This window comes from Ictalurus furcatus, chromosome 7, assembly GCF_023375685.1.
Source record: "Ictalurus furcatus strain D&B chromosome 7, Billie_1.0, whole genome shotgun sequence".
Taxonomy (NCBI): Eukaryota; Metazoa; Chordata; class Actinopteri; order Siluriformes; family Ictaluridae; genus Ictalurus; species Ictalurus furcatus.
In genome coordinates, this window is record NC_071261.1 from 8,246,686 (window position 1) to 8,318,774 (window position 72,089).

The following is a 72,089-nucleotide window of genomic DNA, read 5'->3' on the forward strand; positions in this document are numbered from 1 at the left end:
GTTATCTACTCAAATTTAAGCAGTGTATATTATATATAGCGATCCAATATATTCACATCCCATGCTTTGAGCACTGGAGAGGCGCAGCGAACGTGAAAGAGGAAAAAATAAAGTAAATGAAAACGGCAGTCCGTATGAGAGAGGAGAGCGTGAAAGAGAGGCAGATGGAGAGAGAAAGAGATATAGGTAGGAGTGTTCTCATGCTTTCATAATGACCTTGAAGTGTGAATGCAGGACCCTGAATACAGCAAGTTTGTTTAGAGGCTGTGACGTTTCTATGGCAACCAGAGTTTCCTTGTCGAGCATCAGGAATCTGGCAGTTGAAGATTTTATTCCAAACTTCATGTCCTTGATCTGTGAAATGAACGAGGTGAAGCGTTACAAAATGAGCGCAATTGGGACTGGAGTGGATTCGATTAATTAAAGCCTGGACGGTTTGTTTGTTTTTTTGGACTCTGTGGGCTAGCATGCGTCCTGAATGACGATACGTGTGGAAAGAAGATTTTTTACTTTGCATGCACTACAGTACAGAGGGAAAGGCCCCGAGACGTCAGGACACTCTCTGGAAGCTGTCAGCTTGAAACATTGTCAAGCGTCTCACGAAGATTTCTGAAACGAACATCTCATCACAGATTTGATCAGAATCTGGATCAGCCATCAAAAGACAAGGAGAACAACATACAGAGCTCTCCGGTAATATTGGCACCCTTGGTAGGTTAGAAGGCTGCGCTATTTGAAAACCGCACTGAGAGTTTTATTTCTCGACTGTGAAATGACATGTCATTATGATAGATCTGGTGATGTGATTACTTCAGAAGGCACAAGAAGAAAAACAGAACTTATGTCACTATGACAACAATCTGATATATCCATCTCTCACAGTTCTCCTTCAGCTACTGCTGGCCCAAATTTAGCCTATTACCCAAAAACACTTAAAATTCAACATAGAAGCAAATACTCACATCTGTGAACCCACTTGGAGATAGAAAAAAAAGACACCAGCCGTGAGTGAGAAGAAGCAAGGGTCCAGATTTATTGGTTCCGTTCCACCACACGAGATCCACACCGATGAGAACTCTCAGAAGTGATCTGACACCTGGAGCTCAAGCTCCAGTATTTATACTGTATTTACACAGTAGATAACCAATATATTTCAAAAAGACTATGATATCAATACCAATAGGGTTAAAAAAAAGAGCTCATCTACATTACCATTATGTTTTGAAAGCGGCTTATCAAATTTACCATCATGTTTTGAAAGAGGACTTTCCGGATACCATTAGGATCGAAAGTGGGAGAGAGACAAAACAATTTAGAGAGACCTTGGTCTCACTCTTATCTCGCAGGGGGGGCAGCTTGACTCAGCTACCCTTATAAATGGCTCCTCATGGTTTTCTCTTAAAATTAAGGCCTTCCTTGCGAGACAAGAATCTTCACCGTCTGAATTTTGAGTAAGTTTCTTTTACATTTTTCTGTATTTCTGGTTTATAATTTACTTTCATATTTGCTCTATATCTCTATTTTCTATATAGTTATACGGCTTGCAAATAGTTTACTGTACTTCCTACTTCATAATATCATCATATTACCCTTCTACTATCCTACATATCCTACTACTCGTTATATTACCCTTATTATATCTTAATACTCCTTTTTATTATTCTTATAAAGTTATAATGTTATGTGTGTGTGTGTGTGTGTGTGAGAGAGAGAGAGACAGAGTGTGTGTGTGTGTGTGTGTGTGTGTGTGTTATGTCTGCATGCCTGCCCTTGACTGTACGAGAGTGTGTGTGTGTGTGTTTGCACTCCTCAGCTCTTATACTTCTCTACGACTAATAAACCATAGTGTGTTACTCTTAAAAGATCTTAAAGTGTGAATCCAATTCGTCAATATACCGCTCCTGTGTGTCTAGGTGCCCGTCGACATTTTTTCTTCTCTCCTTTACCGGAGGGGCTGGATTTGGATCTGAACACTCACTATCAGCTCGCGCATCTCACTGCTGACATCATGGTGCTACTTGACGTTCTTCGCAGCACCCCCTCTGGAAATGGAAATGCAGGGTTCCACCCCCCTCTCCGATACAGAATCCACCCCGTGAATGTGTGTATTGACGCCTCTACACAGACAGACCCTCCGCCTGACCCTCCCTCCAGCTTTCAGTCTGAGGATGACGTCACCTTCTCTGATCTGGGCTCTGACCATTCTTCCCTCTTCTCACCTGTCAGGCCGCCGTACTCTCAGTGGTCTCCTTATTTCACCCTTGCTGACTATCCCATGTCCCCAGGACACACCCCATTTTCTTCCCCCTACCGCTCTCCTCACGATTACACACCCACCAGTCCTGTGAATTTTCAATAAAATTACGCATACTAGGTCTCCCTTGTGTTTATTTCATGTCATTTTTATCCACAACACTATCTTAATGAAGTTACACACAAAGGTTGAGAAAATGATTGATTCGCACCATGAACGGTGTGCTATTGAGCAGTAACAGTACAGGAAATCACAAATGATTGAATTTTGTAAAAAAAAATAAATAAATAAATAAATAAAAAAAGTTCCAGTTATAAATACGTGTGTAATGTATGGATGATAAATGATTTGGTACTTTGCCGATGGTGGTGATTAATCTCGGACAAAGTCTTGGCGTCCCACTGTTTGTCCGGAGATTCACAGTGTCACGTGCCACACGTTCTCAAGACGACTAGACAAAACGTCTTTACTATAATAGGCTACGGCTTTTATTTTCCACAGTCGGATAACTCGATTGGGCTTTCATGTCCAGTACCGTGCAGAACTTTTAGTCACATGCCCAAAGAAATGCTGTGGAGCGAAGACGCTTTTAAAATAATGAAATTAAAATAAATATAGTAGTCTCAGGTAGAATTCATGCAGTTTTATAAGTCAGGAAATAAAAGCTGTACGTTTTACTGAGCGTCGAGCAGAACCGAAAACAATTCTTCTGGAGACCGACTGTCGCACCAGCTTCTTATTTTTGCAGCCTTCATTGTGTTTTCTGTCTGGAAAGCGTCTTACATAACACGCTGCTGTCTTTACTGACAAACAAGCATCTCTGTGTAACATTTAATTTTGTGCTAGAAAACTAATGTTTGGGAATCTAACGCTTTTTTTTGTACCGACTCGAAAAATGTAGAAGTCATCAAATAAAATAAAAAACCCTCACAAAGTTTGGACTAGAATAAACAACAGCAAACAAAAATACAGGGCGCTAAAACTTTTGCACAGTACTGTATATTCAGTCAGACAGCCCGTGCTATCGAGTCCCCGTCTTCCTGATTGTATACTGTATACAAACACACCGCTCTGAAAATCACCACATATACAAGGCTGAACATTACACACGCCATCTCTCGGATTTCTCTCCATGCCTACTTCTACAAGGAAGCTGAAAATTATGGCAAAGTAGAGATACTTTGTTCAGTGGCTACTAAACATGATCAAAGTCCTCCCCGTGCGTCATTCTAACACAAAGATGGAGCTCTCACTAAAGCCATTAGCGCTGATGGTGCAATAATGTAGGGTGAATTTATAGACTCATCCAGAGTGTAGATGACCCCATGGCCATTTCACTGAGAAATGGAGGCTCATCTGAACATTTTAGGTCAGATATTATTAACGCTGGGGCGTTTATGAAATAGTCATTGATGATTTCATTGGTCTCAGATGACCCCAGAATGTGTCTGTGAAGTTTCAGCTCAAAATACCCCACGGATCATTTATTATACCATGCTGTAAATGCCCCCTTTTTGGGTGGAAGCAAAAACACGCTGGATTCGTATGTCTCTTGAAATGCAGATGAGCTGCTGTGCCCCGCCCCCTTTCCGGAAGAGAATAGCTAGTGCTTCGGATACTAGATTAGCCGTGGAATTTGCAAACAAAGTGTGGTATAAAATGATTTAAGGTATTTTCCGGGCACATTTCCTTCAAAAATAAAACTATTCCATTGCGTCTTCAGTGGCTCTGATGCCGGGAGTACATGAAGACTCTTATGTTCATTCTTACAGACAGCAACAGAACACTTACAACGCTTACGAAGCTGAGACAGTCTTCTCATCGCTGTGGCTGCTCCGGCGCGGAGAACATGGCGGACTGTGTGCAGCTCACTCAGGGGGACGGGCTATTCTAATAGTGCAGAGTCCTTGGGCGGGGCTCGTTCCAACGTGACATCACGACAGGGCGAAAATGAAAACGACTCATTTTGAGACACCGTTTATGATTTATGGGGAATATAAAAAAAAGGACTGGGTGGATTTTTACCATTGTAGGGTGGTTGTGTACACACACTGCCGACACACATTTATATTCAAACACCATATAAAAGTGAATTTTGCATAACAGGTCTCCTTTAAATGTAAGGTTAGATTATGAGCACTAGACATATACATATATCATTACTGTTCCTAGGAATTTTATGGAAAGACAAGACAAGATGATTCATTTGATAGAAGAGAGCAGAAAAACTGACATTTGGGTTGTGCCCTACAGCACCTTTCAGTGTCTGATGATGCTTTGTTAACGCTGTTTCAGTGCTCAAGTCCTACAAAATGCTACTGATGTCAGCAATCAGGACCTAAATAGGAACTCCCGGTGGCACTGAAAGGTTCATCGGCACAAGAATGGCTCCGCTGCAAGAAATACCAGAAGAACCCAATCACTGGCTGATTGTAACACAGCGCAGTAAACGTTTTCGTGATGTCGAAAGACGTGCTGCGAATTATACTTCAAAAGGTCTTCGACATTCCTCCTTTCGTAACGTGTTAAGTCAAGGGATTATGGTTAAGAGCTCTGAGAGATTGTCACATCATATTAGCGGTGATGTCGGGCGTATACACCAATCAGCCATAACATTAAAACCACTGAAAGGTCTTACTGGAATTTTTTTTTTTGTTTAGGTAATTTAGTTGGTTAGTTCGGCTTACTCTTTGAGTTGTTTTCACACCGTGGACAACTCTTGGTGGGAAACACTGCTGTCTCCCTTTGTTTTATGGAGACTTCGGGTGTGTTGGGGGGAGGGGGGAGGGGGGGGGGTCCCACTCCGGCTGGGACGGGCACGCCTTTAAGATATATTTGTTGGAACGTCAGAGGTAATCCTGTCAAGAGATCTAAGGTTTTTGCATATTTGAAACGTCTTCCACTCGAACTTTAATTTGAAAGTAGGAGGGGTCGCTATTTTAATTGAGAAGAGGTTACAGTTTTCGTCCACTAACGCTATCGCTGATGCGAACGGTAGATATATTATAGTTGCTGGTACTCTAATGCTAGTACTCTAGTACTCTATTTATTTATTTATTTTATAAATGGCATCCCTTTATTGTATACTTTATGGAGTTACAGACACTTCCCACTTAAATCTTTGTGCCTGTTCTTGGGTTTTATAATATTTATATAACCAGCGACAGTTATTGAGTAGCCATGATGAGCCGGGGGGGGGGGGGGGGGGGGGGGTTGGTACTTTTAATTTTGTTTTCCTTTGTTTTTTTTTGTTTGTTTGTTTTTGTTTTGTTTCTTCTTCTCAATGAAATATTTGGGAAAGGGAAGGGAGGAGAGAAGAGAAAAGGTAAATGAATCACATGTAAATGAATCACATGAAAATGAATCACATGAAAATGATTCATATGAAAATGAATAAATAAATTAAAACAAACAAAAAAAAACCACTGAAAGGTGACGTGAATAACATTGATTGTAATGAGACAATGGCACCTGTCAAGCGGTGGGATATATTAGGCAGCAAGTGAACAGTGAGTTGTCAAAGCTGATGTGTTGGAAGCAGGAAAAATGTGTGTGTGTATGTGATTGTGCCCTGCGATGGATTGGCACCCCATCCAGGTTGTCTCCGCCTTGTGCCCCATGCTCCCTGGGATAGGCTCCAGGTTCCTCGTGACCTAAACAGTACAGAAAATGGATGGATGGATAACTACAGTAAGGTCAGTGTGTATTACAATACAAAAACAAGTCCACGGTGTCTATACTGCTAACTTCTCTCCTGTTCCACTCAGCTTACCCTTCTTTTCTGGTGTCCCAAAAAAACAACAACATTAATATCATTGCTCACCCTCAAGCTGTTCCAAACCTGTGTGCTGTTTTCAGTGCAACACAAAAGGAGAATTCTGAAGAATGCTTACACGGCTATACGGAAAAGCTCTCATATGGCCACTTGGAGTATAGTATTTATGGAGGCTTCACGATCTTCTGCCATTTTATAGAACAGAGCTGTAATAGAGTGGAAAACAGTATGTGTGTGCGTTTTGGTGGGGTGGGGGTCTTCTTTTATGTGAGCTTGACATGTGAGTCAATTGGGCTCTCCTTCTCGATACTTTTCCCAAGGTAGATAAGAAGCAAATAACATGGTCTAATCATGCACACACACACACTGAGATGTTTTAATGTACTGCTGAGAGTACATTCATGCCGTGTGATGCGTTGGGTTGCACTCATTCACCCATTGTGACATTCCCCCAAGCGTAGGCAGTGTGACACAGAGACTCACCACAACACTGTAGAGTCACTGTTGTTTTAACTGTAACCAAGGGAACAGGCAATCTGGGGACCTGTGTCAACAAGCCCAAAAGGAGTCAGTCAATAAGATGAATTGAGAATATTCCACCTGACCTGCTCAGGACATGCAGGATGGCCAGAACATGAACTTGTTCACCGTTCATTTCGATACAGAGCACCATTCATTCAACTAGGTTCATTCTACAACCGGTGAGGACCGAGCACATATTTCCCTAGAGCATGGTCTTTAAAGACAATAACAGGAAACATTCGGGTCCGTAATAAAACCTTCCAGTAACAAAACTTCCAATAACATAATCACCCCTTTGTCTTACTTCTACTAAATCTGTTGACACGGAGGCCAGATAATGCATTTAAACTTCCCGCAACATTTCAAGGTCTACAACCTGACATCTGAATGAGTTAATGCATCAGTCAATGCTAATAGGGTGGAAGGTTATTTAGCAGGACATTGAGAAAGCACATAGGGTTCCCACCTGTTAGCTACCAGCGCCACGGTTTGTTTTCCATTTCAGCCAAGAGTGTCTGTACACAAATTACCCAGGTGCTGCATCTGCCAGACCCCTACACGCTGCACACACCCGGTGTCTCCATTATGCCGCCGGCGGTAGTGTTTGGAAGTCATTTGGGGAAATAACATAAATAGGACTGCAGTTGGAAAGCAAAAAAAAAAAAAAAAAATGATGCTTTCAAGCAACATGCAACAAAGAAAGAGAGATTATAGTGGATTAATTCAACAAAAACAGACTTCGTATAAAAACCATAACGAACTTTCTTTCACTTTCACACTCTACGGTGTTACGCAGATGAGGACGGGTTCCCTTCTGAGTCTGGTTCCTCTCAAGGTTTCTTCCTCGTATCATCTCAGGGAGTTTTTCCGCTCAATAGGGATAAATTCACACGCTTAAAATCTCTATCCTGTGTTTATATGTTTCTGTAAAGCTGCTTTGAGACAACGTCCACTGTTAAAAGCGCTGTACAGATAAAACTGAATTATGATCCATGCATCAAGTGCCATGATATAGAGGATATTAATATACTACAGTTAAATGCTAAAGCACTATAAAGGTCACGTTACAGACAAGTGGAGATGTTTTATAATCAAACAGTATTCTTCTGCTGCACCTTTTGTATGTTTATGTCTTTAAGCCGCCTCCACCGCCGCCACCGCCAATGGTAATTCAAAGTGCTTTACATTAAAATTATTAAGAAAATAAAAAGGTATTAAAAATATATATAAGAACAAGAAAAAGTAAGAAACACAAATTAGAAAAATGCAGTAGAAAGAATTTTAAAAATTTGACATACACGACGTATCGGCCGATAAAGGCAATTTTTCACGCTATGGGCCATCGGGCGATGGTTTAGAAACATCCGACGATCAGGGCGGATTATATCCTGTCAATCAAAAGAGGGCGGGAAAACACATGGATTCCGTGCTGTGTGTAAAGATAATTTTTGTTTTCTGTTTACGAGACCAGTTACTGTGAAACAACGTGTTGAAATGGAGAGGATAAAGTTTTTATTTGCATTTCTTTCCGAATTGTGGAATGAATTATTATTAATTTAAAAGAAGGTATAAAAGGGCAGAACTATCGGTCATCGGCCGATTTCACTCTGAATAATCGGTTATCGTGTCGGCTGAGAAATTTAGTATGGGTGCATCTCTTTAAAAATAAATAAATAAATTAAATGATTGTAATGGGTAAACAGGGGTAAAGTTACAGAGCTAAAAAGATCTAGATCGATCACTAGAGTGCAGCGTAGTGTTCAGTCAAGTAAACGCGCGGCTAAATTGATGTGTTGTAAATGTGGCTAGCGTTTGAGCACATCTTACTTCTTCTGGAAGCGGGTTCCAGCCACAGGTGGCATAATCACTAAACGCTGTCCCACCTTGTTTTGAGTGAACCCTGGGTATTTCTAACTGACCCGATCCTAATGATCTGAGAGGCCTGTTCTGTTTCTATCCAGTAAACATATCTGGAATGTATTGAGGTCCTGGGCCATGTAGTGATTTATAAACTAGTATTAGTACTTTAAAATCAATTCTGAATGTAACTGGAAGCCAGTGTAAAGACCCGAGGACTGGAGTAATAAGCTCAGATTTTTTTGGTTGGGGTGAGAATCCCGGCAGCAGCACTCTGAATGAGCTGTAACTGTCTAATGGTCTTTTTGGGAAGACTGGTGAGAAGTCCATTACAGTAATCCACCCTGCTGGTATTGAACGCATGAACAAGTTCCTCTAAGTCTTGACTGGAAAAGAAACACCTACTTCTCGTTATATTTTTGAGCTGATAGTAGGCTTAGTTGGTTATTGCTTTCACTTGACTACTGAAACTTAGATCAGACTCCAAAATGACACCAAGTTTTTTTTAGACCCCTGGAGTCAAGGTGCGTGTTCAGCTTGAGACTCTCATCTTTGTTTCCAAATACAACCACTTCTGTTTTGTCTTTGTTTAACTGAAGGAAGTTTCGGCACATCCACCTGTTAATTTGATCAAGGCAGTGGCACAGGGAGTCTATGGGGTGGGAATGGTTAGGCGACAGGGCTAGGTAGATCTGGGTGTCGTCCGCATACTGTAACTATGGTATGCAATTTGGTTCCTCTTTATAATTTGGCCTAGTGGGAGCATATACAGGTTGAACAGCAACGGTCCAACGATTGAGCCTTGTGGGACTCCATACTGTACGTCATGGACGTCCACTCAGATTCATAGCTGCCTACGTTCACTTAGAAACCCCTCCCTTCTAGATATGACCTGTACCAGCCCGGGACCGTCCCAGACAGCCCTACTCAGTTTTCCAGTCTGCCTAGGAGTACGGTGTCAAAAGCAGCACTGAGATCCAATAACACCAGCACGGTTATTTTTGCCTGAATCAGTATTTAACCGAATATCATTAATCATCTTTATGAGTGCCGTCTCTGTGCCGTGATGCTCCCGGAAACCAGACTGAAAATTGTCCAAATAGCTAGTTGAGCATAGAAATCGCTTCAGCTGATTGAAAACAACCTTTTCAATGATCTTGCCTATGAAAGGAAGATTGGTCTATAGCTGTTTAAAACCAAGGTTATCCAGATTGCTCTTGTTCACAAGGGGCTTAACAATTGCTGTTTTCATGGATTTCAGAAAAAGTGCCTGAGAGGACTGAGGCATTTACTAAGAGATGTCGAAGAGATCTTTTTTTTTTTTTAAAAAACACTTAAAAACGTTTTTGAAAAAGGATGAAGGGAGTGTGTCGAGACAGCTGCCGTACTGTTTCGTCTAGCGTTTTGGCATTGACTTCCTCGAAAGTCGACATATTAACATGGTTGTTGAGTTGTCGAGGTGGGTGCTGTCAAACTTCGGTGCAGCATGAGGACGAGCCGATCGCTATTCTAATGTCATGAATGTTTTTTTTAAGCAATGACGGGCTGATTTCTTTCTAGCTCAAATGGTAGATTTATGCAGCTCATCATTGACGGGGGTTTCCCCGCCCACCACCCCGAGTGACGACCAGAACGCCCACCTGGACTTTATCAATTCATTCGAGACTATATTTTTCAGTTCAGTTCACTGACGCGTCCATAGCACGTCATCAGCAGCGAAAATGAAGTGAAATACAGACAGAGGTGTAATGATTATTGGCTGTATCATAAACCAAAGTCATTTATTTGCACCAAACGACTTTGGAGTAAATAATAGATCATGTAAAAGGTAGAACAGTGCGATATCACTGTTTCGGAAGAATGTCAAAAGGTATTATGAGGAGAAAAACAAACAAACTTATCATGGACTGTATCACGGCGTTAACCTTCCATTTTCCCCACAGTGTGTGGTCTGAAGTAGAGACGCACAACACATTCATTAAAACATTTAATAGTGTGTGCAGGAAGTCTATTTACAAGTCACACATGAAACTAAGGTTATGTATTGCTCCCCTGAGAAGAATGATTCATGCACTGGCAATACTGAACGATTACGTTAAACAATACGCAAGAATATTAATATCAGGAAGGGACTGTAGCAGACCTTCTGTCCATCAGCGAGTCCCTGAGACCAAGCGTCAATAAGTTCTAATGATCAAAATATATACTACACAGAGGCGGGAAAAAGTAGGAAATGCACAGAGGAGCTTTCAAATTCATGCTTAGATGCTGTTCAGTGGCAGAACGCGTTATTGGGATTGAACAGGTAACGTGTTCGAAGTGAAAACAAATGCAGAAATGAATAGGAAGTGCACTTTTTTTGTTTGTTTGAAAGCTTCGCATTGAGAGACGGTGTGCGCGTTGGGACTGGGCTCCCGCAGGACAAGTCAAACCTTCCGAGTGCAAGATGTTTACCTTCGCTCTGCGCTTCAAAAGACACAGAATATGACGCTCGTGGGGAGGATTGCCGGGGTGTCTGCTTCAGGACTTCAATAAAGTTGTTCTGCAAATGACTATTTGTTATCGTTTGTGAATGAAAAGTGACTGTTTTTACACAGTGTTTTCCCGTGTTTATGGGGCATAATTGTAGTGTCTACGTTTATTAAAATTTTTTTTTTAAAAATAGCCTTCCTACACAGTGTGGGAAATAAGTATTGAACGCGTCAACATTCCTTTCAGTAAATATATTTCCAATGAGGTTATTCACATGAAATTTTCACCAGACATCTCAGAATTAACTTAAGAAATCCGGAAATATAAAGAATTCACAACATTAAAGTCCATAAATAAAGTGATGTGTAATCAAGTGGAATGACACGGGAGAAAAGTATTGAACACACTAAGAAAAAGCAGTTCAATGCAAGGAACCAGCTGATATCTGTAAGTAATTATACCTCCTATCTGTCGGAAGAATAGTCAGAAGAGTAGAACAAGAGTCAAGGACGACTCGGAAAGAGCTCCAGAAACACTTGGAGGCAGCAGGTGCCATCGTCACAGAGAAAACGATAGGCAATGCACTCCACCGCTCACGCTCACCCCGCAAGACTCCATTACTAAAGAAAAGGCATGTCGAAGCTCGTTTAAAGTTTGCTACAACTCATTTGGACAAGCCTGTGAAATACTGGGAGAGTCTAGTCTGGTCAGACGAGAGCAAAATTGAACTTTTTGGCTGTCGTACTGCACACCATATTTGGAGAAGAAATGGCACTGCACATCACCCTGAAAACACTACACCAGCAGTGAAGCATCATGGTGTGGGGCTGTTTTTCATCACATGGAACTGGCGGACTTCATATAATTGAAGGAACGATGACTGGAGTCCTTTACCGGGAGATTCCTGAGAAGAATCTGCTCCTATCCACCAGGATGATGAAGATGAGATGTGGGTGGAGCTTCCAGGAGGACAACGATCCAAAGCATACGGCAAAGGAAACTCACAACTGGTTTCAGAAAGAAAAAAAAATCCAGGTGTTAGAACGGCCCAGTCAATCACCTGACTCGGATCCAATTGAACAAGATCTAAAGACAATATGTTTAGAAGAACGGGACAAAATCACACCTGAATACTACGACCCATTCATTTCTTCATACGGGAAGCGTCGTGAAGCCGTCATTACACACAAAGACTTCTCCACGAAGTATTAAATACATTTCAGTTAGTGTGTTCAGTACTTTCTTCCCCATGTCGTTCCTCTTTATTACACAGAACTTCATTTACAGACTTTAATGTTGTGAATTCTTTATATTTCCAGATTTCTTGAGTTAATACCAAAGTCTGGTGAAAATTTCATGCGAATAACCTCATTGGAAATTGGAAATATATTTACTGAAAAAAAAATTTCCAATACTTATTTCCTCCGCTGTATATACCACAACCACGTCCAGTTTAAATGTGAATACAGATATGAACATTTAAGGCATTAAACAAATACAAGATGCAGATAGTAGCCTACAGTTCACACCGCCCTGGAGAAATGTATAGCAGACCGAATGAAACTGGTTTATTAAGTTCATCTTTATTGGAATGCTTACTTGTATTACACAGAAGACGAAAACGCATACGAATAAATTACACTGAATATCAATTCACTTTGGAAACTACTCAACCATTTCACAACAAGCACGAACATGCACAATTCTACAAAATCAAAGTAAAGCCTCTATGATCAGTGGCTGCACATAGAAAACTGCTACTGCAACTAAAAGAGAACTGCAAGTGTATACACTTACTGTAATGTATGGTGTATATACATTAATCATGCTCTGTTAGGTCAGTAAGCCTGGGCAGTCAAGGTGCTCTTATGAACACAAACACACACACACACACACACACACACACTACATCAATACAGAGGATCAAGGCTTTTTTTTTTTCTTTCCCCCACAATGCAGCAATAATAGACACTCACACAACATCCACTGATGCAAACACGAGCTCAGAGAGAGTTCAGCTGCGGGCGGCCACAGCCGGTGTGGACTGCTCTGTGGACTGCAGCTGTTTTCCCAGATACTCCCTGCAAAACAAGACACAATCGTTACAACCCTTTACCTGTCGCATCCAGTTTTATGGATTTCTTGAATCAGCTGCAGGTATGTAGTCTCGCAGCGCAGCAAGCTTTCAGCCACTTACTTCAAGAAGAGAAGGGGAAAAGACGTCGTTTGTAGTCTGACAAAGAGATGTTAATTACACGCTCACTTTCAAAGGCGGTTCACCGTGACATGCATGTCGCCGAACACACTATACACCGCGACTATATCCGACTGGCATTTCTGAATAATCTTTTATTCGCATGGGAGCGTTTTGTTCCAGGAAAGGATCCAGGCTATTGAAATCTGAAAAGCCCACTTTCATAAGCAGGACACGACAACATTTGTACCGAGTGAAACTGCTTCCTGTTTAAAAGCTTGAAAAGCCTGCCATCTTGAATCAGAAAATATTCCTGCCTTCCGGCTAAGAATATTTTGTCCGTCACTAAGCAGATGACTCGGGAACGAGGACGTGCGCTCGCATGAACACATCTCTGCTCGCCGTTCTTATCCGAAAGACGTTATTATGAAGAATTTACTCAATAAATGAATAAACGTGAAGCATGTCCTGCACTACTAATGAACGCTGATACGCGGATCTACGATAAAGAGCACAGTGACTATACTTTTAGCGTTTTAATTTCATGCCTCAGCTCTGTTGAATTCTCAGATCTGATCACAAGTGGGCTGTTGATTCCTTTTCTATAACAGCAGCTCAGACAGTAGTTCAGGCTGCATTACAAATTCATATATTAGTATGCTCATTCTAATACGTTACTGTTTCTATAGTAACAGGTCATTCACAGGGACATGTACGGCTTGATGTGATTTAATCGGATAATAAACGGAAGTAAATCTTGATTGCCAGAACTTTGTAAAGGTCAGTAAGATTTCTGTAAGTATGTTAAATGTTATAGCAATGCATTATAATGAAATCATTTCATCTCGGTCTCTGAAACAAAACGCAGGGTTTTTTTTTTTCCCCACAGAGACGACCCACAAAACAGCTGCTGGGGCCGAACAGTAAAGTAAAGCGCTAACAACATGCTTCTGTGCACCCCTAATAATCCCAGAGAGAGCGAGACATTCGGCACTGCCTAATGGAACTCCAGCAGTGCTCCACCTCAATAGCAACACAAGCTAAAAAACCACGCGCGCACAGCAAGAGCTGGAGAGCTTGATAACCTGTTCAGGTGGAGTGCAAAGTCGATGTTTATCTGCCGTGCGGCAACGGAAGAGCTCACCGATGCTTACAAATGACACCGAGAGATGTGAACATTATGTCGCTTAATTCCTTTAAGTAGTGCAACCAATCCAACATTGATGCTAATTCAACAGGATGTCACTAAGAACACGTGTCAGTCCCAGTGATTAAGGACAGAACATCTAGTGAAGACAATCTGTGCTATATATAATCTGCGCTAAAGGAACAAACCCATAGCAACACTTACACCAACGCACATCCGTGATAGTCTAAGGCTAATGAATAACTAGTTTACCTAGGACTCTCCCATGTGTGAAATAAAAATCATAAAACGCGGACATGTGCTACAGGCATCGCCATCCAACTGACGGGCTGAAAAAAAAAAAAACTTTCTTATTGGCTTACGTATTTTCGCACCAGTTTTGTAGGCATTGCTGTACACGTACAATCTATGTGAACAGTTAACAGTGGGTTGGGAACGTATTCACTTTCAGACCCCTTCACGTTTTGCACATTTTACTGTGTTATTGATTCACTCCAAGATGAAATCACGTTCACTTTTTTCGCCATTAACCTACACACAACTATCCATAACGCCAAAGCGAAAACAAAAGGTTTCAGATTTATGTATTTATTCGCGAATTTATTAAAAAGCAAAAAAACTGAAATCTCTCATTTGGCGACGTATTCAGACCCTTGGCTTATGCACTCCAGACTGAGCTCAGGTGCATCCTGTTTGCTTTGAGTATCTTGAAATGTCTTCAGAACTTGGATTGCGCATGCTTTAGAAAGGCACGCACACTACGATTCATAGTACACGTCGGATCGAAATCCAAGCCGCGGAGTCCGATTAGCTCTCCATAGACCTCTGCGATCAAATGATGTTAAGACATAGTGCTGGGCAAGGGTGTAAATCCACTGGAAAATATGTGGAATCAACAGGACTCTCCTAGAGCTGGCTGAATGAATAAACTCTGGCTAACAACTGGGCTACAAGGGCCTCGGTCAGAGAGTTGACCAAGAACCCAATGGCCACTCAAACAGAGCTTCAGAAGTCCACAGCAGAGATGGGAGAACCTGCCAGTAGGAAAACCATTTCCTCAGAAATATTCCATTAACACAAGACATATAACAGACACTTAAAAGTACTGTGAACAAGAGGGAAAAGACTCTAATCTGGTGAGAAAATTGAACATTTTGGGCTCCAAAACACTACGTCTGGTGAAAACTCTGTTCATCAAATGGCTAATACCATTCCTATGGTAAAGTATGATGGTGGCAGCGTTATGCTACGGGAGTGCTTCTCAGCGGCAGGGACTGGAAAACTGGTTAGAACTGAGAAACGGTTGAACGCAGCCAAATACAAAGAGGCTCTTGAAAACCTGCTCCAGCGTGCGCACAACCTCAAGAGTGGCACGAAAAAGGTTACCTTATAGCACGATAACGACCCAAAGCATGCAGCCAATACAATGCTGGAGTGGCTTTGGGACAAGTCTCTGAATGTCTTTGAGTGGCTCTGCCGAAGCCTTGATCCTCATAGAACATCTAGGGAGAGACCTGAAGATGCAGTTCACAGACGTTCTCATCAAATCTGACTGATCTTGAGAAGATCTGCCAGGAAGAATGGGACGGGAGAAATTGCCCAAATCCAGATGTGCATAGATAGTAGAGGACTCAAGTAGAGTCAACGCTGTAATTGCTCCTAAACGTGCTTCTACAAAATACTGAACACTTATCTAAATGAGAGATTTCACGTTAATATTGGGGTTTTTTTTTTGTTTTTTTAAAGAAATGTGCAAAAAATGACTCATTATGGATGACTGTGTGTAGATTAATAGGCAAATTGAATACATTTTTAATTGGGTTCAAATGGGTTAATTTTCATAATAAGGCGCCCTAGGTTTTTGAGTGAAGGTCTCCAATCTGGATATAAATTTACTGCTTACTTTTGCTGTATGAAACGCTGGAAGAATAAATAAGAACCATGATCGCATGATTCTTTCGATAAAAAGCGAATTAAGGTTGTTAATCTCAGTAATGATTTGGTGAGCTGACTGCAAACAGATAAATAACACGACACACTACGCATAATAATACAGTATTAGCATTTACTTTCGTGCCATTTGAGCGACATTTCTTTGCAATCAGCGCAATGCTTAATTTACAGCACTTATTCCATGACGCCATGGGAATGTAATACTCAACATGGATGAATATTTGTTCTTATTAATTGCTTAGTATGACAAATCTGTGACCCCATTTACACAGTGAGTAGTTCCACCTTGATGGTGAAATCCATTCAACACACATGTTCTGATACTGTGATGTATTCTGATGCTGCGTTCATGAAACAAACGCATATATAAAAAAATAATGCTAAAAGATCTACCTTTTCAAGAGAAACGTGGACAACCCAGTGGCGGATACGTGTAACGCGTCTCTAACACGCATCCAAAATAAATTCTTCAGTAATCACTTATTGATTTGATCAATACGAGAAAGACTACAAACAAAACTTAAGAGCCTCCAAGCACATAACAGTCTCATTTAAGATCAAAATAAGCTCTACGGGATCAGACGTGGATAAGAGAGAACGCAAATATTTGTGGTTTCCCCCCCCCCTCTTCCTTGCTTCAAAAGCTTTTAGTCAATATCAGGAACAGCATCAGTATCAAAAACGATTTCCAAATTTCAGCATTTACCATCAACGTGCATCCTTTTTTTTTTTTTTTTTTTAAAAAGTACGACGCTGGTTTCTTTAATGTCATGTTCTGAGATCTTCACTTATAAATGGAACTATTTGAAAATGCTTAGCGTAGTAAAGCATCCTTCAGAATAATAATAATAATTATAATAATAATAATAAAACAGGTTTAAATAACTAGTGGCCCATGGGTATGTACGGAATAAAACATGACAGGACGTGCTATTAAAAGGTAAATAATCAACGACAGGGAGGTTACTACCCCAGTCATTTTCCAATAACCATACTCTCCCGAAGTGTTTTATTCCTCTTATACTGTACCACGGCAATTTGCCAATCATTACATTTTGATCATTTATCAGTTTGTAGTTACATTTCATGTTGTCGAGCATATGAAACATCAATAAACTGTCATTCCATCTCTTTTCTTTCTTAAACAAGAGAAGGGGGTGGGGGCGGGATGCGGCTTCGTCACATTACAGAGAACTCAGAAAGCGCCGAGTCTTCGGTCTTTAAGACTCTCCCGTGGTGGGAAACCTACCGCCTGTTATAATGGTTTCCCGCCAGAAACTCCTTACATAGACATTAAATAAACCTCTCCATGCTTCACCATATCAGCGTTTATTTATTATCGTTTATTCTTGTTAAATAGCAGCATATTAGTTGTGTGTTTATTATTAGCCTTAGATTACACAGAGCTGAACAATTCCCTATGAATTAGCCGTTACTATAGAAACGCAAATGGATTCAAATTAGCACATTAATATAAACCTGTCGTTTGAATTCCATCCCGCACGACTGTCAGAGCTGCTGTTATAGTCGATCAATTAAATAAATCAACCATTATTGCATGTGTAACCACATGCACTTACACGCATTACACTAATAGCGAAAACTTTACCACGGCTTTGGTTCCTGTCGCAGCGGTGTCGAAACACGGTTTAAAATAGTGGGCGTGATATTTTACTTTACCTGGACTGATGAGGAACAGGGAACTTACCAGTTATGCACCATGAGCTTCTGAACGGCTAGTAGGGCATTGTAGCGCACAAGTTGATCTTCATGATGCATGTGATTCATTACCAGCTGCTTCCCACCTAGCTGTTCAATCACCCTGATAGGGAAAGGGAAAGAAAAAAAAAAAAAGAGTGAGACAAGGAGAATAAGAGAAAGAAAAGTAAAATAAGACGAGTGCAGTGCAGGGACAACTCGGATCAATCATAGCGAATAGAGCAGTTTGTTAGGATGCTCTGAATACATAGATGTTCTAAGCAGTGAAGGGACACGACATAGGGTAACTTCTGTACTCTGTCCAAAGTTAATCAATAAACTGAAGTGATTCGGGGACAGCTGCACTCATGCTAAGACCGTGTGTTTCTGCGAGGTCCCCATCAGTGACGCTCAGTCCCGAGTTGCCACGTTGATAATCTAGTCCATACGAAACATGAAAAGGTCCAGACATTTCCGCCATGAAAATGATTATACGGTTCTTTCAAGGTCACTTCACGTTACCAAAACATCTGAAAACTGCTCATTTCGAGAGTCATTCAACTGAGCATAAAGGCACTGCATTAAAATTACACTTAGCCTCATTTGCTAATCACTGCCAAGTCATACTAGTCATTTTCAACAAATGCATTTTGGAGCATTTCAAACCACCCTGCTCAAACTGTGTCAGGAAATTGCACTCCTGGATATCAGTCATTTTAATCACAGGGTGATTACACATATGGTTCGCAGGAAACTATTCAAGCTCGTGGGTAAAATGATAAACATTAGAAAACAAGCAAAATAAATAAATAAATAAATAAATCATGGAGTTCGTTCGGAATGAACGAACGCCCTTTTCACGTTTTAAAATGCGATGGAAAAGACACAATCAGTGCCAGATGTAATAACTAGGGAGAAGAAGATATCATGAAGTAAAAGTAAATATCATGGATAATTCCTCATCTCCAGCAGTGCGGATCGGAGAGACTAAATAGCATTGGAGTGGTCCAATTAAAGGGTTAGTGCCAAAGCTGATTCACAACAATGAGCACCTATGGAGAGCATTTAACTTCCTGCAGAGACTGGGGCACTGTTGAGAGCGGAGGAAATGTTTACACTCGTGGTGGTTGCCCACAGGAAATAATCACCAGGGCAGTCTCTTCGTATTTCTCGCTAAATCACCAACTGTTGCAGTGGAAACAATTCAGCGACAGAGTGGTGTGATGCCTGTTATGTTACCTTGTCGGAGGCAAGCGCGGATGGACGGGAGAGGAGCACTGGGTTCAGGCGGAAGCTAGCAGAAGGTCAGGCGATAGGGCGAACAATACAAACTGGGCTGTACGGGAAAACGTAATCCAAGGCCGAGCGAAAACTCCAAAAACCGTAGAATTCCAAAACGTGAACGAAGGCGTGGTTAACGTCCGGTGAAAGGCAGCTGAGCGTTTACTTCCGCGAAGCGCTAAAGTTAACGAGGCCTTATATAACCTATGATGAAGCACAGGTGTTAGCACTCAGTACTCCGGCGAACTAGAGCGCGTGCATGGACGGGAAGTGTTTGTAGTTGGCACTGCATTCTGGGAACAGTAGCTGCGAGTTCACCGCGATGTGACGGAGCGCCCATCCAAAGGGCTCACTCCGGGAGCCGAATCCTTCCGAGGCCTCCCTCTCCTCCAGCATCTCGGTCTATCTGGATGAGCGGCATGGTAGTCCCTGCGCAAGTTTGGGTCCAGAATGTCCTGGGACGGGATCCAGCACTGCTCCTCTGGGCCATACCCCAGTACACCAGATACTCGAGTTCACCTCTCCTACATCTGGAGTTCAGGATGTTGCGGACGCGGTAGGCTGGGCGGCCTTCAATCTCTAGCGGTTCCGGTGGGGAGTCACGGGGCACCGCCGTGGCCAAGGGACCCGGTATCACTGGCTTGAGGAGAAAGACATGAAATGACGGGGCGATGCGGCGTTGCCTTTCCGGAACTGCTCTCACACTCTTTGTAGTCTTTGCAGAGGAGCTTTTGAGTTTGTGTGCTTCATCAAAGATACCATAATCCCAGATAAACTCTCGCCCTCCAGTGACGCCAGTCGCTGCCAGTTTTTAATTAGCATTTGATGCTAACGATGGTGATGATGGCTCCACTTCCTTATTGGATTTGTTCCAGGTTCCGGGTGCGCCCCGATTTGTTGGTGCCATGGAACTCTGACATGCATACCGGGTGTCCAGTGCTTAAACTCACTTAGCCAGTTTTTAATAAGGGCGGTGGGCATGATGAGAAGAGTGTGACTGGTCAGCTGGGCATCATACACAGCTGACAGGATGACCTGCAACAACCCTCTCTAGAAAGCTGATGACCTGCACCGTCTTGCCCAGGCCCATGTCGTCAGCAAGGATTCCGCCACCCCGCCCGTCCCTGTGCAGGCTGTACAGGAAGGCACTGCCGAGCACATCCACAAACTTCTCCTCCTCCTCAGACATGTTCGATACTTCCTCTAATCGCTGGCAAGCGCGGATGGACGGGAGAGGAGCACTGGGTTCAGGCGGAAGCTAGCAGAAGGTCAGGCGATAGGGCGAACAATACAAACTGGGCTGTACGGGAAAACGTAATCCAAGGCCAAGCGGAAACTCCAAAAACCGTAGAATTCCAAAACGTGAACGAAGGCGTGGTTAACGTCCGGTGAAAGGCAGCTGAGAGTTTACTTCCGCGAAGCGCTAAAGTTAACGAGGCCTTATATAACCTATGATGAAGCACAGGTGTTAGCACTCAGTACTACGGCGAACTAGAGCGTGTGCATAGAGCGCGTGCATAGAGCGCGTGCATGGCCGGGAAGTGTAACAATGAGATTGACGTGACAATACCGTTATCAGCTAGAAGGTTATTATTTTCCAATAACAGCACAAAGGCTTTGCCACTGTGGCGCGTCCCGGTTTGAAGCAGTCCATATATAAATGTCACAGTGCCTAGAATGCATACATATGAGCTGTATGTATGTATGTATGTATGTATGTATGTATGTGTGTATGTATGTATATTTAATTTTTTTTTTTAATTTATATAAAAAAATATAATTTTTATTATTTGCATAAAAAAATTAAAAAGATGTATTTTTTTATTTTATATATTTTTTATTTATATAAAAATAATTTTTTTAATTTATTTTTATATTTTTTTATATATATATTATATATTTTTATTATATTTATATATTTTATATATAAATTTAAATATATACACTGGCCTGTCTTTAGATGTGGAAGGGTGTTACTTTACTGGCTTACCTTTTGCCACGAGGGTAGTGTCTTACATACTCTCCCACATCATGAGCAGCAACAGCAATAACCTGAGGGTCATCGGACACCTCGAGCAGCCTGGTCAGAATCCTGGCACAGAGAAGCACAAACACACGCTCATTTCATATCGGTGCCATCAAAACTGCAACTCCGAAATATCTCTGGGAATATAAAACTCCCTGACGCCGGTTTCAGCCCGTGCGATTTCAGCAGCCTTTCGAGATTACTACTTAATAAAATCTTCCCAGAATTCTATAACAGACTGCTCAATAATGCATAATGTCAGCTTGTACGAAGAAGAGTACACGATAAAACCTGTAATATTATTACAGAAATATTATGTTCTACTTACATCAGCAAGCTTCATGCTGAAATGTTCATGTGTTGCGTAAAAAGAAACAAGCTCTTGATAGACTAGTAGCAAAGCTATGCTTACAAAAATGACTTCAAAAGCATGAAGGAGTCACGGCTGAGTAAAAGACGGCGACATGAATGTTGATTCTTCAAAGTGTATACGTAATAAGGATACACAAAGCTGTATTTTATCCGCTATTTCTTTCCATGCCGTGTCCCGTTTTTCGCCCGGTCATGTTAAAACTCTGATGAGACATCAGAGAGACCATTCACTCTGCTGCTACAATTCAACAATTCGCTTTTCTTTTTAAACCCGAGTTTTGTAATTGCCACTACCAGATTTTTTGGAGAAAAACATGACCTTTGAAGTCGGTCACGATGCCACTAGATCGTTCGAGGAGGTCACGTTATGCATACTGAGAGACCGCAATCTCGACAGATGGCCAAAGAATTCTCTTATGATATGACATTTTTTGCCTGTGACACAAAAAAAAAAAAAAAATCGAGCTGAAATTAGTACAGTGTAAAGCCAGCTTAACACGGAAGAAAATAAAAGGTTTAGATGAGTCACAAGCCTATCAAGTCCCGTCCTTATAATATGTAGCCTATTTCAGGCAGGAGAAATACAGTCAGGAGGGTTAGCTTGACAGAAAGATAAAATACTAAGCCCATTCATCAAGAAGGATGTTCTTTATAATGGCCCTGGTTCGAAGCAGAAAGAGAACAATAGCATGTGATTTAAGGTGTAAAGGACACAGAAAGCAGCTGTATTTCTTTGAGGATTAGAGAGAGATCGCAAACAACAGGCCAAAAATAAGCCGAGGCTGCAATCCCAAGGCGCATTGGTAATTAGAACGATTGCGCAACACTATATAATAGGTGACTCGCAAAGAGAGACATACATTGAAGATGAAGACATTCAGAAAATTAACTACAAGCGGGATAGGATGAAGGATCAGTTGAGGTAAGATAAATGATAGGGGTTTTAAAAAGAAGCCGGGAGTGACGAGATGAATTAGCTCTGTAAATTAAGGCTTGTCCAAAGGGCTAGAAGGAGCCATGATTAATGAAGTCTCAACTGGTGACTTCCAACTACATCCAAGCCAAAGTGTGAACAAACAAACAAAAAAAAAAACAGATCAGTCACATGGAAAAAATAAGTACACCCCTACATTTATCACATCTTCAAAACCATAAAATTAGAATCAGGTGTTCAAGATTGGGTGTCGGTGATTAGAACCTGCTTAGGGAGTGCTTATTTATACTCCTCTCATATCTAATGTCTGGTGTTCCCTTTGCTATTGAGGTGCAAATATCTAAAGAGTTCTATAAGGCCTTCAGGAGCGACTATGGATGACTATGAATCTGGCGAGGGATTTAAAAAGATCTCCAAATTATTTGAAACACATCCTTCCACTGTAAGGAAAATCATCTACAAGTGGCGCAGGTTTCAAACAACTGTCAATTTGTCCAGGACTGGCCGTCCCAGCAAATTCAGCCCAAGAGCAGACCGTCTGATGCAAAAAGAAGTCTCCAAGAACATGAAAATTTCATCACAGGATTTGCTAGTGAGTCTTGCAACTGTTGGTGTCAAAGCGCATGCTTCTACAATCAGAACGAGATTGCACAAATTTGACCTGCATGGGAGGCGTGCCAGGAAAAAGCCTTTGCAAGACTATCGTTTGCCAGTGAGCATACAGGCGAAGACCGGGCCTTTTGGAATAACGCGCTCTGGACAGATGAATCAAAGATAGAGTTGTTTGGTCACAGTAACAGCAGATGTGTTCGGTGTAGACCAAAGAAAGCTTTTCAGGAGAAGCACCTCATACCAACTGTGAAGCACGGTGGTGGAAATGTTATGGTTTGGGGTTGCTTTGCTGCCTCAGGGACTGGACAGCTTGCATTCATTGATTCAGCAATGAATTCTGCATAATATCAAAGAGTGCTTGAAGATAATGTGAGGCCATGTGTCCAAACCTTAACAGAATAAACTTCCGAAACACACTAGGAAATCCACCAAGAATGGCTCAAAAAGAAGAAATGGAGGGTTATGGAATGGCCGAGTCAGAGCCTGGATTTGAATCGCGTTGAAATGTTGTCAGGGGGATGTTGTTGAAACGGGCAGAACATGCAAGAAAAACCCTTGAACATCTTACAACTGAAAGAATATTGCATGGAAGAGCGGTCAAAAATCCCAGCAAGCCTGGTGGACAATTATGCAAAACGCCTACGAGAAGTGATTTCTGCCAAAGGGGGTAATACTAGATTCTGAGGCCAAGGGTGTACTTACTTTTTCCACAGAACAATATCACATCTACTGATATTTCTGTTGAATAAATGATTGAAAACGCTATTTTCCCTTGTGGGTTTGTTCAAGTACATCAACTTCATTAATAGGCACTGTTTCAAAGATGATCAAATGTTTGCTCGACCAAATATGTCAAAAAAAGCCAACAACTTCCATGGGGAGTACTTATTTTTTCACATGACTGTAGGAAGACGTGTACCATTGCTCATTCATTCAATCAGACATCATATGGCAGTAGCGCTATGCATAGAAATCATGCAGCTACAAAACACGAGCGTCATTTAACGTTCATGTGTGTCAGAAACTGCCGATCTCCTGTGATTTTCATGCAACGGTCTCTAGAGTTTAAAACAAAATGGTGAGAAAAATAAAACAAAAACAACAACATCCCGTGAGTAGCAGTTCTGCAGGCAGAAACGGCTTGTTGATGAACGAGTTCAGATTGGTTTGAGATGACAGGAGGCTACAATAGCTAACTCTGGTGAGCAGAAAAGAAACTCAGAACTCGCAACAGGCAAGACCTTGAGGTGCATCTGAGAGGGATCTGAGGCTACAGCTGGCTCAGGCGCACAAAAACAAAATGGACGGTTGAAGATTGGAAAATCATTGCCTTGAGTTTTTTTTTTCCAATGTTCAACTGTCCAGGTTTGGTGAATCTGTGCCCAATTAACCTCCTGTTCATGGTAGACATGACTGTAACCCACTGGGGTCTTCTTCTGGTGTAGCCCATCCACCTCAAAGTTGTGTGTTCTGAGATGCTTCTCTGCTCGCCACAGTTATAAGGACTGGTGTGTGTGTGTGTGTGTGTGTGTACAGAAAGAAAGATTAATTGATAGATAGATATGTAGAGAGAGAGAGAGAGATTACTTTATTGTGCATTATGCATACTTACCTACCAATGATTTTTTTAAAATGATAAAATCCAGGACAATAAATTCACTCAATTTCAATCTTCTTCAGTCCATGCATATTAGATGCATCACAGCAACAAACGTAATGTTAGCATTCATACTCGCACTCTTTAACATAGTAATAGAACATGATACAACATCAACACTGGCAATTCATTCACTTTGGTCATTTTCCGTTAGCCACCCACTTGAGCAGTTCGTAGTTTTTCTCGTTCAGCCGGACAGCGTTCTCTCTCCAAAACTTCTCCGACTTGTGCACTGGGCTCCACTCAAGCCGACCAGACTTCAGCTCGGAACTGTACTCATCAAAGGAGCTGAGCACGGATGGGAAGATAAAAGAAAGCCATGAGCTATGCAGACTGAAACAGTACGATCATTTAAGGAATTGTTCTTCGCGCTTGGTCAAACGCACAATATCATAGTGTTCGGAGTCGCTTTTATAAATGTTCTCCTCATTACAACATGCAGTCAGCTGCCATTTCATCACTGTGTAGCTACGCTCATTAACAGCTACGCCTAATATATAGGTCACCTTGTAGGTAAACAATTACTGACTGTAGCGCATATGTCACTCCACATCTATCCTGTCAATTATTGAAAAGGAACCAGACCAGCGCAGGGTCCACACACTGTTATATCAGACAGAAGTGTATTAGAAGTGTATCAGGCAGCATTGGCTTGGCAACCTGTTCTATAATTACTGGCTCATAATGGCTCATCTTTTTCCATTTGTCTTCTTGCCCTTCATCAGTGGAAGTTTTGGACCACAGTGTACTGATGTTTGGACAATTTTGTTCGACAGACTATTTTAATCCGGCAGAGTTGCAGTGACTGTTCAGTGACAGTGCTGTGCCTTACAGGAACAACCGAGCTTAAACCAATTACAAGTGTCTTAAAAAGAAGCCAGTACTGACCATGGAGAATGCAGTGATGAGAGAAAATGAGATGACAAATTAAAGCTTAAACTGAAGCCCATCTGTTACTATGTACAATTTGTCAGCTTCCTACTACCTTGAGAATGCCCCCTACCCAAATAACATCTGGTCTATGGCTTTCTCCTTCCATTAACGGATGAGTGAAATGGGACTGACAAGCTGTAGATAGTAACAGATGGGCTACAGAAGTAAACAACTACCATCAATGTGACCTATAAAATTTTACCTGACTCAAAAGTTCAGCGAGTGCAGATAGACGAGTGTACGTATATTATATTATATTAAAATATAGCTTTCTGGTGCAAATGCTAGTATGTGCCACAAGAAATAATCACAATTTGTTTGACATTTAAAGTAAAGGAATGGTACCTGAGGTCTTGGACACTTTCTCCCAGTTTCTCCAGGAGGAACTTGATGTCATCAGTAATGTCCTCATCATCATATTTCTGCTGGTCCAGATTCTCCAGCTGTTTCAGAACCTTGCACTGAATCATGGCTAAAGCGTACTCTTGACGAGTCTCCCTCTCTGCAGACTTCTCCAGCAGGTTCTATTAATGACATGTAAATTTAAGCCAATTTCATACACACATTATAGATAGGTAGATAGATAGATAGATAGATTAAATTGCCCCCCCCCCCACCCCACCCCACTATAATAAAAACATGTTTTACTTTGTGAATTTAATATATTTTTGTAAACATACACTCACACACTCCAAAAACGTTGGAACATACATACATACATACATACACACACACAATACATTAAGAGCCAGGGGGTGTAACCTTTTGAACAGGATGATCGGTGTCAATAGTTATTATTTTGTCTTCTTGGAGGGAAAAAAAAAATAAGATGCAGGACCTGGAGGATTTTTCTGAAGAACGGTGGGCAGTTTAACCGCTCAGGACGAGCAACGGACTCGTGAACAACTCTCGCAAAACATAAACAGTCGTGGATCATCCAGGTAACCACACACTGTATTAAGAATCGAGGGTATATACACTTTTGAACAGGGTAATTTTGATCAATTCAGCTATAATCTTGTCTTGAGGACTATATGTAAACATCTGTTATGTGAAATAGCGTATTCAGGACAGGACTCAATAAAAAAATAACATGGGATTTTTTTATGATCGCTCTTATTTGGTTAAGAGTATGAAGATTTTGCAGATTCTGCAAGGGGTATGTAAACTTTTGGGCACAACTGTATACATAAATACATACAACCGTATTAATCAATGGTAATCAGCTCTAAAGGCAAAAAAAAAACAAACACCAAACAGCCAGTTTCCTGCTTAGAAAAAATAAATCAAAGGGATTTAGAGTGTTCCACATAAACCACACAAAAGATTTTAATGGACTGTTTTAAGTGGACTACAGGATGAAAATACTGGGTAGTGTACTATATAAGACTGCACAAAAGCACAAATTAATTACTACCATGGTGGACAAAAAGAGGAAAAAAAATACATTATACAAGCTTCCACGACACGTACCCCCCCCCAACCCCCCGAAATGTGAGCTAAAATAAAAACTGAAGTGAGATAGATATTGGCCACTTTTACAAAGGAAAAAGGTCCTCTCCTGCCCCCAAAACCTATTTCGTTCTCATGTATAAAAACCAAGCATATCCTGAAATCCATTTCCCTCCCAAAAATGTGCTTTAACACAATGTTTTTCTATCCCATTCAGATTTTCAGCAAGGTTTGAAGCCACTTAAAACCACTTCCTGCTTTGACAAGGACATAAAAACACACACGGAATATTTAAGCATAACAAAAAGAACTTTCTTCCAATCTCCAGAATACTACTTAGCATTTGTAGACTGATGGCTGTTTTGGACTTGGCCAGTCTTAATCAATTTCATCTATATGCCTTCTAGGGAAACAAATCATTTGTTGGGGCCTCTCGGAGCATTGCGAGCGGATAATTCAAAAACCCTTCAATCAAAACTGATGCGTATAGAAACGGAAAACACGGCGCTCAAAGCGTGGTAGGCCTATCTGAGGGCACTGAAGGAAAGAATGCTAGGGAGTTTGTGACCAAGCTGCTTTCTGAACTTCTTGGTGAGCTGGACCACGCCCATCGCAGCCTGAGGCCCAAACCTTGTCCAGAGGAAAATCCACGTCCACTGATCATCAGATTTCACCGAGACATTGTAAAGGAAACGGTCTTGAAATGGGCTAAGTCCCACAAGGACATCTCTTACAAGGGCCACACACTCGAGATGTATGAAGATCTCAGCACAGAGCTGGAGGAAACGTGCGGCTTTCGACAAGATCAAGAGCCTACTATACAAGCAACGAGTACGTTTTGGGATGCTGTACCCTGCTCGCCTCCGAGTCAGCTGTAACGGAGTGGACACGGACTCGTTTTATCACCAGAGCTTTCCTAATTAAAGTCATGGACTGATACTGGCACGTTTACGAAATGGGATGGCGAACTAAACAGGTACAAGCAGCTGTAATCACTTTCAATTCAATATGGAGTTTCCATTTTATCTCATCTTTTACGACTGAGCTTAAATGAAACCAATCTGTTACACCAGGGTCCCAGTAATGTGACCCCCCCTCCCCCAAGACCCACCCTCCCCTCCTTCCTTTCAATTCGTATGTCTCCAACCCCTGTTTTTTGGCACATATACACTTTTTTTTTTTCCCCCCATCACTTGTTTTTTTTTTTTCTTCTATCTTCCTATTTCTATAACAACATAAATGACTAGTCCTGAAGGAAATACACAGGGACCAGCTGGTCACGTGGTTAAATTGATTACTTGTGCGGGGTCTAGGTGGCCACATTAAAAGGTCAAGGGTGTTTTCACACCTGAAGAACATGTTTACAGATATTGCTTTTCTGCAGGAGACTCATGTTAGATTTAATGACCAGGCCAGGCTTCGTAAGCCATGGATAGGTCAAGTCTTTCATTCAAATTCTAATAGAGGCACTGCTAGAGGCACCGCTATTTTAATACACAAACGGATAAAATTTGTTCCACATAGAGTATTCGCCCAACCTGGTGGTCGATATATAATCGTATCTTAGGGACTTTGTCCAAATTTGGCAGATGGGGGGAAGCGTAGTCATAAATGCCGGGTTATCATAGAGCATAAATGCTAGCTAATATGACAGGTGTTTGATACAAATCACCGCCTTATACTGGAAGGGGATCTTAATTATATGATTAACCCAAATTTAGATCGTTCACAGCCTAAGTCATTCGCTACGACGTCAATGTCTAAGACCCTCTCGTCTCTCATGGATCAGGGTGTGTAGACCCCTGGCGCGTCTTTAACCTGACTGCAAAAGAATTTTCTTTCTTTTCGAATACCCACCGTGTTTATTCGGGTATTGATTACTTCTTTGTAGATAAAGTTATACTATCTTTAGTTAAATCCATCCAGAACTATATTCAGCAATAATCATCCCCGACCATGCCCCACATACTTTAGACCTTTCCTTCTCCCAAAATTCGTGTAGGCAGGCCGGAGGCTGGAGGCTCAATACGGGGCTGCTGGCTAATTAGGAATGCTGTGACTATATCTCTAGTAACATTGATCTCCTTTTGGAAACTAAGAAGTCTGAAATCAGTATCGCCTTCGCTTCTACGGGAAACATTTAAAGCCTTCATACGTGGAAGGATTATTTCTTTTCACGCATACTGGATCAAAGCCAGGAAATCATCAGGAACTCATAGATAAACATTTTGGAGATAGATAGGCAAAGCGCCAGGTCACAACACCCAGGTTTGAAGACACGGCGGTTAAAATTACAAACCGAATTTGACTTACTGATGTCGAGGAAAATCAATCTTCCCAGCCGAAATCAAAAAACTTCAGAGACAGAGGGTTTGCAGATGTCAAAGAGTAACTTAACTTTATTGAGACAATAAAGGGAGACAGTCCACAGAGGGTCTGAATTATATATATACATAAACATGTCTTTATGTACCTCTCTGAAGCAGTAAAACTATCCCTAGGCGGGGCATTCACCTTTTCTTTCTAGAACAGACCAATCTCCACTGCCTTAACTAATTATTCACATCCATATGATACCTAATATTTGTGGCGCATGCGCAGTCAGTTGTATTTCCTGTAAAAGTTTTACCAGACCTGGGTTTTTTTTTTTACTGTCTCACATAATTCACCCTACAGCCTCATCTGGTACCTTCCTCCTAGAATTCTTATCTCTTCTTTTGACATCGATTTGCAAGCTTAGAGGGCTTTGTTTGGAAACCCAGTTGTGGAAAGTGTCTAATTGCTATGGATTTAGATAATGCTTCCCACAAGTAAGTCTTAACTGTTGGGTATACATACCAGATTATACCTGATTTACATATCCAAACATCAGTAAACTTTGTAGTTACACACATTGATTACACTTTATATCCTATACTGACAACCAACAAAGCTGAGTTCCTACTAAAACATCTCAGAGACAACAATCGACCTCTCGATTAACCTCACAGGTGTATGACTCCTCGAATAACCTCGTAAAGGATCCAGTTAAAATAAATTCAGAGTTCTCCTCTTTTCACCACAATCTTTACAAATCAGAAACTCGCTCAGACACCGCCGCCATTCAGTCCGTCCTCTCTCAATTAGATATACCCAAGCTAATCTCAGATACAACCAGCAGCCTGGATGAGCCTCTCAGCTTGAAGGACATAGCCTCTTGTATCTCGACCATCAAAAGTAATAAAGCTCCTTGACCGGACGGTTTCCCTGCAGAATTTTTTTTAAAAACGTTCTCCACTCAGCTATCCCTCTTATTATTCGAATTATACAATCTTTCCTTAGAACAAGGCTTCTTACCTCTCTCTATAGCCTTGAAATCGACTTCGGTATTTTTCAGGTATTCATAGAGGAGAAAGGGAACACCGGGTCTCACTATATGCAGATGATCTTTTATACGTTTCAGACCCGCTTACCTGCACGGACAGCATGATGCATCTGCTGAATGAGTTTGGTTCCATTTCAGGGTAACAGAGCGAGTGTTTTCCCCATAAACGACTTGGCAAAACCTGATTGCCACAGGTTTCCGGTACACATTTCATACTCATTCAAATCACTACACAAAGATAACTTCGTGAAATTATTGGACTGCATTAAAGGACATAGGAAGGAAGAATCGAATCAGTTAAAATGAACATCCCACCACGGATCTTGTATTTATTTCAGACCCTTCCGATTTTTCTCCCCAAATCCCTTTTCCAAGTCATCTGACGTCACTATATTCTTGTATGTTTTGGTATGGTAAACCTCCAGGCATACAGAAGGTAACTTTTCAAAGACCCAAACAGGATGGGGGCCTTGCTCTTCTGAACTGACTTCTTTTTTACAATCAGGCAGCTAACAACCAAATAAACGTATACATGGTGTAATTCCTCAGAGATTAGTCGCGGTATGATAGAAGCTAACTCTTGTGTGTCTTCTTGGCTACCCTTTCTAGTTTTCGAGCCTGATTTGCAGCGCCCCTCGAAGTACACTCAGGACCCGATTGTGCTCTCCTCGTTAAGAATCTGGAAACCGTTTCACCGGCATTTTCGATTAAAAATATATCGTCCACTCTAATGCCCATCTGTCGTAAGCATCTACTCGTACCTCCTACTCTAGATTCATTTAACGACTTAAGTAGATTTAAAATGTCTAACTCCAATCCGTTTCGCCATTTTCAATTACGTGACTTTGCCAAAACACACTTTGCTTCCTTCCCTCACCAACCAGAGAAAACGTTGACGGAAGATGTGATGTCACTTCCGAAATCACGCAGCCATATAGCCTCAATATATGACTTGTTACGCTCTTCATGATCCCTTCTTCTTTCAGGTCTCAAGGAAACCTGGGAGAAGGAGAACCTGATGAGAGCCTGTGGAGTAAGGCCCTTGCCAAAAATCAATTCTATCTGTTTTTGTGCTTGGTTCAGTCTTATTCAATTTAAAGTTGTTCACAGAATCATTATACCAAAGCACAATTGACAAAACTCTCTTTAATAACAGAGGATGACTATTTCATCAGATGCTCGCTATACCCGACAGACCATACGCATACATTTTACACATGCCCTACAGTGAATTCATTGTGGTTGCCTTTCTTCGACACACTGTCAAAGGCCATTAACATCTTTCTGAAACCCTGCCCAACAATAATAATCCCCTGTTGATGGTTTGTACAACAAGTGCCAGGCTGATGTTATTGCTTTTGCTTCATTGGTAGCCAGAAGACGAATACTGCTACATCGGAAATCCTCAAGCCCCCCTTAGAGGGCTTCTTAAAGGCACTTTAATGTCTTTCCCACACCTGGAAATAATTAAACACACCATTAGGGGATCTGTTAGCTCAGTTTATAAGACATGGAACCCTGTTCTCACTTTTGTTGAGACATTACCTTCACTGGAGATTTGAACCCACCCCCCTCTGTTTTTTTCCTTTTCTCCCCCTGCGTTTCTGTGGGATAATTTGGGATGGGCAGGGGTAATGGGGTTTTTTTGGTTATATGCAGATTTTTACTCATCTATCATTATGTGTTAAAAACCATCTATGTCTTAAATATTGCAATTTTGGAATTTGCTCAATATAATGTTTTACATACGTACATATATATAAAAATCAAACGTTGAATGAATGAATGAAAATTTTCTTTCTAATCACTAAACTGACTCAGGGCAAGATATTGGTAACTACAGTGGATATGAAAAATCTACATGTCCCTGTTACAATTTTAAAAATTGGTTTAAAAAAATTAAACCAAGATAAATCATGTCAAATCTTTAACATGATTATAACAACCAGCAAAAGTTCAAGTGAAAACAAAGAGAAACAGTTTAGGAGGGGGGAAAAAAAAAGTTAACCAGGTTGCATAAGGTGTCCACACCCCTAACTAATACTTTGTTAAAGCACCTTTCGCTTGTAATACAGCACTCACGTCACAGAAGTGTGCACACCTTTCATAATGGGGCATAATGTGACTATGCTCAGAATGAACCAATCACATTCAAACTCATGTTCAAAAGTAATCATCATACACTGGTCATCAATAAAATAATACTGATCAACCCCAAATAAAGATGTGACATCTGTTTGTGTAAGATTTTCCAACTGCTGAAGCCATGGTCTGCAAAGAGCTTAGGAAACAAGTATGGGGATCTCATTGACAAAACGTATCGATCAGGAGAGGGGTAAAAGATAATTTCGAAAACATAAGATGCACCACTGAACACCGTGAAGGCAGTCATCAACAAATAGCGAAAATGGAGCGCCGCAGTGACATTACCAAGAACAGGATGTTTCTCTAAAACGACGAAAGTGCAAGACAAAAACGTACCAGGGAGGCTGCCAAGAAGCTTACTGCAACATTAAAGGAGATGCAGGAATATCTGGCAAGTACTGGTCACTCCCTGCATGTGACAACAATCTCTTATATTCTTCACGTGTGAGAGCTAATGGGTAGGGTGGCTAGACAGAAGCCCTTTCTCACAAAAAAAAAAAACACAAGTCTGCCTAAATTTTACCAACTCATATGGCAAAATGTGTTACTGTCTGATGAGACAAAGGTAGAACCTTTTGGGCATAGTTTTAAAGGTTTGTTTGGTGCAAAAACAATAGAGCTTATCATCAAAAAAATTACCATACCCATAGTGAAGCATGGTGGTGGCAGTACCATTCTATGAGGCTGCTTCTCTTCACTTGGGACTGGGGCCTTAAAGATAGAGGGAATCATAGATAGCTCCAAATATCAATCAATTTTGGCACAAAACCTTCATGACTCTGTTAGACAGCAGAAGATGAGGGGGGGAAGAAAAAAAAAAAACTCTAGCACGATGGCAACACAAAGCACAAATCAAAGTGAACAAAAGAATGGCTTCAGAAACAGATCAACCTTTGGGAAATGGCTCAGTCAGAGCCCAGATCTAAATTCTATTGAAAACCTGTGGAGGGACATGAAGCTGTGCTTACATTTTGATAGATCTGGAGCATTTTGCCAGGAAGGGTGGAATAAAAACGCCAAATGAAGATGTACTACCAAGTTGGTAGACTCTCACCCAAATAGTGTGGGTTAATCAGGTTACTGTACGTTACTTCTTTTTTTTTTTTTTCTAAAGAGTCTCTATTTGTCTCACACTTAAATTTTATTGGTTGCTAGATAGAAGGTGAAAAACATCCCAGACGATTTATCATGGTTTCGTTTTTTTACATAACAAAATCCTGCCATTTGAACAGGGGTGTGTAGACATTTTTTATATCCACGGTGTGCAAACAGCGTCTCAGTGTTGCCACCACAAGCTGCTCACTAATTTTGTTGGGGCACCAAGCAGCTGGCAGCTCTCACTGCATCTGACTGAAACCAATAATAAGCAACACCGCACAGACAGACGAGAGAAAGCAAAATCCAGGAAGGTGATTATTAGGTGCTATAATTGCTTGCTCTGGGCAAATGCTGATTGAATTCATATTGGTGGTATTATGCAAAAAAAAAAAAAAAAAAAGGGCTCGGACACAAATGACCACATGAAGCAAAGACGTGCCACCCTTAGAGACGTCAGGATGCGTTGTTAATACGTGTGAAAACGACAGCAGGAATATCTAAGAACAGCAGAAAGCAAAAAGAAAAGCCAAACAGATTGAGCGGAAGCCGTCACCTTGAATTATGGCCGTAATGTATTTTTGAGAGAACCGTGTTAGCATATTAATCTGTCACACAGGAGTGCAGCTAAAGGGAAGGCTAAATTGAGAATTGCGGTAAGGCGACTTGACAGGCCGTGATATACCCTTTAATAAGATGCACTGTGTACCGAGGAGGACTTCAGAGAAATTACAGATGTCAAGCATAGCACTTAGCCAGACAGTTACTAATGTTTTGCACAAGAAAGTTGGAAAGTTTAACTCTGGACAGGCATGCGGTACGACACTGAGAACTAGGTTTTCAGGTTTTTTCATGAGGAAAAAAAATTGTACGTTTTTTGTAAGATTACAAAAGATTACAAGCTTCGTCATTTCCACTAATACCTGAGTTCTGAGCACAATCGTTAGGCGCATGCAGAGAAATGCGGCAGAGCAAAGACGCCTTCAAAAATTATGACATGCAGGTGCTTCTACGTTTATAGAAAAAAAAAAAAAAAATCTAAAACTAAACTAAAAGTCGATACTGTCTGAAAAGTAGTGCGTTATTTAATATGTTGCTTTATTTATTTATTTATTTATTTATTTAAACAGACGAACAAATTATTTCTAACGTAAAAAATTCTGTTGGAGAAGTAATTTTTTAAAAATCCAAAAATGATACCGTACTGATTCAATAATGCAAAAGACGTAAATTAAGCATCTATAACATTTTTGACTTATAAATAAATAAATAAATAAATAAATAAATAGGGTGACCTTTTTTTTCCCCACAGTACTGTATCACAGGTCATACCTACGCATTTTACTGATAACTACCGACACGTCTCTCTAGAATTCTGCCCAAAAAATAATAATAAAAACCCAGGAAGTACGTATAACGACAAGAAGACGGACAACGGTATCATTTTAACCCAGGCTTCGAAACGAAAGCCATGTAATTATGAGCGAGGACAAAGACAGTCCCGTCAGTTCATCATGTTAATGAGCTCTTAAGCAGATGAAATGAATGAAATGCTGAACTCTAATTCAATACTCTCAGAAACACAGACAGTGAATTCATTACCAAACATTAATGCCTGTGACGGCTTCCAGCTTTCAGGGCTAAATTAAATACTAAATGTCACGCGCATCAGGCCGGTGGTATGTTTCCCCTCTCTGGCTGTAAGGTTTTAGTGCAGGTGCACCTCTCCCAAGATGGCGCTTGTTGATAATAAGTGGGAACTAAATCAGATCTCACCAAGCGTACAAGGTAACAAGAGGTTGTGTGTGTATAGCTGTACGGGTGTGCCTCTGAACTGCCAATGCCATTCACAGAAGCAGTGAAACGGGTCAAATGATTCAAAAGCACACTATTCCGTATCTTAAATAAAGAAAATAACGGCGTATTCTGTCATTTCATAATGAAGCCTCTGGAAAACGATAAACCTTTCTAGACTAGACAGATGTCGTTTGAAGACTGCCAGCATACAGAGATGGAAGAGAAACAAAGGAGGGTCTAAAAATAAATAAAATACATTATCCTTAAGCCACAGTGTGAACTACAATCCATTTATCACCTCTCTACCCTGCCAGCAAGGGGAGATGAGAGGGCATTCGGATAACTAATTTACAGGAGAGAAGAGAAAGTGTTGCGCAAGTCTAATATATCCTCACATTAAAATAATGTTGTCTGGGTTTGTTTTTGTTTTTTTTTTTTAATTTCCCCCGCAAATGTCGTGTCGCCATGATGCAGCTACGAAATAAATAAATCCTGCGTTCTCCACTACCGAACACGAGCTTTCCAATTACCATGGTGATTTCTTTATCCCAGATTAAATCATGTCTGCGGATTGAACCGGGGGCCTTGTATCGAACGATATGATACAACACGCTGTACTCTTACATCCCTAGTGCTTTAACACTGGCCGTTTTTTTTTCCCCCTCGACCACCAGCACACATTTTATCTCATGGGAAGAAGCCACAAGGCAAACAGATTATGGCTGGTTTTAAGAAAGTGCTGCCACTTGCCTTTTTTTAAGGAATTTATTTCAGAAAAAGGTAGAGTGTTCAATACTTTTCTCCCGTCTCGTTCCACTTTATTACACATAACTTCATTCATGCGCTTTAACGTTGTGAATTCTTTATATTTCCGGATTTCTTGAGTTAATACTGGTGAAAATTTCTTGTGAATAGCCTCAGTGGAAATATATTTACTGAAAAAAAAATGTTCAATACTTATTTCCCCTACTCTATATGATGAGACAGTCCCAGTTGAACACACGCAGCACCGATTCTCTTCATTTTCTGACTCCAAAGCTACAGCAAAAGCAAACAACCTCTTCGCTGCCACAGTCAAAGCAGTCTTTATTACTGCTTATAATAAATCTAATATAGATAGCAAGCTATGCAGGTTGCTTAGCTAATAGTAGCCAGGACTGGTAAGAGCGTTGTTATGGTTACAATGTGTGTGTATGTGTGTCAAATCAGCACACACTGGCCCTCTGCAAGTGCGTTACTCTTTACTACACTACTATCCTATGTCTAGGTCACTTCTCTTTACTATAGTAGATTTTTTAGCCCCGCCCCCCACAATAGATATCTCAGTTGGCGGTGTACTAGGTGGTCGAGGTGTGCGTACCCTGAAAGCGGCAAGAATGATGCGGGTGACCTTCTCTTTGACGGACTCCTGCAGAATGTCGGACAGGGCGGGCACCACGTTGTAGCGGCGCAACTGCTCACACAGCTGAGGGCCGAAGGCCAGAAGCCACACGCAGAAGATCATCTGGTATTGCAGCTGGAAGCCACACTTGTTACTCAGCACTGCCGTGATGCTAGAAGAAACACAGCACACGTACTCGTGATGTACTCTCATGTTCGGCAAGTCTATCTGCACACGTCAACACGGTCACATGGAAGAGGTGAGCGACTGGCGCTTTCCTCCAAACGTTCAGAAACATCGGACAATGCTGTGCGGATTGCAGTCTGAAAAGATGCAGGGTGTGTGTACTGTTCAACCGGCCGAAATGATGGGGGCTGAACAGAAACAAATACTGTGGGGAAACTTGCATTATTCGCATGACTGCTCATTTACTGTCAAAACAAAATGCATTTTAAATACCTCTGTGGTCTCATTTGTGCTCCTCCAGTGGCTATCAGTCTAAGGTCTTACAATTAAGGTATCTGAACGCTCCTAAACAATGAATAAGAAATGGAAGGATTTACATTTTAAATATCGAGTCTTACCAGTTCACGCCATCGGCTTCGACCCAGGCAAACCTATACTCATTCACCCTCAGCATCAGCTGCAGGCAGCCAGCGACGCACTGAACATACTGAGAGCTCTGTGCGGGGAAAAAAAAAACAACACACACACACATACACACAGACAGACACAAACGCACACACAGATTGACATGCACACGAACATAGACAGACAAGACGACACAGTCAGAAGATGAGCAACGTCTAACAATCCACAGAAGCAAGGGAAAAGGGAGTATGGGAGAAGGCCATCTTGTGTAGGAGTTAGCAAAGAGAACACGAACACAAGGCCACCTAAAGTAACACAATCCTTTCGCATTCGTTTATGCACGTGCAAGACCTTGGGAGAATCTTGAACATGCAAATTTAAAAGTGATAGACGGTCCCACAAGGCAGTAGAAACAAGACAGTGTTGTCTGCAACCTGGATGAAGAGAGATTAGCAGAGTAGCTGAGAGAAGAAATAAGATTCAATTAATCACTGCGAGTGAGAGAGAGAGAGAGAGAGAGAGAGAGAAAGAGAAAGAGAGACACAATGACGTTACAGACCAGCATGAAGGAATTATGCATAAAAGCCGGGTGCTCAAGAAAAAGAGAAAGGTTGTGAAGAACAGAAAATTAGTGCGCTGAGATTTCATGAGTGCTGGCAGGAAATTGAATTAGGGGGCCAGCTTGCATCATACCAGCAGATTAATGAATGGGATGGGAAAAAAAATCTATTCATATTACGACTACTAAATTCGAGTTAACCAATAGAAGTCTGTGAACCCAATCTTCCCTTGTTCCTTTAACCTACAGAGGCAATGTCAGTTGGAAAAAAACAAAAAAAACAACAAAAAAAAAACAACCAGGAGAAAAAGTATTAATTTAATCATAAATAAAAGTAAAATATATATATAGCCCACAAAAGCACTGCATGGGCTCAGATGAATAGAGACTGGAGCGAGAGTAGCTAAGGAGCATAGCTGTAGTGGTGAAGGGGAAATCGAGTACAGGTTGATTGAAAGAGAGATGCAGCAGAGGTCAGGTAATGCCGTGCTGAGCACAGACGCCCTTCTGAAAGCTGACCAAGACCTCTCTGTGACATACTCACTTCACTGGGAGAGATGGTTCCTGTTCCGGTTTCTGCACCTGTACCATGTAGTTTCTAACAACAGATAAAAAAAAAAAGAAAAGAAAAGAAAAAAAAAGAAAAGCACGTGTGCTGAGATAACAACTTAAATGTTTATTTAAGCAAGACTGGATAATAGAAATCTATAGGAGTATACAGGAATTCATTATGGAAGAAAAATCAGGGGCATATATATATATATATATATATATATGATATATATATCCTGTTAATCTTTGTACCATGTGTCCATATTACAAATGTTAATTGTAATATTATTTATCTATTGTTTATCTGTGTGTGATCAGGCTAAGCTCCGCCTCTCCCCAGCAAAAAGAAAATATAGAGGGAGAGAGAACACAAGAGTTTTTCATTTATGCATATTCTATTTGAAAAGCATACACCGAGTACCCAAATGATGCCCTGTCTGTGGTTTTTTTTTTCCTTCTTGAAAACCATTCGCGCCCCCCTTCCGATCTCTCCGCGCGCCCCCCCCGGTTGAGAACCACTGTTCTAGCATGTACCAGATTTTCCTTCACAGCTGCCGAGTGCACAAGCAGGAAATTCTATTCCCTGACTGACATTCACAAAAGAAAACGTTTTATTTGATATGATTATTTAACGGCAGCATGCTCCAATTGGCTCATATAATGACTAAACTGAGCAAAATATAGTAGGTATAATTCTAATGCGAACACAGCATGGCGGTTACACCACATCTAAACACTTCACTGAGCAATAGAACACAAAGAGCAATGAAGGCTGTGAAAATTGTCTTTATTGTTGAACCTTTGATCTTTTGTTTAAAAAAATAAAAAAATCACAAAAATACTCTGCTCTCATGGATATCAAACAATTGCAAAAAAAAAAAAAAATGCAGGTTTATATATAAAAATAAAATCTTTGTTAATACCTGATGAGGTTGGAGAATACATGGCGAGGGATCTGAGACCGTTCCTCCATACAGAATCTCTCCAGATCCTTCACATTTCGAGGTCCACGCTGGTGGACTCTCCTCTTCAGTTCACTACACAGGTTTTCTATGGGGTTCAGGTCAGGGGACTGGGATGGCCATGGCAGGATCTTGATTTTTTGGTCAGTAAACCATTTTTGCGTTGATTTTGATGTATGTTTTGGATCGTTGTCCTGCTGGAAGATTCAACCACAGCCCGTTGAGACAATATCGACACACATCCTCTTCCGAGTTGATTCATAACATTTCCAGTTGACTGGAACGTCTTAATTCTTGCCCTGATGGTGGAAATGGGCATTTTCAGTGCTTGTGCTCCATCCTTCAAGCCATTTTCCCATTTTGTGAAGCTCAACAACCTTTTGCTGCACATCCCAGCTGTATTCCTTGGTCTTACCCATTGTTATGAATGACTAAGGGAACTGGGCCTGTGTGTGTTACCTCATATTTATACCCCGGTGAAACAGAAGGTCATGATTGAACAATTTCCTGCTCCTAGTCACACAAATTTAAAATATAACTGGGAATATACTTCAAATATATTTTTCTCATATGAATTCATAGGGGTGCCAATAATTGTGGCACACACATATAGTTAATTATTTCTTTTTTGATAAATCAGTGTTGTGTTTGCAATTGTTTGATATCTTTGAGAGCAGAGTATTTTTGTGAATTTTTGAACAAAATATCTTAAGGTTATATAATAAAGACTATGTGTATATATACACATGCACCCCTGTATATAACTGGAAAGAAATATGCAACAATATCTAAATTTAAGGTAGTCTAAGAACCTTAAAAACTGTAGAGAAATGGGAATGTATCTTTGTAAGTTCAGGGCATTTTTCCAACAGAAATTCATATTTGGTTTTCTATCTCGTATATTAAATTTGCTTTATTGCCGTGTGGTGTTTTATTAGCATAACAGAAAATGTAAGTGCTTCCTGTCGAAACATGCCCTGCATACAGGAGGAATACAATAAAATAAAAAAAAAAAAACACATGAAAGCCACATTTCCCCCTTAATTAAGGGTACTTTCATTTAAGTGCTATGAATTGTAAGCATTACTTTGTATGTTTTCAAATCAAAGTTCAGCCTTCATATTAATGAACTGCATTAGTGTGGTGCAAAGGGGGGGTGGGGGGGTTTGTGTATCGGGGGGAGACCTACATTATGGCTCAATCCATAGTCCATAATTAATATTAGATTTTCCATGAAACAAAATGGTCATATTTCGTGCTTTTACCTCAAATTTGTCCATCATATTCGCTTGAGTATAACACATTTCACTTATGAGTATGCTGAAATACTTATGGATTAATCCAGGTTCTACTGGGTTGCCTTGTCATGTAAATAATATTAAGCTATATATTAGTAACTAGGTAAATCTGTATGTTACTTAAATCCCTACAACATGGGGTCCTTATATCGATGTAACATTTTTCTACTACAACCTGCTACTGAAAGCAACAAAATGCACATTACTAATGGGGCAGGATTTACCGTTTCTTCCACTGATTCTTCTAAAAACTTGGCAAAAAATAAATAAATTGTGCAAGCGTAACAAGTGAAAAATGAAATTCTGTTATGAAGCGTGACCTTAAATATTCCCGTTCCCATTTACTTTGACATCAAAATAAACAACTAGCCAAGTACAGGGAGGGGGATGGAAAAAAAAACATTACAGAGAACTGAACCACATAAAGCATGCAAATCTCCATTAGCAAAATACAATGTATTTTAACAAATGTTATCATCAGGATTCTGATTTAGGTGCTTCTGGAACTGATACACAATAGAGGTTCACCTCAGCTGCCGCTCTAGCCTCGGCACAAAGTTATTAGTTTAAGAGTACATCAAAAGGCATGTTTTACAACTGAATACACTTTAAGGCGCAGTCATATTGCTCAGGCCTTGAAATATCTACTAATATTACTTTGATGTCCCTCCACACCATTTACCAAGAACACATTGGGTTAGAATGAAAAACAGGGAAAGACCTGGCATCCCATACAGGATCAGACAACTTCAGAATGAATCCATGCATAAAATGAAAGTCGATGAAGCATGGCGATGTGGACTGGTTTTGGTCAATTTTCTTTTCAATGCACGGATCTGATCATTTTTGTGGGGATTAATCCCATTATGCAATGTGAAACATGGGAAATTGATCACACACACACAAAAAAAAAACTAAGGTGTGTTAGTAGACTTTATAAACTATTAAAATTTTAACCGATTCATCTTGCAGAATAGAAGCATACGCTTTTCTACCTGGGAGCTAAGCTGAGTCTTGATCCAGTTGAAGTAGTAGTTCAGATCACTCCCTTCCATCAGATCCCGGCCCCAGGCTGCCAGCTTGGCAATGATCCTGGCAGCCTAAGAGAAAAGGAAAGTATTTCAAACTGAACGTACAGTGAAAAATTAAATAATTCCTGGTCACATATGCTTGCATATATTCATTCCATAAAAAGTTAGTAGCATCGACTTTCAACGTTCTCCGAGTGGGAAGAATAGTTCTCCTCTCTCGCCCCCTCTGTCAGTTATAGCATTGCTAATCACTGCTCTAGAGGCTATGTAGCTCAGGAATATAGAAGAGGACAGGTCTCCTCCAAGTGTGTTCAGTAAGTGCCTTACCGCAGTTCACTAAGATGTGGCGGCTGACTTTGAACGTCTCGGCGGAAATACATGTTACCACTCACCCTTCCAGGAAGACTTAAGGCAGGAATTGAGTACAACTAAACTGCAAGAAACCTGGTATACTAGGTATAATAAATTAACATAAATCCAGAAATCATTTGATTCTGTTCTGAACAGGCCCTTCAGGGTTACTGATCAGTAGGTGAGGGTTTCAAGCCCCGGTGCGGCCAAGCTGCCAAAGTTGGGCCCTTGAGCAAGGCCCTCAACTCTCTCTGCGCCAGACGCGCTGCATCATGGCTGACCCTGCGCTCTGACCCCAACTTCCTGGCATGCTGGGGTATGCGAAGAAAAGGATTTCACTGTGCTGTAATGTATAAGTGACCAATAAAGACTCATCATCATCATCATCATTATTATCAAAATCAAGGAAAATCCACAATATTCAGAGCAGCTTGCAATTTTTCAAAATTACCACAGATCTGGACCAAGACGCACCATGTGACGTCATCCCAACACGCCTTCAGCCAAAGCCCTCTTCAATTAACATGCAATGAACATGGAACACGTGTTCATAAAAGGTTGACCAACTGAAGCAAAAGTCATATATAGTAATGTTCCTCCCACAAATGAAGCACAAAAAGTTATTAAAACACTATATCGTCCTTTGTAATGCATGAGCCCTAGATGCAAAACTGTAAAGATGAATAAATAAAAGAAGTGTTCCAAACTGCTGGTTCTCTTGTCGAGATAAAAGCAAGCAGTGACCGAACTGCATTAAAAGAGTACAATAACACGTCTGTTGCTAGGTAACTGAAATAAGACAGATGTATAATTGAAATCCACACTTTTAGGATTAAGAGGTTCTCCTTTAAACTTTGTCGTACACGGGCAGACCTTTTATGCGGCAAGTGCCGTGGGCTGAGTGCACATCAAGCGGAGTGTCGACGGTGTAGGCTCAATTGGTTTTTTTGGGAGGGTTTCCCCCCCCCCCCCCAATCACCCTCTGCTCCCTGTGCCTTCATTTCACAGCTTGACGCGCACACTGCCCGCGACACTTGCCACGACTGGTCAGAGTCACACAGCTGCCGCTTCTAATTTGCATCCGTGTCAACTTTTTTGCTGCTCAGGGACTCCGTCTCTCGCCACTCACCTACTGAAAATAAACGGGTGTGACCTCGTGACCTTTTTATTGACCTTTTCTTTTTAAGCCAACTTTGGAGCTCTATTTCTGCTACGGAGCTCAGTGTGTTTCAGTTGATCAAAGCACCAGGTCAAAGACTCTGTTTATCCAATCAAACATATAGAGTACATTTATAAAATGTACTTTTGTTATTTTTTTTTATATACTGTGAACCTGTTGCACACTGTAGCTGCGTTCACGCCATGTCGTAATTACGAGATTCCGACTTGTAAAAAGCTTTTCACCTCCTCATAGAGCTCAACTTGCAAACTAGGAATCTTCTGAGAGCTCCAACTTGTACCACATGACCGCTGCAAGATGATGCGCAAACACTCGAAATGGCGGCGGCTTAAGCGGTAAAAGTAGTTTAATAATAATAATAATAATAATAATAATAATAATATTAATAATAATAAAGTTTATCGTAATAATTCTACGTAATAATTTGTAAAATTGATTATTATTAATGTCATAATAATGCAAGATTAATCTGAAAATAAACAAACAAAAAAAAGACATACAATACAGTTTAACGTCATTTTGCAGTCGTGAGGACGTGAACAGCTCCGAGTAGAACGTCCCGGTTGTCCTCTAGCGATTATGGTAATTCCAACATGGCGTGAACGCAGGCTTAGTTTACGAAATTTTATACAGAAAAAATGCACATGCACATCTTTACATTACGTTTTACATTTACTGCATTTCGCAGACGCCCTTATCCAGAGTGACTTACAATTATCTTAAAAAAAATTTTATACAACTGAGCTGTTCAGGGTTAAGGACCTTGCTCAAGGTCCCAGCAGTGGCAGCTTGGCGGTGCTGGGATTTGTTTACCACTTACCACTTTTGTTTACGACTCAGAAATTAAAAAAAGGAAGCTTTTCAGTAATCATTTTTCTTCGCTCAAATCTGGTTCGAATCGAATCGAATCGTGACGCCGAATCATGAATCGGATTGAATCGTGACCGGAGTGCATCATTACACCCCTACTACGATACGAAGTAGAAATCAAAATACAGATTCGTACTGATTCTACAGAAACGAACCCCGGCCATTTCTCTTGATTTGGATTTGATTTACTCTTGACCTTTAAAGAAAATCAATAATGTCAGTAAGAGTGCTTTATTTTTTTTTTTCGCCTCAGGGAAAGCGAACAACTCTCATAGTGCAGCATAAGAAGCACATCATTTATATAACCTTTCATTTTGTTTGGAACTTTCTCCCCGAGAGACTGGTCCAAAAGATTCTGTCCGTCTCTCTGAGGCCTAGCCTTTTTTCATTTTTTATTATTTTGTGCTGTTATTCTCAGAAATACCTTGTCCTTCCATTTTTATTTTTTTTTCATTATTATTATTATTATTATTATTATTATTATTTTTAAACATTTCCATCATCAAGTATCATTAGCCTCATTAGTCCTCCATGGACTAAAAGATGAGTCAGTGATCATAAAATGAAACCTTCTGAAGGTGGCAAATCTATTGTCCTATTTGTGAACATAACACCGAAGAACTTTAGGCCACTAATAACACACACACACTCTTGAAATCTCCGTACTATCTAGCAGGCATGAACATAAGTGACGGCAACGGTCATTTGTAGTAATAAATAAATAAATAAATAAATAAATAAAAATAAGCGCAGGTTTGTCTCATCTCATCAGACGGCACATTGTAAATTTCATGTTTTGCTAATCATAATTGCAGCATATGTCTTTAGAAACGACTCGATAATAGAGGACAATCTCGGTGAGTAATTAAAGCAGACACAATTTACTCAGAGCACTGAGTGTCTGGCAAGCGGTTAAGGAAAATGAATTTTGAGCGTCTAATTGCAGTGGTGTTTGCTTTTAATAACAACTTACCATGTGAACGGTGAAAAGGTCCTGGCGGTTCAGCATGGGTAGGAAATACGACCATGCTGTGTTTTTCGTCTTCTTGGCATAATCAAAGAAAATGTTGACTCGCTGATGATTTTCCTGGGTTGGGGGGAAATGTTAATGTTTCTTTAGGACTCACATGGATAAATAATTTAAATATATAAGAGCCTAATGACATACTCTATTAAACCAGCAATTACCAGCTTATAGAGAGTCACTGTTGAAGATTTAACGATACGTTTAATGATAAAGAAAGCGGCACAACGTCTCAGATGCTGAATTATGCTGGTGAAATACTCTAAATGTATCCCACAGTTAAAAACGAAAAATCCGTCCATCCATCTATTTTCCGTACCGCTTATCCTACACAGGGTCTATAAGCAACATGGTGACCTCAGAAAGAATGAGCTCTTGAAATGACAGTATTAGATGAAGACCAACAGCTATTATAATGCACACATTTATCGTACACACTAATGTGTGTGTGTGTGTGTGTGTATTATACCTGTAAAGTGTCATCGATCAGGGTTAAGATGTATTGAACCGTCTGCTCCTTTGAAATGTGAGCCATCAGGTTCAGAAAGGTCTTTGCACACTGCAATCAAACATCCACTTTAAAACTGTAGCGCAAACATGAAAATGCACTTTGGGAAGGCATAAATGACTTTCTTGTACACAATTAAACAATCATTGAAAGCGTTAACGTTTTACCTGAGAGAATCAATCCGAAAAAAAAAAAAAAATCATTCATGTGTTAAAAATGCATTAACCTTCAATATTTTTTACTTTTGCTTACTGGTATTTTTCTCCTTAATAAAATACTGCATTTAATTCGTCACAACACGGGAAATAGAAAGGCAGCGATCGTGTAGTTATAACTTACCTGATGTCCTTCATTTGTCAGAATGGCTTGCTTCTGCTCAGAATGGGCGACCTCGAACTTCTTGATGAACTCACAGTCTTCTCCCGAGATCATCTGGCCCCTAAACAAAAGCAACTTAAAGTAAACCCTCTGTAGTTATCTCACCAGTTACTAAGGTAAGCAGGTGCTTAAAAACATTACTAGTCGTCGATGTGGAACTACTTTTATTTACTGGGACTCGCAGAAATGAACACAAAATCAAGGAAACTCCTCAATATTGGGAGGAGCTTGGAAATTTTCAAAATTACGGCAGATTTTCCTTCCACAGACCCGGGCCAAGACGCGTCATGTGACATCATCACAACGTGCCACGAGACGTCATCGCAACGTGCTTTCTGCCAAAGTTCTCTTCGGGTCAAACGAGTATGTCAAACATGTGTACAGTTAAAAGGTCTCATTTGGCAACAAACATCACTGTGAAACTATTTCGTGCCATTGCAATTTCACCATTTCAAGTACTTTTCTGCAAAAAAAGAGCCCAAAAAACTCAAAAGTTTGAAAAAACCGAAGCAAAATCAAGCATTTTCGGCTGCGACAATCACAATAAAACTCTGCAAAAATCCTGTATGGATTGGATATGGTACGGCATATAGCCAGCTCAAGTATTATTGGCATGTAGCTATTATATGAATAAAAAAAATTAAAAAAATAGCTACATGCCTGAAAATGTGGAGCTGTAATGATCCTGCCTAGAGGAGTGGATTTTGCCCCCAGATGGATGTTTAAAGTATCAGAAATTATCCAAGGACCACAAAAAAACTATTTGGAAAGCGTACCAGAAGAAAGCCTTTTCTTTCATCTAACCATAAAAAGCACCTGGAGTTCTCTCAAGGTGAGCTTGGAGTAAAAAGAATGATATGGTTATACTGAAAAGGGCCTAATTTCTACTCTTAAATACGGTAGAGCTTCTATGGGGTTGTCTTCCCACCAGCTTGGAACATGGCACGGAGGAATCCATGAAGTACCGGGAGATTTTTTATGAAAATCTGCCCGCCCTTGCCCTGACGCCCTTCCACTGGGTTGCGGTTAAATCTTTCAGGAGGTCAGTGATCCAAAACATACATCCAGATCCACACAAAAATGGTTCAGTGACCAGAGAATCAAGTTTTTGACAAAGCCATTCCAGTTCCCTGAACTAAAATCCATTGAAAACTTGAGGTGGATGAAAATGGCTGAAAATGAGAGTGCACCTTAAAGGTCTAGGAGAACTTGAAAGAGGGATCATTATTGGGGCACAGATGGCAGGAGCTTCAGTCAGAAAGACTGCTGTACTGGCTTGAGTTTCAATAGGAACAGTGACTAAATGGGCATCCATCTGAAATGTCTTTAGATCTATGGGAAAGACTACATACAGTCTATTACAGTATAGAAAAATTACAGTAGGGTTGAAGTGCATAAACCTGTTGTGAACTCCTCATTACAAAGACAATTCAGAGCTCTGTGAATCATTTCAGAATCTACAACTGGCTTCATCTAATCTGAAATATTTTCAGACTAACAAAGTTCATATCGTCTGCTTTATTTACCATCTGCGTACGTTTCTTTACCGTTTATTTCTTTAATGCTTTTTAAAGGCGGTTTATTTGTAAAGATAGAGTCGAATTTCATTTTTAATTTCCGGGGTGGCTAAGTGGTTAGCACGTTCGCCTCACACCTCCAGGGTCGGGGGTTCGATTCGCACCGTGGCCCTGTGTGTGCGGAGTTTGCATGTTCTCCCCGTGCTGTGGGGGTTTCCTCCGGGTACTCCGGTTTCCTCCCCCAGTGTCCAAAGACATGCATGGTAGACTCACTGGCATGTCCAAAGTGTCCGTAGTGTATGAATGGGTGTGTGAGTGTGTATGTGATTGTGCCCTGCGATGGATTGGCACCCTGTCGAGGGTGTACCCCGCCTTGTACCCCATGCTTCCTGGGATAGGCTCCAGGTTTCCCCGTGACCCTGAAGAGGATAAACGGTATAGAAGATGGATGGATGGGATGTTTAATTTCCTGATAGTTACAGCTACATGTGTTAAACAGCTTAGAACATGTCACCTATTGTGTGAACCTACACATGTTTCAATTGATCAAAAATACTGTAACATGTCACTGAGAGGTGTTTCTTGTTACCCAGGTGTGCCCTGCTATGCTGATTGATAAAAATCAATCAATTAATAGCTCGGAATGTCTACTCTTGGTTTGAGCCCTGGGTTTCACTTGTGAAGACTGCATTTGTTGTTTAAAAAAAAAAGATAAACCAACATGACGACCAGAGAGCTGTCAACGGGAGAAAAGCAAGCCATTTTAAAGCTGAGAAAAGAGGGGAAAATCTGAAAATCAGAGCCATTGCACAAGCATTTGGCATGGCTAATATAACAATTTTGGAATGTCCTGAAAAAGGGACAAACCACTGGTGTACTAACATCCACGCATGAAACAGGTCAGCCAAGGAAAACAACAGCAGTTGATGACAGAAAAATTGTGACGGCTGTGAAGAAAAACCCAAAAATATCACCAACATCCTCCACAGGGCAGGGGTGAAGGTATCACAATCCACTGTTTGAAGAAGACTTTGAGAGCAGAAATATAGAGGCCATATGATGAGATGAAACCACTCATCAGCAGTAAGAGTCAGAAAGCCAGATTGGAATTCGCAAAGAAATACAGAGATTAGCCACAGAAGTTCTGGAATCAAGATTAACCTCTACCAAAGTGATGGAAAGGCCAAAGTGTGGAGAAAGAAAGGATCTGCTCATGATCCGAAACATACGACGCATCGGTCAAGCATGGTGGAGGTAGTGTCATGGCTTGGGCTCGTATGGCTGCTTCTGGAACATTCTCACTGATCTTTATTGACGATGGAACTCATGATGGTAGCAGCAGAATTAATTCAGAAGTCTACAGAAACACCCTGTCTGCCAAGTTACAGACAAATGCATCCAATATAATCGGGAGGAACTTCATCATGCAGCACGATAATGATTCAAAACACACTGGCAACATAACAAATGACATCAAGGGACAAATGCGGAAGGTTTCAGACTGGCCAAGTCAATCACCAGACCTTAACCCAATTGAGGAGTATTTCACCTCCTGAAGGGAGAAGCCCCACTAAACAAATAACAAATTAAAGAAGCTGCAGTACAAGGCTGGAAAAGCATCACAAAAGAACAGTGCAACAGTTTGGTGATGTTAGTGGGTTGCCAGCTTGATGCAGATATTGCAAGCAAGGGATATGCAACCAAATATTATGTTTTATTTAATTTACTTTATGACTTATCTGTTCCTATAGATTGGTGACAGACCACCCAATTTGTGAGGGGAGCAAAGGCACCATATTCAAAGTTCTAGCACAGCTAGATATAAATATCAGGAAATGAAATTTTTAACTCTCTCGTCTCATATTCATCTTTAGATCTCAAACCCAAATGTCTTCAGTTAATAGCAAAGAACTGGCCTTGCTGTTCCAATACTTTGGAAGATCTATCTTGGACAGTGTTGTCCCACCTCATGTGAGAAAACCAATAATTAAAGCCTTACATGGTACACTGAACAGTGGCATGTCCTTAAACTAATCTCTCAACAGTGTGAGTGGAGATGATAATGATGATTGGTGTCTTCAAAATAGCATCAGCCTCGTTTCACCCAGAGGACCCTTTTTCCAAGCTTGATAGAGAGCAATAAAAGCAATATTAGGTTATTTTTCAACACAGAATATAAGTGAATAAATGATCTGACAAATTTATAAGTCTCAAACAAATTATTTCCCAAATTTCTTCAGCAAGAAAATGGACACCATAAGGGATCAAACAGAGCAGTGTCACGTGAAGGAACGAGCAGACAGATGCAAAATCAGGTAGAGGTGTTTATTAAGATCGCGGCAGACAAATCCAAAACCTAGGCAAAAATCAGATCCAGAAAACAGGCAAAAGGTTGGGATTATCAGCAAACAGGATCTCAAAGGCAGGACAGTGTAAAAAAAACCACTTGGCAAAAATAGATCAATAACAGAACCACGAGCGTTGAGATAAACAGGCTTGGTATAGCCGCAAACACAAGGAATGGCACGTATACTTCGCAAAGAGTGAGTACAACGAGAGTCCTTTTACAGCAACTGTGCAGTGAATCGGGTGCAGGTGTGTGTGATCAAAATGAAGGCGAGAGTGAACGTGCCAATGTGTGAGTGTTCTGGGAATTGCAGTCCATGGCGGCCATGTTTGTAGTCTGCGGTGCAGGCTGGGAAATGGAGATCATGGTGTGAGTAGACCTAATAAGCAGCAGGCTGTCAGTACGCCAGTAGATCCTACTCAATCATCTAATAATAAACATCCAGAAGGTTCCATAATCCAAAAATATTTTGAGGCGTTTCATTCCAATGGGTATAACGAGCTTTATAACTTGATGAAGTCTTTGACACCAGTCATATGTTGACTTGATTCAATATCATCTAAACTAATTTTGGGATTATTATCAGTGATCAGGAAGCCTTAACATAACATTTAAAACAAAAACAAAACAAAAAAAAAAAACAGCGCTTGGCCCATATGCTGACATTTTTAATATTAGTTATTACACCTCTGTTCAAGAAACCACATTCATAACTGCTCTGATTTCTACAATTACCATCCGATCTTCAACACACGTTTTCTATACAACATTTTGGATTGGATGGTTGCCATTTCTTTCCAATGTATACAAGCTGTGTAGAGGAATAACAATAAAAACCCACTTGACTTGAAACCTAAAGAAAACCTGTTTCAGTCTGCAAGAGAGAGGTTCATCTTCCAACAGGACAACAATCCTACGCATACTGCCAAAGCTACACTGAAGTGGTTCAAAACCAAGAACCTGAATGTGTTAGAATCTATGGCAAGACTACCAACAGTCTGCATCCGATATGACAGAGTTTGAACAATTCTCAGTAGACGAATGGAGAAAAATAACAGGATTTGCAAAGGATGTGCAAAATCGAGACGTATCCCAGAAGACATTGCAGTTGTAATTGCAGCCAAAGGTGGTTCTATAAAAAGTACTGACCCAAGGGGATGTACATGTATGCTACAATTTTTTTTTTGCTTTGTTGTCCAATTAACCTTTGTGTCACAATGAAAAACAAAAGTACACATTCAAATATTAGAGACATTGTAGTTAAATCAAATGGTCAAAAATCCCAAAGAACTCCGTTACAATTTCAGGTTCAAACAGTACGTCATGTGGAAGGTTTCTTGGGTAAGGCACTGTAAAGCTTTCACTTCTACACTTATATACACTCAATGACCACGTTATTAGGAACACCAACACACACACACATTCTCGTTAATTCAACTATCAGATCAGATCAGCCAATCATGTGGCAGCATGCAATGCATAAGATCATGCACATACAAGTTAAGAGCTTATGTTAATGTTCACATCAAACATCAGAATGGAGGAGAAAAAAAAAAGTGATCTCGGTAATTGTGACCATGGCGTGCATGTTGGTGTCAGATGGGCTGGTTTGAGTATTTCAGGAACTGCTGATCTCCTGGGATTTTCTAACATAACAGTCTTTAGAGTTTACACAGAATGGTGCAAAATAAAAATAAAAATATTCAGTGAAACGCGTTGTTGATGAAAGAGGTCAGAGGAGAACGGCCAGAATAGTTCAGTCTGACAGGAAGGCTACAAGAACTTTTTACAAGCGAGTTCAGCAGAAAAGTATCTGGGGGGATGAAACGTTGCCTGCACGGCAGTTTCTGAAATATTGAAACCAGCCATTCTGGCACAGAGAAGAAGACGGAGCATTTATTTGTCATATTCTTTTCTTTGCATGTCCCAGCTTGTTACAAAGTTGGGGTCAGAGCACAGGGTCAGCCATGATACAGCACCCCTGGAGCAGAGAGGGTTAAGTGCATTGCTCAAGGGCGCAACAGTGGCAGCTTGGTAGTGCTGGGGCTTGAACCCCCGACCTTCTGATCAGTAACCCAGACAACAACCATGTCACAATCAAAGTCATTGAGATCACATTTGAACCCCGTTCTGATGACTGATGTGAACATTAACTGAAGCTCTTGGCTTACACGATTGACCTTGACTTGCATGATTTCATACAAGTTGCAGCCCACCTGATTGGCTGATCCGATAATTGCATAAAACGACCATGCAATGTTCCTAATAAATTGGTCAGTGAGTGAATACGGTATATACTAGGTTATTTTACAAAGAAGGTGGAGGTTGGCCTTAGACATGAGTCGAAGACTGTAACGTCAGCTCACCAAGAGAGCAGGTCTTATATAAGCATGCTCACCTACCGGAGAATAGTGAGAGATCACTGAAAATCTGGCATTGTAAAATTATATTGTAGAGGCCAGGTAGGAGTGTGAGGGTTTACCTGTAGGCTAAAATTCAGCAACCAAAGAAAACAGTTGGGATTTTGAAATCAATATTTATAGCAGAAAAACTACAAAAGTAACTGCTGCAAAGCTCTTACACATGTGGTCAGGGTTTCCAAACTCCTTACGGCTGTTCGTTTATTATTAGTGTGTTTTGCTTTCATGGATTGCAAGTGATTCATTTATGCTTGCCAATGCATTACAGACAACTCAGATGTGCGTTTCAGTTCCAGTAAAACCTCCTTCCAAACGCGAATGAAGTTCAAACGGAGCCGGCGATCTTTAATCAGGTACGTGCAGGTCAAGCTTTTCAATACACGCTGACCACGACTCATTCATTTATCTCACACTGCCTGTGACTCATCCGTCCAATTCACACACTGGTCGCCGTGTCATTCATTCACTGGAGCCCGGAGCTTCATTTAGGTGCTTCGCACTATGAGTAAGTTAATGTGTCATGCAAATTATCTGTAATGAACCATCAGATTATTCTGCGCTTGCAATCAAATAAAACTGATTAGCTTGACAAAATAACGTTAGCGTGTACAAAACCACTTTCCACATGTTGGGCTTCAAATCTGCATTTTTAACATTAAAATGGAGTAAGTGGTGCTTTTAGAATGATTCGATAAGCTTTTAACTTTTGACCTCGTTCTAGCACGTCGTCGCCTCGCGTTTAAACAATATCAGGAGGGTGGGGACGACACACACGTACGCAAGAGAGAGAACACATCCTGGGTTATAGAACAGCCAGATACTTTCTGCTATTAAGTTTTGAGGCACAAAAACATTTTTATTCAGCTCCCAGGAATTAATGCACCTGCCTATTTTGTCTCTTGAGTATATTAGCTGTGAAAACGACCAAAACAAGCAAGTAGATCGTGTTTATCGGCAAATAAATTTGATCTGTTTACGTCCCCTGACCAGTGGTTACATCAGGACAGCTAGTGGTGTTTAAATGGTGTTTAAAGCGCACCTGTTATGGTTTTTCAGATATTCCCTTTCATGTAGTGTGTATATAGAGCTGTTGGTGAATGTAAAAAGTCTGCAAAGTTTCAAACATTAAAGCGCACGACAAACGGAGTTATCGACTCCCGAAAGAAGGAAGCGATTCTGAACAGCTGAAACGATTCGTTAGTGATTCCAGACTTTACTTCCTGTACTAACCTACGTAGGTTTGAAACAAAAAGCCCCGCCTCTGGTCTTCATCGGCTGCTCGCCGACAGCGACAAGTAGACCAATCGCAACAGACTGGGACGTCTGACCAATCGGAGCAGAGGATGCTCTCTGAAAGGAGGAGTTTAGAGCGAATCCTTTAGAACGGATCATTTAACGAGTCGTTTGTGACACTGGGGAAAATACGGTAATGCTGCAGTTTGAATCATGAGAACATTAAAGTGTTTTGGACCTCGGATGCGTGTAAATCTATTGTACGAGAGCTTTAAAACTAAATTAGGCACGTTTCAAAACCATAATAGGTACGCTTTAAATCCAGATTGAAAACATACCTGTTTAACTTGGCCAATTCCATGTTCTTAGTCTTAAACACACCTTTCATGATCTGTAGCCACACTAATAAATGAATAGATAATTTATTCATATTTGCAGATTGCTTAATTAATGTGCCTTATACTTTGTTAAATTGTATAGCACTCAATATTCCTTCCTTCCAAGATTTTGTGCTTTCGTGATTAACGCCAAAATCAAGCAAATGCCACAATATTTGGAGGAGCTCGTGATTTTTAAAAATTACAGCTGATTTTCCACAGATTTGGCCCGAGACGCACCATGTGACGTCATCACAACGCGCATTTGGCCGAAGCCCTCGTCGACTCGCGTGCGTCAAATGAGTACAGCTAAAAGGTTTAATTTACCAACAAACATCACCGTTTGTTGGCAAATTATTTCATACTAGGGATGTCACGAGAACCGATACTTCAGTACCAAGTCGGTACCAACATTCTTAAAACGTGACGGTATTTGTTTTTCAGCAGTAGCGTTAATACCGTTTGTAACGAAAGTACCGTAAGTACCGGGGTTGCGATTCTTCCGGACCTGATGGGGGCAGCAAAATACGCGCAAGTGTTTTAGTCGGTCCACAAGTGGTGAAAAAGAAGAAGAACGCCTACAAGCACACGGGATAAACTACAGAAGATTAGCTTAGCTTAACAAGTTTAGCTCCGTCCTGACTCGTTGAGAGGAAAGCTAGTATCGGTTTCCGGTTCGCAACCGATGCTATCGTTCATTTCAAACAAACCGAGGAAACACCTGGAATTTGACGAAGCACCTGAAAGACGGTCCTATATTATGTTTGTTTGAGGCAGCTGGCATTGTAGCCGTGAAGCCAGCTAACGTTATGCTCCATGTAATGTTTGCGATAGCCAGTTATTTGTTAACGACGCTAACACATTGCAGTGTTATAAACTACCTCCTAATGGGCCGTCATGCACCGCCATTCAGCCCGTGTCCTGTCAGCAAAACGTAGCCTACAGTCAGTAATCATTATTCAAACGTTCATGCTTTTAATAAATCGTTTTGGCCTGCCACCATATCAGTGAATTTAAACTAATGCTTATATTCAGAGTATAAGGTGTGTGTGTGTGTGTGTGTGTGTGTGTGTGCGTGCGTTTAGGAGTGCACCTCTGGAGACTCATTGTCAGACAGTGTTTGATAACTAAAATACCCTCCCCCCTCTCTCTCCCTCCGTCCCCTCCTTCCCTTCCTCCCCTCCTCCCCTCCTGTCCTTCCCTTCCTCCCCCCTCTCCCTCCCCCCTCTCCTCCCCTCCTCTCCTTCCCTTCCTCCCCCCTCTCCCTCCCTCCTCTCCCTCCCTTCCCTTCCTCCCCCTCCATTTTTGGCCGCAACAATCACAAAAAAAATAAATAATAATACAAATAAAAATCTCCTGAAATCCTGTATGGACTGAATACTGAAGTGCTATATAAAGAATGTAAATATAAAAATTGTTTTCAACAACCACAGAAAAGTGGTATATTCCAAACTTATGCAATACAGACAAATTTACATCACTTGATCTACTTCATGTTACAACAGCAAGGGAACACAAAAAAAAAAAAAAAACCATGGTGAAGTAAAACAAAAAAAATTCACAAAGAGTAAGGGGGAAAGAAACAACAGAAAGCCCGAGGTGAATTTCTGTCTCACTATACTAGTGTCACACCTATTTAAAATGATCTGATAGCTTATTTTAAAGCATTTCAAATGCATCCAGATTAAACATATATGAGCTGCTCACACACACACACAAGGACAAAAATAGTCACAAGACACCGACACCATCTTTGTAATGTAAGAAAACTGTTTAGTTCCCGTTTCTGAAAAAAAAAAAAATCCAAGGGAAGCGACGTTAAGAAATATTTTCAGTAGATTTGTAGAGGAATGTGTACAGTAAACGCAGAAATATACATTTATTCTCGTAGCGTGAAAATAAAAAATAGAAATACTCCATCACGGCTACACTGGAGATGTTAATAAACTGAATGTGATTACGACAACACAAGAGACAAACGAAGGTGTGCTCTTCCATAAATATATAATAAAAAGGCATGACATTAAATATTAAAAAACAACAACAGACACGCAGGGGCATGAGAAGAGCAAGACCAGGAACTGTTTTGTGTTTCCCTCTTAAGGTCTTTGTGGGGTTTTCGCCTCATGGTTACTTACTGTAAGTAGGACTGCCAGTTGACCTTGTTGGCTCGGACCTCAGCCGCCTTGGCGGCGATGATGTTGGTCGGGACAGCAGCGTCCACTGCTCCTCGGATGTCCATTTCCAAATACCTGCTTGATATTCACCTGGAGAAACCTACAGAGGAGGAATATAAGAAAAAGACTAGGTGGTCAGGAGGACTTCTTCAGCTGAAATGGCACAACACAAGACAACAGCTTAGCTATGAAATGAGTTCGAGTTCAACAACAACAACAACAACAACAACAACAACAACAACAGCTTATCAGTCTGAGGTCACAGCCTTCATCCTCAACACTGACTATTCTCTATTTTTAATGTTTACTAGCGATACACAATGTCACTGCCTGCTGTATGCTAGCTCAGTTAGCTATTCACACACACATAACAGTGCAGTTTGAATCATTTCTATCTTACTAGCTGGCTAGAATATAAAGTCACGACGACACAAAACATAAACATTTATTGAATGGAAATGTCCAGCTGTCAGTTTTGGGCCAATGTCAGCCAGCTGAACAGGTTAAATTAGCCGGATGGCTAGCACCCAGCTAGCTGCCTCTGCAGCAGGGTGTGTTACAGCTGTAAACCTTTACCGTGCTCTCATCCTGCATTACAACCACAACACGGCATCCCTGAAGAAAATAAACAAACAGTTCGTGTTTAGAAACCCAGCTTACCTGCTATCTCGGTTGTCAAAACGCAGCAACGCGTCACGAGACCGATGTCACGTGATACCGTCACGTGCATCGGAGTCACAATTAACCCTTTCCTGGAGTGGCCGAGTTGAGGAAGTCATGAATAATTCATGAGCGCGCGTGTCTTTATCCAATCACGTCATCCGAAGGGGAAAAGTTCTCGATCTTTCCGATGTAAATCCAGACTTGACTGCATTGATTAAAGGAACTTTACTAATCACTGAGATTAGTCAACAAAAATTAAAAAAAAAAAAATTTAAAATCCGATATTTTCACTTGTTAATAAAAGGAAAGAACCATAACAATCTACAACGCAATTCCAAAAAAGTTGGGACCCTGTGTAAAACGTGAATGAAAACAGAATGCAATGATCTGCAAATCTCATGAACCCATGTGTTATTCACAGCAGAACATAGAAAACATAGCAAATGTTTAAGCTGAGGAAATGTACCGTTTTAAGGAAAAAATGAGGTCATTTTGACGGTATTTGATGGCCGCAACACGTCTCAAAAAAGTTGGGACAGGGCAACAAAAGGCTGGAAAAGTATACAGCTAAAAAGAAAAAAAACAGACACAAGCTAAATAAAAGGACAACATGGAGTGGGAACCTGCTGTGTCTGAAATTGTAGGCCTGCTGTGTCTGAAATTGTAGGCCTTCCCATTATTTCTAGTTGTAATGTCCAAAAGCCTATATCTGATTATGCATTTGCTTGATAGTAGTAGACATATATTTTACGTCAGAAAGACAACATGCAAATACAAGCACACAAACCCACAATCACATTCTATTTTAATCAGTCCTAAGCCTGTGAGATGAACTAAACCACAGTGGGACAGAGCTTAATGAGAGTGTGACTATAATCCCCCTTTGCCCTCTTAACTCAGGATGTACTTACTGTTTTGCTTTTACTTACTTGGCATGACTGTTTCAGGATTTTTTTTCCATTGACAAAGGACCTATATTTATGTGATGCTGCAAAAGGTAATGTGCTTTATGGAAATGTTGTGTTCTTTAGACGGTGACATCTTTCTGGCAACATGGAAAGAAGCTAAATAGAGAATGCCACATGATGGGATTGTCACGAAGTGGGAAGTAGCTTCTGTGGTGTGGGGTGGTGTATTAATCATGCTCCTTCCTTAATGTGTGGGCGGTTACAGTGGCTGCTCTTGGCCTGTCGGAATGGTGAGAGTTACCAAGCACCAGGAACCTCTGAAAATGACAATGAATGTGGAAATAAAGGAAACAGATCTGAGATTCCTTTATCCTTTCAGGTAAGAAAATATTCAACAGGATTTATAATAATAATAATAATAATAATAATGAACTAAATACTAGAAAATGAAGAATAACAAACAATATCATAAATATTATTTTAATTTTCATTCATATTTATTTATATCATGTATTATTTGTGGTCATTATGACGAGGTACTTTTTCATTAAGGAAAGTAATGTTGTAAAATAGTATGTTGTAATAACACTCACATGTACTCCAGTCACTATAGAACAGAAGGTGTACTATTAACAGCTCTATGTCTGAAAGCTACTACTGCCTCTTTTGTTTGTTAAAATAAATATAAATGCATGTATTAATATACATAATGTTTATGCAGCAAGTACAGTTGCAATCAAAATGATTCAACCCCCATTGCAAATCAGGTTTATTGTCAAAATGTACAGACTTTCAGTTGTTTGCGATGAACAAATCAAACAAAAGCAATTGAAATAGTTCGACACAGCGAATGCTTCAAGTGGTTTCACCAAATTCAACTGAAAATGCAATTTATAATGATTTCTCCGGTTTCAAAATTATTCAATCCCTTGAATAGAATCCCTCACAACAGCACAAATATGCAATCCCGGTGTTGTCTCAAGCAAACCTAATGCTAAACTAATCAAATGCTTTGTTAGTTGCAGCAGGTGTGCTTGAGCCGGAACACATGAAATACCTGAACTGGCTAGGGGTAGAAAATGTATGAAATACCTGGACGGGGCAGAAAAGGGAAGCTATCAATGGCTGCAAGCAGATTTCTGAGAAGGCAGGTTGTGAAAAACCCTCGAGTGACTGCAAAAGACCTGCAGCGAGACTTGGTGGTAACAGCACTGAGGTTTCAGTGAGCACAGTAAGGTGCGTACTAAACGCAGAAGGTTTCCGTGCCAGAACTCCAAGACGTTCACCACTACTGACCCAAAAGCACAAGAAAAGTCGCTCAAAATCATATAAATAAGCCACAGAAGTTTTGGGATTCTGTTCTGTGGAGCGATGAAACAAAACTGGAATTTTTCGGCACGAAGGATCAGCGGTATGTCTGGAGAAAGAAGAATGAAGAAAGAACACTCTGTCCACAGTCGAGCATGGTGGTGGCTCGGTGATGCTCTGGGGCTGCTTTGCATCCTCTGGCACTGGAAACCTGCAGCGTGTGGAAGGCGAGATGGATTCATTGAAGTATCAGGAGATCCTAGGAGAAAACGTCATGCCATCTGTGAAGAAGCTGAAGCTTGGGCATCATTGGACCTTCCAACAGGATGATGATCCCAAGCATACCTCAAATTCCACCAAGACTTGGTTGCAGAAGAAGTCCTGGAAGATTCTACAAGGCCATCACAGTCACCTGACTTGAACCCATTGGAACTCTCTTGAAGAAGGCGGTTGCAGCACGCAAACCCAAGAATATTACTGAACTGGAGGCCACTGATCATGAGGAACGGGATAAGATTCCTCAGGAATGCAGCCAGAAGCTACGCATCTCATTTGCAGCAGGCCATAACAGCAAAAGGAGCTCTCTAAGTACTAAAGATGCTTGCCATGAAGGTTGAATAATTTTGAAACTGGAGAAATCATTATAAATTGCATTTTCAGTTGAATTTGGGGAAAAACCACTCGAAGCATTCATTGTGTCGAACTATTTCAATTGCTTTTGTTTGATTTGTTCATCGCAAACAGCTGAAAGTCTGTAAATTTTGACATAAAAACCTGATTCATTTTGATTGCAAATATGTATTTGTATGTTACAATGAGGCATAAACAGGTTAAATTAGGGGCTGATAATTGGCATGCAGTTGTGCTCACTAGATGATTACTACCTGCAGGAGTAGCCACTATCTTTGTTTCTTTTTCATCATCTTTAAAATTAAGTCATTAAATCCTTTTGAAAGGTTGCATAATCAAATAAGCAGTGCACAGCGTGTTCCAATCTGCAGTCTGTGGTTGAAATTAGCTGCACGCTAAAACAAACTCATTTTAAATACTTATAGACAATCCATTCTACAGGTTCCTTTGCGTTTCACACTTTGTTAATACATTTAATAGAATTTTATTACCTGTGGCAATACAATGCTGCCATGTTATTTATAGTTAATGATAAAAGTGACATCATTCTCATATCATGTCATATTGATAATAAAGGGTGAGGAAATGAGAGAATACTCCCTCTAATTGTTCTCATACCATATTTGAATTTAACACTGCATGCATCCAGTAAAACTGCTTTCCAAAATAGAGAATGTATAATGGCATTTAACGGTAATAAAACAAGTGTGTATTTATTTTATCAGCATAAGAGTTGTGCACAGCCTTGGTCTTAAATTTAACTCAAGAACGATAGAGAAGAGAATGAAGCCTGTGCTATTCAGTTTTGGAGAGTAATGTGAGCAGATCTGAAATGAAAGGCAATTGAAGACACTATACTGAATGCCAATTACTCCACTAGGAAAATCACATATTCAGTGATGATCCATTTAATGATAATTTGGTCATTTTGAAACATGTATCCTAATGGCAATCAGCCTCGAAACAGAGAACAGACAGGCTTAAGGGGCAGAGCTGTACCACTGTGCCATCAGGAAAAATACTCCAGGGGTGTAATCCCACCCCACCTTCACCCCATGTCTTCTCGTGCAGTGTTGCAATTAAAAATATATTCCCATGGATTTATTTTTAATAATAGCAAATGGTCTTTTTATTAGCTACGTCTTGGAAAGGTTGCACAGAGAAATGATTCAAGTTTGCATTCACATTTGAATGGATTAATTTGGCAGGCGGTTCAATATAAATGACGATACAACCTATGTAGTTAAAAGTGCTTTATAAAAAACAAGAAAAGGGGGGGGGGGGGGGGGTTCTTTAAACCGTTAAGGGTTTTTGGCTTTCGGATGGGTTCTATTTGGAAGAAACTCTCCGTTATGGGAGTCTACATGGGCTAAGGGTTTCACAGTAGGGGCAAACCAGGAAACCTTAGGTTTTGAGACTTAATAATACTCTACGAGTCTAATTTCATTATTATAATAGTATTTTCAGGTTTGGTAAGGCACATACATTTACACCAGCTTTTTATTCCCTATATATTTTTCAGGGTGCAATTATCATAAAGGTCAGAATGAACAGCTTTGAGACAGTTCTCACCTAGCTCAAGACAAATTGGAGAAAATGATATGAAATGCAGTTAATGAGAAAAGGCTTAATACTTGCTTCAAACCATTATCAGGGAATTTAAGCAAAGGAGATGCCTAAATGCAAAAAAAAAAGAAAAAAATGTCAATGATGAGAAGAAAAATATACTACAAGGTGTCCCATAAGTCTCCACAAATATGAGGAAATTAACACTTTTTAGCAAAAGCTTACATATAAGTACTGAATACTCCAGAAAACTGGAAGTACTGAGTCAGTCCATCTTTGTTATGGACTTAAATTTGAGTAGTGGAGTGAGAAGAGCTGCCAGTGTTGCTGAAACCCCATATGAACCGTTGATAGACCATGGCAAACCCCAGAAACCCCTGCAGTTCCTTTGTTATTTAGGGCTGAGATCATGATGTTACTGCATTCACCTTGGTCTTATCTATTTGAACTCTTTGCGCATCCAGAATGTAGCTGAGGAATTTTTACCGAGGGTTTCAGAAACTCATATTTTTCTAACTGGACAATTCTCTGCCTTTGGTAGGGACTTGGCTCATGTATTCTTGTTCTGAGGGTGAAAAAATAAGAATGTCGTCTATGTAAACTCTTGTCATCTAGGTAAACAAAGTGGTTTCATTCTCAGAATACCTAATTATCACATTGACCGGTCCGTCGGACATGACCAGTCGTTCATAATGCACTGAAGATGATTGATGGTTGATGATTGGGGTTTTCCATTCTTTCCCCTCTTTGATTTAAATGAGGTTTTATGTACCATGTAAACTTAACTTGGTCCTTGCAACTCATTCATGTGTTGATGGAACCACCGGCAATGGATATCTGATCTGACAGTAGTTGCAATCAGACCCCTGTTGTCAGTGCAAGGTCTGACTTCCCCTTCCTTTTCCTTCTCAAAGCAAATGTCTATGGTTGTAGGAGAAGCAGAGGGCAAAGATGACTCAAAGCTAGTGCCTCCTTTACACTGTCCTCAATCTCCTTGAGTTCTGGGACTGACAGCGCATATGATCTGCTGGGCGTGAGGTTCCAGGGCAGAGATCAAAGGCACAGTCTCATGGTCCTATGAGGAGGCAGTTCTCAGCAAGGTCTAGTCCTGCCCAGTACAGTTATGAGAAGACTAAGAGTCCAGGAAGGTAATGGTTTCAGAATGAAAGCCTTCACTGTGCATAGTTATGGTTATGATGCTCGTTTTGGTAAACAAAGGTAAACAAAGAACATAAGTACATCGTAATGTTATAATACAAGTCTCAGAACCCACACAGATGCTGGGAATTGCAGGAACTTTGCATTGTTATAACTGATATGTGCTTTTTTTAAAAACAAGCAAGAAACCAACAGGAAATGGAAAGATAAAATTATGCTAGTGTTCTTGTGATTCCGACCTCAGGTGGCGGGGAGAGGTAATATCCTGGACTGGTGTGACAGTTGTTTCTGATCAATTGTCTTAAACCTATATATAAATTTTGGTTAGAGTCATGACCTGATTTTTTTTTTTTTTTTTCCTGGACTATGTTTTGCCTCAATATATCAATTTGTGTAAAACATCTGTCAAATGAATTCAGGTAATTATAATGCATTAAAACAATAAAATACAGCAGAGAACAATTACAGCTGTGTTGCTTTTGTAGGTGGAGGTATCAATAATGCTGATTTGTACAAATTCATTTGAATTTGAATCACTTAGTGTAACTAAAGTCTCTATTATCAACTGAGATTTTTCTATAATGGGAAATTTGTGTTTTGTTCAGAACTTATTTTAGAGGAAAACCAATTGTGTGTGCATGTGTGTGTGTGTGTGTGTGAGAGAGAGAGAGAGAGAGAGAGAGAGAGAGAGAGAGAGAGAGAGAGAGAGAACACCCTGTGAATATAATTGATCAAAAAACTCTTTAAAAACCCTTTTATGCAAGTGGAATATATGAGAATAGACCCAGAGTGCCACCTACAGCTTACACAATAATTCTAACTCTATTTCTTTCTGTTGTCTTTATTTTTCTCCCTTTCTATCTCTTTCTCCCAAGCATATATACATCCATCCACATCCACATTAACACATGTAGCTGTAACTATCAGGAAATTAAACATCCCATCCATCCATTTTCTATACCGCTTATCCTACAGGCTCGCAGGGAACCTGGAGCCTATCCCAGGGGCATGGGGCACAAGGCGGGGTACACCCTGGACGGGGTGCCAGTCCATCGCAGGGCACAATCACATACACATTCACACACCCATCATACACTTTGGACACGCCAATCAGCCTACCATGCATGTCTTAGGGGAGGAAACCGGACTACCCGGGGGAAACCCCCGTGGACCCTAGAGGTGTGAGGCGAACATGCTAACCACTAAGCCACTGTGCACCCAAGCACATATACATAATGAATTAAAAGAGTTCTACTCAAAGGAATGTACTGAGAGATATTGAGCACGTTCTGTAGTTCTGACTGTTTTTCCTCATATGATGCTAGTAGGCTATAATCATGCCAGCCAGTATAATCATTGTGATATGACAGACTACCAGCAGATGTCAGTATTGCACTATGTCAAATGGAGATCCTTTGCAGTACATCAAACGTGTAGAAATCCTGGACACCACATGTGCTACGCTTTTGAAATGCAAAACTATTACAATAACTTGATAAAATTACAATTCCTGACGTAGGCGTTTGGCAGTTCTTGGGACAAATCTTAACAGAGATGTACAGTTAGTAGATAGTTACAGTTATGTAGTTATGAGACAGCTGATGGAAGAAGTGAGATGGAGGATACAGAACAGTTTCAGAACCATGGACAGAGTGTGTGCTTTCCTTTGAGGAAGCACAAATACGTCCCTGTTTATCTGAATACTATATAGGGCTAACTGTCCGATAATGTGACTAGGTGCCTGGTGTGGAAAGTATTATGAGGAAAAAGAAGAAAGGGAAGATATATAATGGCGTGTTGCTCTATTCGGGGCAACACCACAAATTCTACCAGCTGAATCACAGTGGCCCAACATGTAGCCTGGAGAAGAAAACAGATTTTCAGCCGTAGTTTAGAAGACATATCATATCACCATCCCCGGTCCATTCAACCCTGTTAGAGCTGTAGGAATCAGCACTAAATCTGTAGTGATTATATGCGTCAAGCGTAACTTTAGTCTTCAATAGGGCTCAGAGTGAAATCTACACAGAAAAAAATATAATAATAATAATAATAATAATAATAGTAACACCTTTGAACACTGAACGTGAGAAGGGAATACACCCTGGATGGCACCACACATATGCATTCATACACTCATCACACCTGGGGGCAATTAATCTTGGCCAACTACTAGCTCCACCTATTGGCATGATTTTGGTAGGTGGGAGGAAACTGGAGAATCCAGAGGAAATGGGGAGAACATGTGCAGAAGGTTTACACATAGGCTACAGAAACCGTAGCTCAGGACTGAACCTGTAGCTTGGAGCTGTGAGGCAGCAAAGCTACCTGCTGCAACTCTGTACAGATGATGATGATGATGATTGTTATTATTATTATTATTAGTAGTAGTAGTAGTAGTAGTATACTTATTATTAGTATTATTATTATTAGTAGTAGTAGTATACTTATTATTATTAGTAGTAGTAGTACACTTATTATTAGTAGTAGTATACTTATTAGTAGTAGTAGTAGTAGTAGTATACTTATTATTATTATTATTAGTAGTAGTAGTAGTAGTAGTAGTATACTTATTATTATTATTATTATTAGTAGTAGTAGTAGTATACTTATTATTATTATTATTAGTAGTAGTAGTAGTACACTTATTATTAGTAGTATTATTATTAGTAGTAGTAGTAGTATACTTATTAGTAGTAATAGTAGTAGTATACTTATTATTATTAGTAGTAGTAGTACTAGTATACTTATTAGTAGTAGTAGTAGTAGTACACTTATTATTAGTATTATTATTAGTAGTAGTAATAGTATACTTATTATTAGTAGTAATAGTATACTTATTATTAGTAGTAGTAGTAATAGTATACTTGGTAGTAGTATTATTATTAGTAGTAGTAATAGTATACTTATTATTAGTAGTAGTAATAGTATACTTATTATTAGTAGTAGTAGTAGTAGTACACTTATTATTAGTATTATTATTAGTAGTAGTAGTAGTAGTATACTTATTAGTAGTAGTAGTAATAGTATACTTATTATTATTAGTAGTAATAGTATACTTATTATTATTAGTAGTAGTAGTAGTAGTATACTTATTATTAGTAGTAGTAATAGTATACTTATTATTAGTAGTAGTAGTAATAGTATACTTATTAGTAGTAGTAGTAGTAGTACACTTATTATTAGTATTATTATTAGTAGTAGTAATAGTATACTTATTATTATTAGTAGTAATAGTATACTTATTAGTAGTAGTAGTAGTAGTACACTTATTATTAGTATTATTATTAGTAGTAGTAGTAGTAGTACACTTATCATTAGTATTAGTAGTAGTAGTAGTAGTATACTTATTATTAGTAGTAGTAATAGTACACTTATTATTAGTAGTAGTAGTAGCTAGTAGTAGTATACTTGGTATTATTATTATTATTATTATTATTATTATTATTATTATTATTATTATTGCCCTATTCTCCCCCAAACCACATACCATATTTATTACTTCAGTCCTATAGTGCCTTAGGTGAGGTATAATGTGGCAATTTTATTAGTTATTTGGATTGTAGTCAATAATAATAATAATAATAATAATAATAATAATAATAATAATAGCGTGCGTGTTTGTGAAGAGGAAACAGGCCACACAGACCCGTTAAACGCGCTCATTGAAGACGCACAGCGCGTCGGTGGCATGCAGTGGATTTTACGCTACCGCCACCGCGAGTTGCAGGAGGCGCGCATGCGCACTGACCACAAGCGGCCGGTCTTTAAAAAAAAAAAAGAAGGAAAAAAAAAAAGGATTCCTTATGCCAACCGATGTAATCAAGGCGAAGAATTATCTCTTATCTCTGGGCATACATGGTGATATTGTAAGTATGGGCATGGCAGTTTCTCTTTATACATGTGTAAAAATGTCGATGTCGTGGCGACGTTTGGGGGTTTTTTCTCCTTTTTTTCTTTTTTTTTTTTTTTGACGTTTCAAAGCGGCATGGCATGTGTGAGGTCGGACTCGCTTGCCAGAGATGTCTCCTTCCCGATGGAGAGAGATGATGCTGGAGCCCTTCACTGGGGCCACTTTCATATCCACTAGGAGGTTGTTGTTGTTGTTGTTGTTTTACTGTCAAATCGAGGAGCTCAGTGTGTTAAAAACGACCTAGTGTTCATTTCCCTTTCTGCGTCGCGGCTCAGGGTTTATACGCTTCATGCTGTGATGCTGTCATTTTCCTCATTTCATTTCTGTTTTCCTCCTGTTCCTCATCGGGTTTCCTTCTGCCAACCCAGCTCAGGAAAATCTCTATAGGCCAGCTGAGTAGCCTAATAGGACCAGGGTGTTCAGCATATGTGTGTGTGTGTGTGTGTGTGTGAGAACATTAAACATGCCTGGATTCGTTGCTTATGGAGCAAAAGGCAATGATCACTGATGAAGAGCTCAGACTGCAGTTGGAGATGCGCCCCCACCTCCTCCACCACCTCCTCCTCCTCCTCAGTGAATACTCCAACAGCTTTACCCATCATACACAGCAAAAAAGCCAGCGTGGAATTAACATACACAAGTGATAATATATCATCTATATGGGGATATATATCTCACCACTAAGAATTTTAGCTGTTATGATTCCCTTGGAAAGGAACTGAGTACAGAGGACCTCGGTGATGTTCAGCGAAAAAGAACATATTTGCTTTGGATTGTATTTCTTGTTGAGCACCGATACGGTTCCGATTATTTATGTCTCATGAAAGCAGCGTCTGTAAGTCCTCGGATGGCAAAGCACAGAGCGAAACCCTGGCTGTTAAATCAGCAGGCACTGCAGTTATAAATCGAGCATGGAGAATTGATAGCTGTATGTGTGAGAAAAAGCAAGCGAGGTGTGAGAAGAATGGGTATTTAACCAGTTCGGTGAATCGATTCGATTTTTAAATCAGGATCCTTTTTTTTTTTTTTTTTTTTTTAAAATAACACGGGAAACGTGTTGGTAAACGGAACAATGCAAGAACTGGTCAGATGTGTTTCAAGAAGAAAATGAGTCTTTGATAAATAAGCAGTTGAACGAGCAAATTCGTAAGTCGTAAGTTAATTACGCTTCGGGTTACAAAGACAGTCCGGTACAGGACACGTATCTACTCTTTAATATGAACACTGCTTGACATGGAGGTTAAAGGAAACAAAATTTGGAAGTAGTGTTGTGGCATTGCCTCTGTTTCTTGATGATATTAATCTTGAATGTGTTGTAGTGATTTCAGCTCTGTGCGGAATCGTGTCTTTTACTTCCTCGCCGGGAAACGTTTCCAAAAGTTACAGGTAGTGTGTTACCGTGCAAAAAAAAACAAACAAAAAAAACTACACACAAATGGTTTACTGGGAAAGAAAGGAAATCAGAAATCTGCAGAAACCGAAAAGTTCCAAACAAACCATTGCAGAGATCTTTCATCAGTCCAGCAGCAGATTGAACTGGTACGTGAGATTACATTTCCGTCAGGTGTCCCTTCGTGAAAGCTGCCGGAGAACACGTCAGAAATGATCGAGTGTAGCCTAATTAAATGAATAAAAAAACAAAAACAAAAAAAAACAACACATGCAGTTAAAGGTGATCCTGCAGGGTTTTTTTTTTTTTAATGCTTTACAGTTTGTGATGTCCTTGATTAAGAATGAAAAGAAAGACATAATACTGAATTCATTCTTGATCGTTTTTTTATTTTATTTTCTACCTTCACGTTTTGCCTTAGTTATATGCCGGAGGATATCGCTTTGATAATGGAGACCATCACACGCATCAAATAGGAGGTGCTCCTTCTTCCTTTTGCAGAAACAGAGGAGATATCACTTGCAGCTTGTGGGGGAGTGTGGCGTAAGACATGTTAGAACAGCTTTATTTATGGTCTAGTTGAAACATGCCTATGCTCAAAGATTCACCATCATTTGTCATTTCATGGGGGTAAGATTCATTTGTATTGATCCGGTCATTCTTCTGCAAAGGGCAGCATGCAAAGTAATAAAGGGCATGTAAAAAAAAAAAAAAAAGAATTGTTTGAATCTTCGCCATCCTCGAGATGTTGTTGATGATTTTTTTTTTTTTAATTATTTGAAATAAATGCGATGCTTAAAAGATCCTGAAAATGTCAGAAGATTGGACAGTGTAAGAAGAACCTGAAAATGCCAGATGATCAAAAACCTCCTCCACCTGCCATGTCCTCATTATTACATAACAAGCCACCGGTTTCATTTGTTAATTAGATAAGACTGTAGCGGTGTTGAGTGTATGCTATGTTGGCTGTGTGTCTCAGTGGTCTGGTGTCTCCTGCAGCCCATGGGATCAGAGAGGATGGAGATGCGAAAGAGGCAGATGTCGGGGCAGCAGGAGCTGGTGGCGGGAGGCACAACGACGGGAACGGTGCCAGCCCAGCCCGAGCAGGCTGGTCAGGGCGAGCGCGCCTCTAACGCCTGCTGTTTCTGCTGGTGCTGCTGCTGTAGCTGCTCATGGTACGAGTCTTCTCATTCCTTCACACCAAAACCTCATCTGCACACCGATTGAGAATTTAACTTGAGTCATCGCTAAGATTTTAACGAGGCGAGTCAGATGTCTTATTTCGTTGCTAGAAAGAAAGCCACACCGGTCATGCGCGCGTTAAACTATAACCCGTGTCATCGCTGCGCCTCGGCTGTAAACCGAGACGTCGTGAAAAGGTCTCCTGTGCTACGCAAAATTAATTCCGGATGTACTGGAATCGTTTAGTACTTGGAACACACGGTCTTGGTTATCCAGCAGTGGGATGCAAAGATGGGTCCGTCATCAGACATCATAACAAAGTATAGATGTTAACAATAATAATAATAATAACAAATTGGAACCAGATATATATATATATATATATATATATATATATATATATATATATATATACAAGCTGATACAAGGCTTCCTAATTTCCTGTATGTGGTGTCTCTGTTGGATCATGATGTGCTTAATACCTTGCAGTCTCACTGTTAGGAATGAAGACAGGGAGGAGAGGAACCGGAAAGCCTCGCACGACATCAAAGCTGAGGACCCCGGTGACTGCGAGGAGAGGTTGGTTGGTTCATTCATGTTTCAAATGAAATAAACCTCCGTAAGATGTAATTACCTTACGTATAATCAGTGGGAGTGGTGTAAAACATTCTAATTAAGGGATCTAAGGGGAATATTACACTCAATAATGTTTATTATATCGAATACATGGGATTGCGCCAATATCTCGGAATTTGAAGTAGTCAAAAATATTTAAGTCGTACAGAATGACTTGAAACAGTGCATTAAATGACAGTATCTGTGTACAGAGAGGCTACAAAGTTTTTGGGGGGGGGTTTTTGTTGCTTTACAGAACAACTGGAAAAGCAAATGTGTTGACAATTTTGTCCTCAGAGATCAAATAAAAAATATGATGTTAATGCTGCATAGACTGTAGCCGTTACATGGTGAAAGCTTTTCAATAAACCCGCTGCTTTAACTTGGCAGTCCAAAGCCCACTATGGATGAAGTGTGCTCATGGGGGCAATCCTTTGACAAGTTGATGCGTTGTCCTGCCGGACGTTGCGCCTTCCGGCAGTTTCTGCGCACCGAGTTCAGCGAGGAGAACATGCTCTTCTGGCTAGCCTGTGACGAGTTCAGCAAGGAGACCAACAAGAGCGTCATCAAGGAGAAGGCACGCCTCATATACGAGGACTACATTTCCATCCTCTCACCCAAAGAGGTGTGTGCTTCTGTGTGCGTGCGTAAACGTAAATGCGTGTTGTCCGACTTCACCAAGCCTTCCCGTCACCACCATCTCTACATTTCCGTCATGACTAAAACGTTAAAAGCTAATCGCGCCATACACACAAACTAATTAACACTCGTATTCACGATGTTTCTTCATAGTTATAAACAGGCTATAATTGAACTAATACGTTTGAGCCTTGAAAGAGTTTCAGGTAATTAAACAAATAATACGCCAAACACATATCTGCATAAAGCGTGCTTTACAAATTATACAACTGACTACAAACCAAAAATCCAACAGGTCCAACAAGCAGAAACTAAGACCTAAGAAACAGGTAAAGAGTCAATAATGACACGAGAAAGACTTAATTGCATACTCGAAGAGTTTTAAACACAATAAGTAACTGAGACAATTGACTGGCCTGGTGATTTGATGGTACCGCATCTTCACTTCATCGTTCTGTTTGTATCTGTATGGTGTGTTTGGGGTCTCTACCCATATCAAATAATAGAGGCTAACAGTCGGTGAAGCTTCTGGGTAAACGCTGTAGTAGTCAGAGCGAAACGGGAGGACGTTAATTGTGCATTTTGCTTTTCAAATGCCGTTTAAATGACAAAATGGTGGATTGGTGGAAGACATGTTTAGCAAATGCCTAGAAAATGGGATTATCAAGGCCATAGGGCATAATTATTTGTAGTTTCCATTAATGGTAATACACACGGTCTTCTACTGACCACCATCACCAATACAACTGAGATTTATTGCACTGTGAAGATCAGTCTGGGTGAATTATTTGAAATCATGCAGATGTTTGATGGCCATAGGGACTAAATGGATAGACTAATGAGATTTAACTCTCGCAACATGAAGGCCGTACAGATGTGGATAAATCACAGCACTCACGACAAGCAAATTTCATAATTCCGGACTATTAGTCCATTTCATGTCCGGACTATTTTATTTGTAGTTGCCTGGAGGACAATAGGTTCAATGACCAGAGAAAAAGGGGGGGGGGGGGGTCTTATTCCCTTCTGACTTTCACAAAGCAAAGGTTTTCACTTTGTTTGTGTCATGTAATGGTGTTGGAGACGGATATTCAACGGCAAGTGCAGTTAAAGCTTTTAACGAAGAGACAAATCCGAATCGTAGGGCAAAATCGTGGTGAAAAACAGGCAACAGGTCAGGCGATCGGCAAATAGGGTAGACGGGGCAAAGGCAGAGCACGGAAAACAGGATCAAATCCGGGAAACTAGGAACAAAGCTCAAAGGTTCGGTACGGGTCCGGCGGAAAACACAGAAACACGCAATACTTCGCCACGAACAAAGACGCACGAGGGGTTTAAATATACGACGTAATCGATGGGAATGACACAGGACAGCCGAGATACATCGGGAAATAACCAGTTACGTAACGACGGCGGAGACGGGACCGAAACCAAAACAAACACGTGCCGAAAGTCGACGAAAACCCGATAGTTCTTAACCCGAGCGGAAATCCGTAACATGACATATGCATGTTGAAATGTGATATGAGCTTTGTGGATGTGCAACACACCTGTAAATACACCGCGTGCTTATACTAGAGAATCGGAGCGAAATGAAGTGCAGTGCAAAGAGCACGCAAGTCAGGTGTATATTACGTGCGATGACAGCGACGTCAGCGACTTGCTGGAAGTCAGCGACTTGCTGACGTTTTTTTTGTTGTTTTTTTGTCAAGGGCACAAACACGATGCAGTAATAAAAGAAGAGGGAAATGATATGGCCGAATCGCCCTCTCCCAGGGAATTAAGTTAGTGCTCCTTAGTCCGTGTTAATGAGTTGTCATT

General features: G+C 40.4%; 2 protein-coding genes across 4 annotated transcripts in view; one reads left to right on the top strand and one right to left on the bottom strand.

The window, feature by feature from the left end:
- Nucleotides 1–12,443: 12,443 nt before the first annotated feature.
- atp6v1h (ATPase H+ transporting V1 subunit H) lies at nt 12,444–57,239 on the bottom strand. 3 transcript variants are annotated; one of them, XM_053628168.1, is made up of 14 exons: nt 56,957–57,235; nt 56,258–56,396; nt 46,187–46,286; nt 45,809–45,898; nt 45,289–45,402; nt 41,879–41,983; nt 38,616–38,669; nt 37,506–37,603; nt 36,901–37,093; nt 26,033–26,211; nt 24,917–25,042; nt 21,144–21,245; nt 17,883–17,996; nt 12,444–12,961 (listed from the first exon to the last, which is right to left on the bottom strand). In XM_053628168.1, the coding sequence occupies exons 2-14, from the start codon at nt 56,359–56,361 to the stop codon at nt 12,895–12,897; spliced, it is 1,446 nt and encodes a 481-aa protein (XP_053484143.1). In that variant the 5' UTR covers nt 56,362–56,396; nt 56,957–57,235; the 3' UTR covers nt 12,444–12,894. The 3 variants fall into 3 exon arrangements, with proteins under 3 accessions (XP_053484143.1, XP_053484144.1, XP_053484145.1); XM_053628169.1 differs by having other exon boundaries at nt 56,873–56,957; XM_053628170.1 differs by lacking the exon at nt 38,616–38,669 and having other exon boundaries at nt 56,957–57,239.
- An 8,771-nt stretch (nt 57,240–66,010) lies between these two features.
- Nucleotides 66,011–72,089, top strand: part of rgs20 (regulator of G protein signaling 20) — a 9,929-nt gene continuing 3,850 nt past the window's right edge. The window contains exons 1-4 of the mRNA XM_053628171.1: nt 66,011–66,398; nt 68,832–69,007; nt 69,504–69,593; nt 70,020–70,254. Coding sequence (XP_053484146.1) covers nt 66,336–66,398; nt 68,832–69,007; nt 69,504–69,593; nt 70,020–70,254 — 564 coding nt within the window. The 5' untranslated portion in view covers nt 66,011–66,335. The remainder of the gene's footprint in view (nt 66,399–68,831; nt 69,008–69,503; nt 69,594–70,019; nt 70,255–72,089) is intronic.

Excerpts from the sequence above, each read along its gene's own strand:
- atp6v1h (XM_053628168.1), bottom strand. The coding sequence starts at position 56,361 with ATGGACATCCGAGGAGCAGTGGACGCTGCTGTCCCGACCAACATCATC. Across the intron at positions 45,403-45,808 it reads TGATCGATGACACTTTACAG|GAAAATCATCAGCGAGTCAA; the intron begins GTATAATACACA and ends CCCCCAACCCAG. Across the intron at positions 21,246-24,916 it reads AAAAACTACGAACTGCTCAA|GATTCTGACCAGGCTGCTCG; the intron begins GTGGGTGGCTAA and ends TCTCTGTGCCAG.